The 72,089-nt window shown below is 40.1% G+C and overlaps 1 protein-coding gene and 1 non-coding gene across 3 annotated transcripts; both read left to right on the top strand.

Moving 5' to 3' along the window:
- Positions 1–37,087: 37,087 nt before the first annotated feature.
- On the top strand, positions 37,088–53,595 carry TMCO5A (transmembrane and coiled-coil domains 5A). 2 transcript variants are annotated; one of them, XM_088840303.1, is made up of 12 exons: positions 37,088–37,122; positions 38,415–38,564; positions 38,982–39,105; positions 41,546–41,596; positions 42,316–42,387; positions 43,771–43,827; positions 44,930–44,989; positions 45,637–45,701; positions 47,655–47,709; positions 49,075–49,077; positions 49,944–49,984; positions 53,397–53,595. In XM_088840303.1, the coding sequence occupies exons 1-12, from the start codon at positions 37,088–37,090 to the stop codon at positions 53,593–53,595; spliced, it is 912 nt and encodes a 303-aa protein (XP_088696429.1). The 2 variants fall into 2 exon arrangements, with proteins under 2 accessions (XP_088696429.1, XP_055292323.1); XM_055436348.2 differs by lacking the exon at positions 49,075–49,077.
- On the top strand, positions 50,322–50,426 carry LOC129563648 (small nucleolar RNA U13). Its single transcript, XR_008687390.1, has one exon. It is a non-coding gene; the product is annotated as a small nucleolar RNA U13 (small nucleolar RNA).
- Positions 53,596–72,089: the final 18,494 nt, after the last annotated feature.

Raw genomic sequence — 72,089 nt, 5'->3', positions numbered from 1 at the left:
TACCTATTTCTCCTATATTCATAGAGACAGAAATTTAAGTGAAATGGAAAAAAAAAAAAAAGAGGAACTACTCCCAATTAAAGGAAAAAGAGAAATCCCCTGAAAGAACAAGAAAATGAAACAGACCCTTTCAGTCTACTAGACTCGAATTCAAAAAGGGGGATAATAAAAATGCTAAAGTGATATAAAAGATTATCAATAGAAATGCAGATCAGTGTAACAAGGAACTAGAAACTACAAAGAGGAACCAATCAAAATTAGACAACCCAACTGCTGAGATAAAAGCAATGAAGAGCAGACAAAATAATGCAGAAGAATGAATAAGTGATCTAAGAGATAGAATAATGGAAATCACCCAATCAGAATAGCAGACAGAAAGACAAGCGAACAAAATGAAAGCAACATAAGAGATCTATGGGATAATCTAAAGAATGCCAACTTGTGCATAATAAGGTCTCCAGAAGGAGAAGACAGAGGGAAGGATCAAAAATTTATTTAAAGAAATTATGGCTGAAAACTTCCCAAACCCAAAGTAGGAATCAGATATTCAGATACAGGAAATACAGAGGGTCCCAAACAAGAGAACCCAAACAGATTCACATCATATCATAATTAAACCATAATAATTATGACAAAAGTTAAAAAGAGGGTTCTAAAGGCAGAAAGAGAAAAACAAATAGTCAATTACAAGAAAACTCCCATAAGGCTATCAGCTGATTTCCCTACAGAAACTTTTCAGGGCTGGAGGGAGTAGCATGATATATTCAAAGCTTGAAAAACCTGCAATCTAGGGTACTCTACCCAATAAGATTGTTATTTAAAATAAAAGGAGAGACAAAGAATTTCTCAGATAAGCAAAAACCAAAAGAATACAGCAACAGTAAACCTAACCTAAAAGAAATACTGATTCACTAAATAGAAAAGAAGCAAGAATACATAGACAAGGAAAGAACACAACAGAAAGGGCAAATATGTAAAAAGATTGAAGATGACTTAAACAAACCAGCATGTAGATTAAAAAACAGTAAAAAAAAATTTTTAAGTGATTATAACTACAATTAACAGCAAAAGGATAGACATGAAGATGTAAAATAGGACATCAAAATCACAAAATGTGAAGAAAGGTAGTAAAAAATGTAGATTTTTTTAGAATGTTTCAACTTATATGACCAGTCTAAAGCAAGTAGATGGGTTAACATACATGAAAACCAGAGTTACCACAAATCAAAAACATATATTCACCAAAAAAAAAAAAAAAAGAAAGAAAGGAACTCAAGCATAATATAAAAGAAAACCATCAAACTGCAAAAGGAAAGACAAAAATAAGAAAGGAATAAAAAAAGAACTACGAAATCAACTGGAAACACTATTTACAATGGCAATAATTACATACTTATCAATAATTACTTTAAACATCAATGGACTAAATACTCTGATCAAAAGACATAGAGTGAAAGATTAGATTAAAAACAAGAACCTATAATACACTGCCTATAAAAGGTTTACATTAGAGCAAAAAACACATAGAATGAAAGTTAAGGGATAGAAAAAGATATTTTATGCAAATAAAACAGTAAGAAAATGGAGATAGCAATATTCATGTCAGACTAAATATACTTTAAAACAAAGTCCACAAAGAAAGATGAATAAGAACACTATATAATGATAAAAAGATCAATAACAAGAAGAGGATATTACACTCATTAACATGTATGCACCCAATATAGGAGCACCTAAATATATAATACAAATACTAACAGACATAAAGAGAGCAACTGACAGAAATATAACAACAGCAGGAGACATTAACACTCCACTGACATTAATGGACATGTCTAACAGAAAACAATAAGACAACAGAGCTCCCACATGATACAATAGAACATTTAGACTTATTGACAGCAATAGGAAACTACATCCAAAATTAAGGGGGGGGAAAAAACAGAACATACATTCTTTCCAAGCACACATGGAACACTTTCTAGGATAGACCACATACTTGGACACAAAACAATCCTCAACAAATTTAGGAAGACAAAATATTTCAAGAATCTTTTCTGAATACAGCAGTATGAAACTAGAAGTTAACCACAGGAAGAAAAAGAGGGGAAAAAATTACATATATGCTAAAAAAGCGATGCTATAAAAAGAAAATCAAAGAAATCAGAAAATACCTTGAGACAAACTACAATGAAAACATGGCCTGACAAAATGTGGTATGCAGCAAAAGTAATCCTAAGAGGAAAGTTCACAGTGATACAAGCCTTCCTCAAGAAATGAGAAAAAACTCAAATAACCTAACCTGCCACCTAAAAGAATTAAAAATAAGAACAACAACAACAAAATGTCAAAGTAACAGAAAGAAGGCAATAATAAAGATCACAGGGGAAATAAATAAAACAGAGACCAAAAAATGGAAAAAATTCATAAAGCCAAGAATTGGTTTCCTGAAAAGACTTTTAAAAATCATCAAACCTCTAGCCAGGATCACCAAGAAGAAAAGAGAGAGGACACAAATAAACAAAATAAGAAATAAAAGAAGAGAAAACAATAACAATATTGCAGAAATACAAAAAGAAAATCATACGGAAATACTATGAACAGTTATATCCCAATAAATTGGACAACTTAGAAGAAATGAACAGGTTTCTATAATCACACACCCTTCAAAAATTGAGTAAGAAACAGATTATTTGAACACACCGATCACTAGAAGTGAAACAGAATCTGTTTTTTAAAAAAAAACAAAACTCCCTGCAAACAAAAGTCTAGGATCATATGACTTCACTTGGGAATTCTGCCCAACATATAAAGAACTTATACCAACCCTTCCCAAACTATTCGAAAAGACTGAAGAGTAGGGAACACTTCCAAAGTCATTCTATGGAAGACTGATACCCTGATGCCAAAATCAGACAAAGGTACAACCAAAAAAGAAAATTACAGGGAAATATCATTGATAAATACGGATGAAAATATCCTCAACAAAACATTAGCAAACTGAACCCAGTAATACAAAGAAAGGAACATACACATGATCAAGTTGGATTTATTCCAGTGTTACAAGGATGGGTCAAATATGCAAATCAATCAATGTGATGAACCACATTAACAAAACAAAAGACAAAAATCACATGATCATCTCAATAGATGCAGAAAAAGCATCTGATAAAATTCACCATCATTCATGATAAAAATTCTCACCAGGGACTTTCCTGGTGGTCCAGTGGTTATGAAGATAGGGGACAAAGGTTAATTCCTGTTTGGGGAACGAAGATTCCCATATGCAGAGGAGCAACTAAGCCCACACACCACAACTAGAGAGTCTGTGCACTGCAACAGAAGATCCTGCACGATGCAACCAAGATCCCGAGTGCTACAACTAAGACCCAACATGGTCAAATAATAAATAAACATTTTTAAAAGCTCTCACCAAAGTGGGCGTAGAGGAAACATATCTCAACATAACAGTGGCTGTTTATGACAAACCCAAAGCCAACATAATACTCAGTAATGAAAAACATGAAAGCCTTCCAGCTAAATTCTGGAACAAGACAAGGACACTCATTCTCATCACTCCTATTCAACATAGTATATTGGAAGTCCTAGCCACAACAATCTAACAATTTAAAAAAAAGGGAAAGGTATCCAAATTGGAAGGGAAGAAGTAAAATTGTCATTATTTGCAGATGACATGATACTTTTATATAGAAAACCATAAAGATTCCACACAAAAGCTGTTAGAAATAATAAATAAATTCAGCTAATACAAGATTAACATACATTTCTTTACACTGATGATAAATATAAAATTATTTTAATCCTGTTTAAAAATCACATTAAAAATAAAATAAAATACCTAGAAATAAACCTAACTAAGGAAGTGAAAGACCTATATGCCGAAAACTGTAAACCATTGATAAAGAAAATTGAAGATAATTCAAAGATAAGGAAACACATTCCATACTCTTGTATTAGAAGAATATTATTTTTAATAAATGGCTATATTACTAAAACCAATCTGCAGATTTAATAGGATCCCTATCAAAATACCCATGACATTTTTCATAGAACTAGAACAAAATCTTAAAATTTATGTTGAACTATAAAAGACACAGAATTGGCAAAGCAATGCTGAAGAAAAAGAACAAAGCTAGAGGCATAACCCTCTCAGACATCAGAAACACTGCAAAACTTCCAGGAATCAAAACAGCATGGTATTGGCATAAAAACAGATATGTGAATCAATGGAATATTATAGCGATCCAAGAAATAAATCCACACAACTATGGTCAATCTATGACAAAGGAGGTAAGAATATACAATGGAGAAAAGATAGTCTCTTCAGCGGTATGGGAAAGCTGGACAGCCTCATGTAATTCAAGGAATCTAGAACACAACACTCCTTCTCATCATACAGAAAATCATAAGCTCAAAATGGTTTAAAGACTTAAATACAAGGTACGGTACCATAAAAATCCTAGAAGAGAATATAAGCAAAACATTCTCAGACAAAAATCATAGCAATATTTTCTTAGAACAGTCTGCCAAGGCAAAAGAAATAAAAGCAAAAATAAACAGATGAGACCTAATCAAACTTAAAAGCTTTTGTAGCAAAGGAAAGCATAAACATAAACAAAACCAAAAGACAATCTACAGAATGAAAGAAAATATTTGCAAAGGATGTGACCAACAGGGGGTTAATTTCCAAAATATACAAATAGCTCATTCAACTCAATATGAAAGAAAAATTCAATCTAAAACTGGGCAGAAGATTAAATAGACATTTCTCCAAAGAAGACATATAGATAGCCAACAGGCTCGTGGAAAGATGCTCATCAGTAAACATCAGGGAAACACAAATCCAAACCATAATGAGGGATCACCCTACATCAGTCAGAATGGTTTTCATCAAAACGTACACAAATAATAAACACTGAGGATGAGATGCAGAGGATGAGATGGGTGGATGGCATCACTGACTCGACAGTCATGAGTTTGAGCAAGCTCCAGGAGCTGGTGATGGACAGGGAAGCCTGGCATGCTGCAGTCCATGGGGTCACAGCAAGTCGGATACGACTGAGCGACTGAACTGAACTAAACAAATGCCGAGAGGGTGTGGAGAAAAGGGAACCCTCTTACACTGTTAGCAGGAATGTAAATTGGTGCAGCCACTATGGAAAACAGAATGGAGGTTCCTTACAAAACTAAAGTTACTAAATGATCCAGTAATCCCACTCCTGGAAAAGATGAAAACTCTAATCCAAAAAGATACATGCAATCGAATGTTCACAGCGGCACTATTTACAATAGCCAAGAGACGGAAACAACCCCAAACAACCATCAACAGAAAACTGGTTTAAGAAAATGAGATATATGTGATTGAGGTATATATACAATGGAATATTACTTAGCTATAAAAATGAAATACTGCCATTTGCAGCAACATGGATAGACCTAGAGAATATCATACTAAGTAAGTCAGATAAAGACAAGTACTATATGATATCACTTATATGAGCAATATAAAAAATAATACAAATGAATCTATCTATGAAACAGAAACAGATTCGCAGACAGAGAAGACAGACATAGGATTACCAAAGAGGAAAGGGGGTACATAAATTAATAGTATGGGATTAACCAATACAAACGACTATACGTAAAATCAACAAGCAACAAGGATTTATTGTGCAACACAAGAAACTATAATCAGTATCTTATAACAATGTATAATGGAAAATAATCTGAAAATATGTTTTATATATATATATATATATATAAATGACTTTGCAGTACACCTGAAACTAACACAATATTGTAAATCAACTAGGTCAATTAAAAAAAATAGGCTTTACTTGTCCACAGATTTTATATTAATGCCTCTGTAAAATTTAACTGTTGGAAGAATCCAAATAAATAAAGGAAAATCTATTTTTTCCAATTAATTGGGGAGACAACTAATTTCAAAAAGGCAAACTTTTCAGATCACTCTGCAACTCAGTCCATTTTGCACAGAAGCTAAAATTCAAGAATCCTAGTTCACATCCATGCTCTAGTCAGCTCATTACTTTGTTTTTAAAGGATTAATGGAAATTCCTATAGTGTCCTTGATCTTACCTCAAGAGCTCTCCTAGTTCATCTTAGCCTCTAGGCAGGATTGCCCTTAAAGGCAAAACAAAAATAAGTCTAATCCTCGCAATTGTGAACAAACTTGGTCAGTCATGTTTATACCGACTCCACAAACCAATCTTCAGGATGCTATTTTCAAGCTTTATGGCCTCATCTTCAGAACTTTAGGAGCTGCTATAGTCCTATAGATCTAAAAATAGTCTAACATTCTTGATTAAGAAATGGAGGACTTTGAAGGGAAATAAAAGGAAGAAGGGAAGTCTTCCATAATTAGAAGTCCAAGCAAATCACAACTGAGCATGTTTGGCAAAGGATCTATGAAGGTAAGTTTTGGGGCCGAATATAAATATTAGACTTTTTCCTGCTATATGCTGCAGCTATCAAAACAGAAGCTCCTTTGGATACTACTATATTACTATACTATGAATACAAAGTATATGTTACTATACTATGCCTAAACCAGGGCTTCCCTGGTGGCTCAGTTGGTAAAGAATCCACCTGCAGTGCAGGAGACAATGGTTCAATCTCTGGGTGGGGAAGATCCCCTGGAGAAGGATATGGCAACCCACTCCAGTATTCTTACCTGGAAAACCCCATGGACAGAGGAGCCTGATAGGCCATGGGGTTGCAAAAAGTCAGACATGACTTAGCAACTAAACCACCATGAATATAAGGGGAATAAGATTTTGAATCACTAATATTCAGTTCAGTTCAGTCACTCAGTCATGTCCGACTCTTTGCGACCCCATGAATCACAGCATGCCAGGCCTCCCTATCCATCACCAACTCCTGGAGTTCACTCAAACTCATGTCCACAGAGTTGGTGATGCCATCCAGCCATCTCACTCTCTGTCATCCCCTTCTCCCGCCCCCAATCTTTCTCAGCATCAGAGTCTTTTTCAGTGAGTCAACTCTTCTCATGAGGTGGCCAAAGCATTGGAGTTTCAGTTTTAGCATCAGTCCCTCCAATGAACACCCAGGATTGATCTCCTTTAGAATGAACTGGTTGGATCTCCTTGCAGTCCAAGGGACTCTCAAGAGTCTTATACACACCTAAATAAATGTGTATCTTCAGCTTAAAAAGACCAGGTCAGATCTTAACCAACTCTGTTTTTCACATCACTTCCAGGTTCCCAAACCATATTTTAATTAGATTTATTCTATGAGAGTCAGAAAACATCCAGACAAATTTAAGTCAAATGCCTGTCCTGATGCAACTATAATGCATTCAGAGTGCTCCAAGTGCCCTCTTATGGCCTGAAGAGAGAATTGCAGTCCCCTTCTATTGTCAAAAGAACACTTTGGAAAAAGAATGTGTTTACAACAAAACCCTTTACTTATGAGCAAACCACAATGATGACTAGACAAGTGGAAGTTGCCTCTAGTCAAAGCATTTCTGCTTTCTGAAAACCTCATTAAATGAGTTTCATTATACACTCCTCTCAACCCTGGTTGGCAAACACTGCTCATTCCTAACCCTCAGTTGAATACTAGATTTTAACAGCAATTTGTCAGGGAACACATGGTTCTCTGCTTTATAAGCTGCCTCTGAGGACAGTTTGTGGCCATCAGTTATCTGTCCTCTTTTTCTCTCCATTCAGCACGTCTTTCATCCTGTCCTACACTACAGTGAGCTATTTACAAAATAGCTTGTCAATTCCACGAGGAAAAGTAAATTTGTGAGTAGCTTTCCTTCCAGGACTTTTGGAACTTGAACACAGCAATAAGGACCCAATGCTATTAGATGGCCTAAGTGTTTCAAAGGCAAGAAGAGATATTCAAAGTTTTATGGTCCCTTCCTAGGTCTCTGCCTCTAAAAAATCTGCAGAAAATGTAATGTGATGTCAGTTGCAACACTGAGTATTCTGCCTTGCCAAAGAGATATACAGTTGGTTGTTCACAGGTAACAAATTCAAAACCTACCAGGTCAACATTAAATCTTACTACATATTGTCATAGAAAGCATCCTTTGTTTGAAAGATATCCTTGAGCAAATCTTAAGATATCTTGAGCAATATCCTAAACTAAATATTTTCCAACTTCTCCATTATGAATAGTGCTATAGCTGAGTAAAGTGGATGCTTGGAGATGCCTACTTAATAGGTTACAGTGAAAGTTTTTAATGTGACATATATATCAGATGTTATGTCACATATTTACTAAATATGGGCTTTCTGAAATTCCAAAAGTCAAAGTTGTCTGTATTCCAACCTAAATCACAGCACAAGTCCATAATAATCACCTATATGAGCAAATTAAGTTTTATTATCAGTTACCTCAAAAAAATGTTTTTGAACTATGATGTTGGAGAAGACTCTTAAGAGTCCCTTGGACTGCAAGGAGATCCAATCAGTCCATCCTAAAGGAGATCAGTCCTAGGTGTTCATTGGAAGGACTGACACTGAAGCTGAAGCTCCAGTACTTTGGCCACCTGATGCGACGAGCTGACTCACTGGAAAAGACCTTGAGGCTGGGAAAGATTGAAGGCGGGAGGAGAAGGGGACGACAGAGGAGGAGATGGCTGGATGGCATCACCTACTCAATGGACATGAGTTTGAGCAAGCTCCAGGAGTTGCTGATGGACTGGGAGGCCTGGTGTGCTGCAGTCCATGGGGTCACAAAGAGTTGAACATGACTAAGCGGCTTGCTGAACTGAACTGACTGACCTCAAAAGAGACTTGAAGATGTACTAGGTGCACTTTGGTCAGAGAGTGTCATTTTTATTATGAATTAGAATTGACTGAGTACCTACCAGATCCAGGACACCTTGGCAGCTACTTGGCTAGAAAGGCCACATAATCCACCAAGGACCATGGTCCCCAACAAAGAGGACTCAGTCCACTTAACTGGCTGAGGGGCTGACATTTACAGAAAGTAGTTGAAACACAAATCCAGTTAGAGACACCCAATATAATAAATGAATAGAATAAAACCCATTAGAGCAAGATGGTAATAGATGGCACACTCAAAGTCTACTTGATATCTGCAAGAAAAAACATATGACAAAACAGTGAATCTTTTGAATGATTATTTGTTAGAAGGGGTATAAAGAAGGTATAAATCACCCTGCTTTTCCTTAGTCCAAGAAGGCTTTATAAAGTAAATAAAATAGAAGCACTGCGTTCAGTTAAAAGCTGTGACAAAGGATCAAGACTAAAGTGTCAATGGATCTTAAAAAAAAAATAGTGTAGGATACAAAGAGAACCAATATCTTTGCCAGAAATAAACAATCTGACAAGTAAATTTAAAATCTAAAATTGTACCTCTTTTTTAAACTAATATTTAAGGAACATGACATTTTTGAGGAAATGTGACAATCTAATGGGACAAAGTAATTAGTGAGGATTTTTATAAATTTCATAAATTTGTTTCTAAAACCTCAACAGATAAGAAGTAGAGAAATTTGTAAATAGAAACTACTAGTCTTTAAGGCAATAAACCATTTCCAAGTCTTAGCTCTAAAATATATCACTAATAGAAACAATTCTGCACAGTTGATAAAACTTTGATATCTACCTATACCCATGTATGTGCACATAAATACAGACCTGTATGTATAAATGTGTATATACACACACACACATAATCACAAAACACGGTGGCTTGAAGGAAATATTCAAATCAAGGTACAAACTCATAAATTTCTTTTGCAGAAACTATTTGCTAGCATTTCCCCTAAACATATACTCAACAAGGAAAATATGATATATGATGTATTTATTAACATTTCCAATTTTGTTCCAGGTTTATAAATTTTCTGGGCTGAAGCATTCTGTATATGATTATCATGTATAACCATTTAGTTAAGCAGAAAAAGAGGTTTTGTGAAAAATATGTTCAGTCCTAGAGCTCTTTGGCAACAAGTTAAGAGCATCATTGCTGCTGGATTAGCCACTGCTTCATAAAGACCTTGTGGTGGTGGTACCTACTATCTATATAGCTATCATTCTAGATCTAATTCAGAACATTACCTAGTCCAGGGGTTCATAACTTTTTTGGGTTCCTTTGATGATCTGGTGAGATCTGTGGATACCTTCTGAAATAACATTTTTAAATGTATATAACAAAATACACTTTATAACAAAGAAACCAATTATATTTAAGTATATTAAAATGTTTTAAAGTTTAAAATTATGATTAAGTAATATATGTGTTTCTTTAACTTACTAAACATCAATATCTAGTAGTAGATTTAATAACTACTATGGGCTTGCAAAGAGTCAGATATAACTGAGCATGAGCACAAACACACATAATATCATATAGTAATATATATAAATGACATTTTGAGATATCCACAACAACTCTAGTATGCTATAATAATATCTGTGCTATCTCTTGGTGACAAGTTCACAAGTGTTGATAAAAACTAATATGCTTTATTGCTTACATTGATAATTGAGAGAAATGCTGTCTCTGTGAGACATCAGTGAAAAGAAAGATGTAATTTTTTTTCCTATCTATGCTTAAAGACTCCAGTGTCTTAAAAATCACCTGATGTAGGCTTACAGTACTTACACACAGATTTATGTCTGATTTGGGTAAAGCAACAGTAATACATAGTTTCATTTAGGAGTGAAATGTGTGTCTATGTTCCATCCTATGTTATTGATACAACTTACAGAAATCTCAATAACGCTGAACTTAGAAAAAGTTACACTTAATGTTATACACTTTAAGATTATTAATGGAATTTTCAAGATATGCGATGACACCACCCTTATGGCAGAAAGCAAAGAGGAACTAAGAGCCCCTTGATGAAGGTGAAAGAGGAGAGTGAAAAAGCTGGTTTAAAACTCAACATTCAAAAAACGAAGATCATGGCATCCGGGCCCATCACTTTATGGCAAATAGATGGAGAAACAATGGAAACAGTGACAGACTTTATTTTGGGGGACTCCAAAATCACTGCAGATGGTGTCTGCAGCCATGAAACTAAAAGACACTTGCTCCTTGGAAGAAAAGCTATGACAAACCTAGACAGCATGTTAAAAAGCAGAGACATGACTTTCCCAACAAAGGTCTGTCTAATCAAAGCTATTGTTTTTTCCATAGTCATGTATGGATGTGAGAGTTGGACTATAAAGAAGGCTGAGTGCCAAAGAATTGAAGGTTTTGAGCTGTGTGTTGGAGAAGACTCTTGAGAGTCCCTTGGACTACAAGAAGATCAAACCAGTCAACCCTAAAGGAAATCAACCCTGAATGTTCATTCACTGGAAGCACTGATGCTGAGGCTGAAGCTCCAATACTTTGGCCACCTGATGCAAAGAGCCAACTCATTAGAAAAGACCCTCATGCTGGGAAAGATTGAAAGCAGGAGGAGAAGGGGGCAACAGAGGACAAGATGGTTAGATGGCATCTCTGACTCAATGTACATGAGTTGAGCAAGCTCCAGAAGATGGTGAAGGACAGGAAAGCGTGGCGTGCTGCCGTCCATGAGGTCACAAAGAGTCAGACACAACTGAGTGACTGAACAACAACAAATCAGTAAATCACTGAACAGTTTTTAGATCTCATGATACACAGGGAGAATATTAGAGAATTAAATGACAAAGAGGTAAAAAAAAAATGGAGATCAAAGGTATCTGGGTATTTTAATAGATGAGTGAAAGCTTAAACTCACTGGGCATTAAGTGAGGGTCTGGAGATTTCATACACAAAGGTGTTCATTAACTACTGCTCCCAAAATTTCTTCTATGGCTGCAGTGTCGGGATTGAAGAGCATGCACTACAGAGCCAGATGTAGACAGGGCTTGAAAACACTAACTGAAATAAATATTAAATAGAATGGAGAGAAAGCAATGCAAGGAGCTTGGCTTGAGAAAAGAATTAGGGAGTGACATAGGGATAGGATGATGATAGTAAGGAGTGCAGTTAAATGCAAGAAGAAATAAGGTTTGAAAATCTGAAACAAAATTGAGGTTTCCCATTCTCACCAAACCTACCCTCCTCTGAGTGGCATCTGAGACTCTGCAGTACACCCCTGACCTCGAAGCTAAACCACTTACTGTTCTCTAAGCTTGCTGGTGCACTTTCTCATCAACATTCCACATCTTTGTTAGTGCTCTCTTCATCTCTAGTTATAAAAATCTCACCCATTCTTCAAGATTAAGCTCAAATGTCAATACTTTGAAATCTTTCCATTTGAACACTCTAGTTAAAATTAATGTCTACTTGGGTCTTTCATCATCCTATTTTACCACATCATGCACTTCACTGGGTTAGTTCTGCAAATGACTGGTTAGAAGGACCAGATTCTTTTGGCAAAAGATTGTAAATTCCTCATGTTTGATGTTCTTCACAGCATTTACTATCACACTTGGATTATAATAAGTATTTAGTCTATGGGGTCACACAGAGTCGGACACGACTGAAGTGACTTAGCAGCAGCAGCAGTAAAGGTTCATATATTATCAGAGATATCAACAAGAACCAAATTCAACAAGTCTGCACCATTCATGGAGTCATGCTGCTCCTGACCAGTAGAAATGCTCAGAATGAAGACATAATTGTTCACCCATTAGATACCAGCTTCAAAAATTACTTCACTGGCCAAACACTACTTTTGTTATTGTTTAGTCACTCAGTCATGTCTGACTCTGCAACCCCATGGATGGTAGCCCACCAGACACCTCTGTCCATGGTATTATTCAGGTAAGAATACTGGAGTGGGTCACCATTTCCTTCTCTAATATATTACTTTGCTGGGTTTTAATGATGACAAAATTAAAGTCCAGAAAATTTTTGCTTATTACTGAATATCACAGAGCATAAAAAAAATAATGTGAATTTCCACATCCAGTCCACCAATCTTTTGGCTTTACCCGATGATATATTAAGAAGAGAAGACAACAGGAGCTCTGATTTAAAAGGCCATAAATCACCATATTGAATTTAGCTCAGGAGGGGGCAGTTTGTGTTTTCCTGGTTTTGTTTGCTTTTTAGTAACTTTCAAAATAAAAATATGTGAAAAAGTAAACAATATGGCAAATACTATGTCACAGGAAAAACTGGGACAGTTCTGAACTTGAAGGTAAAAGATATCAGTGAACAAGCTATGAGGAGCTGAAGGCAGAAGAAACAATATGCTGGTAGGAGCCGAAAGCTCCAAACCAAGCTCAGACCAAAAGCCTTGTAGTCATCTCTTGCTCTCTTTTTTCTCACCTCCTCTTTTCCTCATCTCCTCATCAGCACATCCCTTTGGCTCTACCTTCAACATTGCGCATTAGAGGAGGGGGAAAGGGGACAAAAAAGACATGCATTTGGAGACAGACTAATGTCCTTCAGACAGCAACCTGGGTTCTAATCCAAGTCAAGCATCGTGAAAGCAGTGGCTTCCCAGGTGGCTCAGTGAGTAAAGAATCCACCTTCAATGCAGGATGTGGAGGAGACACAGGTTTGATCTCTGGGTCGGGAAGATCCCCTGGAGAAAGGCATAGAAACCCACTCCAGTATTCTTGCCTGTAGAATCCCATGGACAGAGGAGCTTGGAAGGCTATAGTCCACAGGGTCGCAGAGAGCTGGACACGACTAAATCCACTTAATATGCAATGTCCTTCAGATCCTAAGATTGGTAACACATGACTGGTGGGAGGTGCACCAAATTATTTGGTTACTGAGAAACCAGAATAAAGAGTTAAGAACACTTTTGCCAAAACTGGAATATGAATTTTTAAAATCTCCAGGAAGGACAGAAGCTACTATCTGGAACTCAGAAGTTGTCCTTCTGAGTCTTTGGAACTTGGGGTATAATTCTCATTCTAAAAATCAGTTCCACAATGTTTCATACTATTCATTTCAGAAATTCTCTGTAAATTTCAGGCATCTTTATGATCCAAACTTGGTGAAAGTGTGCTAAGAATAGGTGGCACCTAGAACCTAGAATATATTTTATAAATTTTATTAACTAATATTGAATAAAATTTTACTTTTCACAAGTCATATTAATGTATAATTTTGAGGTACATGGACTACATTTCTATATTTTACCCCCTCCCAACCTTTATTACCCACTGTATTTGTATTTTTCCTGATCATGAATTTCATCTATTTTTTTTGTTATCTTGAAATCATATATGGAACAAGGTAAAAAGAGCAAACAAGGTAAATATAGAGAATTTGTTAGTGAAAAGTTTCATCATCCATATTTTGCAGGTAAGGAAACTGAAACTCAGACAGTTTAAGTGAACATGTCCAGGGCCACATACCTCACTAATTACAGAGCTGATTGCATACAGACTTGATATGACCCATGCTTTGTCTACCAAACCATTCTTCTTTTCTGTGATACACCAGCCAAGCTAGCTCAATGCATTGTACAAAACACTAATCTAGTATAAAATATCACCTTGTATTGTGATCACTTACACAAAGCTGTACTGCCAGCTACAGTATGAACTCTTCAGGTTTTCATATGTAAGTATGGAATGCCTAGTCCGATTGGCCTCTCTGCACTTAGACCTGTACTAAGTCCAATGCCTGGCACACTGATATTCATCTCGGCACACTGGTATTCAGAGCATGGCCTTGTGAATGCACACACACTGAATCTCTCTACCTAGTGCTCCCCATTTTCTAGTCCTCACCCAAGGTCCACTCATAAGCATATCCAGCTACTAGCTGAAGGAATTTGTTGAACATAAATTAAGGACTTTGGGGCTCTCTTATCCCCAAGCAGTACTGGCATATAGTAGCTATTCAGTAAGAGAAGTTAAATTGCTTAAAATAACTGAAATGTTTAAAACAAGGGATATATGTGCCTTCCCTGGTGGTCCTGTGGTTAAGATTCTGTGCTTCCATTGCAGGGGACACAGGTTCAATCCCTGGTTGGGGAACTAAGATCCTGCATGTCAAGAGGCACACCCAAAAAATAAAAAACATAAAAATAAAGATAAAATGAGGGATATACAGATTAGAACATGGACATTTATATTATACCAATATTTGTGGAATTCTGGTCATAATAACACCCCTAGCAATATTTGATCAATAATGATATCATGAAACTTATTATAAAATCCCAATGCATCAGGATATTTCCCACCATAACCATTAGGTCAAATGAGGGAAGCTTTAGGAAAGTTTCTCAGAGGGCTTGACGTGCAACCCGGGGAGCCTGAAGGACACAGAGCCTGGTGGCTGACTCTAGTTTGGAAAGAGTCCAAATATATGAAGCTTGCAGGAACTGCTGCCTTTTTTGCCCAAGGAGAAGGGAGGGTTATGGTGGGAGCAGCCTGCACTTCAAGAAGTTTATGGGAAAAAAGAGCCAAATGTTTCCTTTGAACCACAATGGACGTTGAGGAAAGTAGCAGGACTCGAGCTGCCATCAAAGGGCCATGTCCAGGTGGTCACCCTCCAGAGTTAGGTGACTCCAACAGTAAGGATCAGAACCAGGGTCAGCCAGAGGGTGCATCTCCTTTGCCAGGGAACAGTGCTACAAAAAATACATCCCATGTGCCACGCAGAGGGCTACAAAGTCATATGACCACTTTAGTAATTAACTTTACTCCTTCTCTTCCTCTCCTTCACCTCACTGTGACCCTGAGAAGTGAGTAGGACAAGATGGAATATAGAAAGCAAAAATACAGCATATATACTCTTCCCAGTTCAGGTTTCTGAGCCTGTTTCAGGCTGGGAGTTATGGGGTAGAGATGAGGAGAGGGTCTTCCAACTTGAATTAGAGTCTAAATGTTTGACATTCCGAATCTGGGCTGCCCAGATGAGTTCTCTTTCTGTGCACTGTGCTGCTTACTAAGGGCACCTTCCTGTTTTCATATATTCATTGTTCCAAGTTCAAAAATCGGTAACATGTATTTAATGTTTCATATGGAAACACCAAGTTTAATATTTAAAGATACTAAATAAAGCAGCACTCAAAAAGAAAAATTTTAGTTATCAACATTTATAACTCAGAACACATGATTTTTACACTATCATGGAATGTTGGTTCAAGTGATCACCCAAAAATCATGCCTAGATGAACCAAACCTAGCCAAATACCTAAGCAGTGTGTCCCTTTTGGTAGCAATTTATTGCCACTTACATCTGAATCTGTGGTTTTCAGCCTCACTGCACCTAAGATTCACCTGGGAAACTTAAAATTTTTTGATGACTAAAAGTGAAAGTGTTCATTGCTCAGTTGTGTCTGATTCTTTGCAACTCATGGACTGTAGCCCACCAAGCTCCTCTGTCCATGGAGTTCTCCAGGCAAGAATACTGGAGTGGGATGCCATTTCCTTCTCCAGGGGATCTTCCCAACCCAGGGATCAAACCCTGGTCTGCACTGCAGGCAAATTGTTTACTGTCTGAGCCACAAGGGAAGCCCCTTTGATGACCAAATGCCACCCTAAATCATTTTAGTCAGAATGTTTGTGTGTCGGTCCTCCGGGTATCAGTATTAATTTCCTTATTTCATCATTTGTATGCCACAGTAGCTACGGAGAATCAAAACCAAACAGAAATGCTATACAGGTGATTTTAAGCCATGATTGAGAACCATTGGTCTATTCTAGATGAGTGTGAACTCTAGAAGGCATAGGTTAGTAAAATCAACCTCTCTCTCAATATTTTGAGAATCCCCAACTTGACCCTGTTCTACTCCATGAAATCATTTTGTTCCAACATGAATATGAACCAGAATATGTACATTATATTAATTCCACCTGTATATAGACAGTCAAGTGGTTTCAATGCTGGAAGGAAAAGTTCAGCTCTTGCTACCTTGGAAAATGCCCAACAATCTGTCCTACAAAAAGGGTGAAATGTCAAATGACGTTGCTTCCTACAAAACTGAATTAGAGCATGACCTCAAATGTTAATATATTCAGATCTTTCCTCTGCCCTTAGAAGGTCAAATATTCACAACAGTCATAAAATCTACACTGCCCTATCCTCCCACGATTTCTGGAGCTGTAGTAACACATTATAAAATAAAAAAAAAAAAGAAATCCCCTATTAAAGGAAAGTTATAGCCTAAGAAAAAGTACAACTTCATGAAGTTGCAGCTAAACAGAGAAACGTATCATCAATTCCATGTTAATAGTTATGCCATGTTATACAACTTACAAAACTCTTTTGTATCTGTCAGTTGATTTGATCCTCATAACAGTTGTATTTGATGACCATTACTCATGTTTCTATTTTATATAAAATAGAAATTACAAGCAGTTAAGTGACCTGTATAAAGTTAAACAGCACAGAATAAATTTAGGTCTTATTCAGGAAACCTTGAGTCCTTTCAACTGTCTTTCTCTATATATGGGAATGTGTCAACATTTCTTAAACCCATTTTTCTGTTACACGCTGCTGCTGCTGCTGCTGCTGCTGCTGCTAAGTCACTTCAGTTGTTTCCAACTCTGTGTGACCCCATAGATGGAAGCCCACCAGGCTCCCCCGTCCCTGGGATTCTCCAGGCAAGAACACTGGAGTGGGTTGCCATTTCCTTCTCCAATGTGTGAAAGTGAAAAGTGAAAGTGAAGTCGCTCAGTCGTGTCCGACGCTTAGCGACCCCATGGACTGCAGCCTACCAGGCTCCTCCATCCATGGGATTTTCTAGGCAAGAGTACTGGAGTGGCTTGCCATTGCCTTCTCCTCTGTTACACGCTACCCAAAATAAAAACTTCCTTCCCAGAACAAGTAAATGCAAAATCTGTTTTAAATTTTATTAATACATTATACCACCCAGCAGTCAGAAAGGATAAATTCATTCATTAAAATAGTATTTTTCATCAAAGATAACTGGAAATTTTTCAATTTTATATTCTCATTAACAATGATTTAAAACCAACAGTTTCATCATAGGGCCATTTTTGGGCAGAGCCCCTAAGTGCTAGATAGAATACTTTTTCAAAACTATTGTTTTTCAGTATTTAGCTCTCATGTAAGTTATATAAAGTGTAATAATTATGAAAAACCTAACCAAGCAGACATGAATGCAAGTATCCCTAGGAGACAATTCTGAGTCAAATGAAAAGGCACAAGAGTTAAAGAAAGAGCTGTCTACCATTTCACCTAAAAATCTGATCTGATGAACAATGCAATAATGGTAACCCACATAAAAGGCAGTACTGTGAGTCACAGTGATGAATTTGAAATCCAGCCAGAGCTCCATTCTAAATAACATCTGTGGCTCTTTGTAACCAATAATAGTAACATGATTCCCTTTAGTTTGTGTTCCTATGTAGAGGTTTAGGGGGAAAGAGTCATCAGGGTAACAAGACGGCAGGGACACTGTCTCCTTTCATGTCATTCCCCCGAATACCAGCCAATCATTACAGAATCAAACAGCCAAATGAAGACTGGACAGAATAAGAGACCAAGGGCAAGAGGAAAACAGATGCTTTGGCAAGAAGGCAGACTATAAATGTTGGTTTCCCAGGATTTTGATAGCAGGAGTGTTTATCTTATTGAAAGCAGAGTCTAATTGAATAAAAGAGTTTTAAAAATACTGAGCCATTAATTAGGCGGCATGGGGTAAAGCACGGATCCAGTAATGTATGAGGCTTCTGGGAGGCTTCAGGCTGCACGCATCGATTCTGTCAGGGCGCCAGAGAAACAAGAGAGCCGAATGTTTTGCCTCTTCTGGAAACCTACCTGATACATTTGGAAGTGGCTTCCCCATGCATTGCCTCTGCTCAAATCATCCCATAATTACTCTGGCACTGTACACTGCAAACTTGGCGAGCTCTGAGAGATATCAGATGTTTTTCTCATGCTTGCTGAACCTCTCTTAGACAAATTTTGCATTGTTTTTTGTGTCAGTTTTATCGTGAAACATCGTGTTGCCATCTGGGAAGAAAAACAACATGGTAGAGGAGCAGCTGGTGAATGGCAATGGCCAAATAAACATTGGCAGGCATCCGCCATTAGGTGAGATAAGAGTGATGGGCGGCTGCCAACACCAATGATCCCTCACCACTGGAGCATCTTTCACACTCCCCTTCTCTCTTATCTTCACTCAAATTCATGGCAGCTTTTCATTCAGAGACTCAAGCTTTCTAAGTGTCAGGTGTTGGGCTTTCCCTGCTCTGTCCTAGAGGATCTAGATAGATCTATAAGGTGCCCCACCAATAGAATTTCTCTCCTGGGCAGGACAACAGACTTCTTGAAGCAATGGGTAAGTTTCTGATACCTTAACAGGAAGCCTCCCCTAAAGAATGACAGAATACCAAGATCCTTACTAAGCTTTTCAACCAGTTTAATGGCCCTTATTTTGACCATCACCCAAACAACGTCAGAATTTGTGGCTCTCAAACCCTTAAATAATTTAAAGGCCATATGTATGATAGTTCAGTTCAGTGGCTCAGTCGTGTCCAGCACTTTGCGACCTCATGGACTGCACCAACTCTTGAAGCTTACTCAAATGCATGTCCATCGAGTCAGTGATGCCATCCAAGCATCTCATCCTCTGTCATCTCCTTCTCCTCCCACCTTCAATCTTTCCCAGCATCAGGGTCTTTTCCAATGAGTCAGTTCTTTGCATCAGGTGGCCAAAGTATTGGAGTTTCAGCTTTATGTATGACAAACCAACATAAATAATACCATCATGGCTTTGGAAGCAGGGAAGTGAGAGGAAGTAAGTTACACCTGATTTAAAAAGTTGTACCCTACACTTTCTTGTTTATAAGATAAAAAATTTTCTATTACAACACTTCTAAAACTGAGATTCATAGAATAGATTCTAAAAAAGTATCTGACAATCTCCAGGCAGCAGAATGAATTGTGAAGTGCCAATAGTCATCATTGCCTGCACATGTGCAAACTGGTGAATATTGAAAGTAAACATTTATCCAATAACCTCAGTTGTGTTATTTCTACTGTATGAGCCAACATGGCTGAATTTTTAACTTAAATTTGGATTCTGAGTTTTGGCTTAAAATATCCTCAAACTATTACATTGTAAAGTAGCACTTTTTTATTTGTTCAGTTTGCAAAATTTTGTTTCACAGAGACAGTGTGATCAGAGGCAATAGATACTGCTGAACCACTCAAAATAACTCAAAAATTTTTAAGCTAATAGAGGTTGGAATGATCAGCACATGTGTCATGGAGATTGACACTCAAGCTGGTACATCTACCTGGCAAAACCCTCCAACTAACTTTCAATATACAGTTCAATTATATATAGTCATTAAATATTATACTCACTAAGTTATATATCCAATATATTACATTCAATATACATTATAATCAATATATTATATGTTCAACACATGTTACAGTAAATATATATTCAATATATTTTATACTCAACATATAATTCAATAAGAGAAATGTATGTATTGAAATATAATTGACATACATATAAAATTTCCCTTAATTAAATTATATATTTAATATAATCTATATTGAATATACATTACATATAATCTTTTAATATGTATTAATTTAACCAGAAATGAAATGGAAATACAAACTAAACTGTGGAACTCTTGACAAGATTTTGCTCTAAGCTCTAAAATGGATGAGGTTACAAGAAAAAAGCAGTGCACCATGCCATGCTATTTACAAAGGCCAACGGCTAACTCCAAACTTTGAATGCTGGAGTATAAAAGGCTTAAATACAAATTTCACTTGTGAAAGTTATGAAAATGGCCTGAAATTTTATGTATCATTGATTATTAAAAAATCAAATACAAAACTTATGCACCATTAATATATTGATAAATTTAATTAAAAAACAAAAATTAACATGATATAGGAAATATGTTAACTTTCAGAATCACCTAATTCATCCCTTTGTTTGAAAAAATAAAATCCTAAGGTCCCACAGTTCACTTGCAAGAGAATTCAAAATAAAATTGTGAATTAAGCAGGCAGACGTGAAAGGGAGAACGGGAGAGCGTGAAACAACAGGCTTTGACCTAAAGGACAGGTCAAATTAGGACCTGCCAGAAATTCTCCTTAAACAGCATTAGAACAAGTTCTCTGGAAAAATTCCTGCTCTTAGATCAATGGTCACTTATACAACTATGACTGAACACAATCAACAAAATTGCAGGGAAAATCTAAGAGAAACTAAAACCTAAGGAAAATTTCCTAAAAGTCTATTTAGATTCAATTCAATATTATTCATGAAAAAAGTCAGTCACTCTGAATGTTTCAATAAATAATTTATGTGTAGCCACATTCTTTTGTCAATGTGCTATTCATTCTTTTGATATCTGTCAGGTAAGTATATGACAAATGCTATTACCCTCATTTGAGCTCCAATGAAATTAACTGAATGAGTCTCTCATTATAATGTTAATTCAGAAATTTTGAAGCTGTAATTCATTAGTCCATAACCCTTAATCCATAAACTCAATAAAATTTTGCCTACAGAGCACTCAATCGACATTTATAAGAAATTTGATCCTAAAATAGCAAGGAACTACTTTCTAAAATAAACCCATCATTGGAAAAAAAGAAACTGCAAATACTTTCTCCTCCTTTCTTAAGCATCTGCTGTGAAACACTAGATGGACTCTGTAGCGATGTCAAGTAAGGTCATTCTTGGCCCCATTTTACAGATGAAGAAACTGAAGGTTACAAATGGTAAATAACTTAAATAACTTGCCCAAGTTAAAACAGCTTGAAAATCCAGAAAATCTGTCTCCAAGACCTATAACCTTAACTACTATGTTATGATGCAAGGTGTTCAATAATTAAATACTAAACTAGTAGTGTATAACTGATATTGTGACTTTGAAGTAAGTTAAAGTAGTTCAGATGGCTGCAAAATAAATAGGGTCTTGAAGGATAAACAAGCTTGGTAAAGGTACGTTTTGTCAGAATCAGCAAATAAAAAAATACAACTAAAGAGCAACTACTGGACAACAAGAAAGGGAAACTCCAAAGGGAATAGTTGGAATCTTGTAGAAGGCCTGCAGGAGAAGAAACTGAAATTGGAATTACATGTTGGCCAAGGCAGTGCAAATCAATTTGTAAACGATGGATGTCCCTTTGGAAGGCTTCCAGGGAGACACAGCAGTACGGACAGGAAGTAGCCCCCTCTTGATGAGTAAGTCAGTGCCTTCCTGAGAAGGGTAATAGCCTCACCTTTCAGAAGGGCCCAGATGACAGAATGCAAGAAGACGACAGAGCTAATATGATCACTGCATTATAAATTAAAGCATTTAACCACATGGATATTTTTCACCCTAGAAGACAGGATCTTGTCACTTAACAGGATCAATGAAGAAAGAAGCATATTCCTGGCCACAGAGATGCACCCACAGATGCTGTATCTCCGCCTTGTTGAGAGTAAGATGGTTTGGCACAGCTACAAGCTCATCTTCTGACCTACCAAAAGATCTTGTTAACAAGAAAATTTCTTCTAGAAATAGAATAAAATGTAATCATTTAGTAAACCAAACTCTGAAAATGCAACAAAAGGGGTATGTAAGTTAAAGCTCAGGGTTTGAAGAGCTCAAATTTGTGATATCCAGGGTAGAAAAATCTTGTAACACCAACATTAGCAAAAGGGGCACACAGAGTTTTAAAAACTACATAAAGTATCCTGTCACAAACAGAAAGCAAAAAATAAAACCCTCTAATATTGCACACTTAGCAATATTAGACAATACAAAGCCAGGCGTGGGGTGAGGGTCATGAGCTAAGTTTTGGAAGGAGACGGGGAAGTCCTTGCCACAAAGTGGGCATAGGTGTAATCCTAAAACCTATAGAATCTGTTAAAATATGGAAGGGAATTTATTCTGACCTCTAAACAGACCACTTGGAGCAATGTCAAGTACTTCAGGTTCTCAGAGTGGGAGCCTGAACTTTGAGGAACTGAATGCCAAGAACTCAGAACTATTGAACCTGACAATGAACTCCTTAAAGAAGGGGACGTTATTTTATTTACATTAGAATTTCCAGTACGAAGCACAATGCCTAGAAAATACTAAGAGTTTAACAAACATTTGATGGCTAAACAGAGGTATGATGTCCCTTCTAAGATTCTGTGAACTGTAGATGATACAGAATAAGCCTCATCCTGGGATAAAATGGACATCACTTAGGTATGTTATCTGAGAAGAGCAGAAGGCCCCTTCTTTCACTGCACATCTCCAACAGCCTTCATGGCAGGCTCAAATGTGACCATTAGAGGGGCAATTCTCAGTGTTAGGCATTGCCCTCTCCCCTAGAAGAATGACCCTGGGAGCAGCAAGCTCATGAAGAACAGTACTAACATCTAACTGATCGTGCTCTCTGATGCACAGGCAGTATCAACAGCCTGACTGGGAGATACAAAAGCATGTCAAAAGAAAGCTTTAGAATGTGTGGGAAAGAGAATTTTCCTTCACTGGGGTGACTGAAAGGGCTGAAGCTCTGCATAGTCACTTCATCACCAAGAGAAAACCAATCTGAATTAAGTCAACCCAGAGGAAATCTGAGCTGAGAGATGCAGAGGTTCTGAGTCTGGATGATGCTATTAAGTCCCTGGACTGAGCTCTACCCAAAGGAAGTTCTCTGGAGTCTTCAGTGAGCCAGTACATTCCCATTTTTGCTAGGCTAATTTGACGTGGCTTTCTGTCTCTGGATCAAAGCAGGATGTCAAGTGCAAATTTTCAATTTCCCCAGTATTACATGAAGATCAAAGCTGAAAACTAAGGTATGCTAAGATCCTCATACTCTAACATATGGGAATTTACTAATGGACTTCCTTGGTGGCTCAGATGGTAAAGAATCTGCCTGCAATTCAGGAGATGGTTCAGTTCAATCCCTGGGTCAGGAAGATCCCCTGGAGGAGGGCATGGCTCTTCTTTCTCCTTCAGGAGAAAGAAAATGGGTTATCTTGTTACCAAAAATTAAGGAAAGAGGATTCAAAGGGATTTCATGTTGAGAACACGGAGTGATTACATGAAAGGAATATGGGCAGTTCGTTTTCCAATTTTGGCAATCTGGCCAACACACCTCAGTTACCTAAGCCGAGGAAAAGAGAATTAAAGAACAAGGTGAGTCTGGGCAAAGAGGTAGCCAAGAAGCTATCTACCCCATTATTTGACATGTTATGGGTGGATGAATTTCCTGAGGGTTAAAAAATGAAGAGACAATTTTCTGAATTCTGTCTTCCCAGTTTTCATCAAGAGGACTGATCACTAGGAAAAGGGATCTCAATTTAGGGGTGGGAACCTTTTGGAGGGACTAAGGGAGTAGAAGATCTTCACGACCAAGATAGTCACGATAACGTGATCACTGACCTAGAGGCAGACATCTTGGAATGTGAAGTCAAGTGGGCCTTAGAAAGCATCACTACAAACAAAGCTAGTGGAGGTGATGGAATTCCAGTCGAGCTATTTCAAATCCTGAAAGATGATGCTGTGAAAGTGCTGCACTCAATATGCCAGCAAATTTGGAAAACTCAGCAGTGGCCACAGGACTGGAAAAGGTCAGTCTTCATTCCAATCCCAAAGAAAGGCAATGCCAAAGAATGCTCAAACTACCGCACAATTGCACTCATCTCACACGCTAGTAAAGTCATGCTCAAAATTCTCCAAGCCAGGCTTCAGCAATATGTGAACCGTGAAATTCCAGATGTTCAAGCAGGTTTTAGAAAAGGCAGAGGAACGAGAGATCAAATTGCCAACATCCGCTGGATCATGGAGAAAGCAAGAGAGTTCCAGAAAAACATCTATTTCTGCTTCATTGACTATGTCAAAGCCTTTGACTGTGTGGATCACAATAAACTGTGGAACATTCTGAAAGAGATGGGAACACCAGACCACCTGACCTGCTTCTTGAGAAACCTGTATGCAGGTCAGGAAGCCACAGTTAGAACTGGACATGGAACAACAGACTGGTTCCAAATAGGAAAAGGAGTACGTCAAGGCTGTATATTGTCACCTTGCTTATTTAACTTACATGCAGAGTACATCATGAGGAACGCTGGGCTGGAAGAAGCACAAGCTGGAATCAAGATTGCTGGGAGAAATATCAATAACCTCAGATATGAAGATGACACCACCCTTATGGCAGAAAGTGAAGAGGAACTCAAAAGCCTCTTGATGAAAGTGAAAGAGGAGAGTGAAAAGGTTGGCTTGAAGCTCAACATTCAGAAAACAAAGATCATGGCATCTGGTCCCATAACTTCATGGGAAATAGGTGGAAAAACAGTGGAAACAGTGTCAGACTTTATTTTGGGGGGCTCCAAAATCACTGCCAATGCTGATTGCAGCCATGAAATTAAAAGACGCTTACTCCTTGGAAGGAAAGTGATGACCGAGACATTACTTTGCCAACCAAGGTCCGTCTAGTCAAGGCTATGGTTTTTCCCGTGGTCATGTATGGATGTGAGAGTTGGACTGTGAAGAAAGCTTATCGCCGAAGAATCGATGCTTTTGAACTGTGGTGTTGGAGAAGACTCTTGAGAGTCCCTTGTACTGCAATGAGATCCAATCAGTCCATTCTAAGGGAGATCGATCCTGGGTGTTCATTGGAAGGACTGATGCTAAAGCTGAAACTGCAATACTTTGGCCACCTCATGCAACGAGTTGACTCACTGGAAAAGACTCTGATGCTGGGAAAGGTTGGGTGCGGGAGGAGAAGGGGACGACGGAGAATGAGATGGCTGGATGGCATCCCCGACTCTCCGCGACCCCATGAATCACAGCACGCCAGGCCTCCCTGTCCATCACCAACTCCCGGAGTACACTCAAACTCATGTCCACAGAGTCGGGGATGCCATCCAGCCATCTCATTCTCCGTCGTCCCCTTCTCCTCCCGCACCCAACCTTTCCCAGCATCAGAGTCTTTTCCAGTGAGTCAACTCGTCTCATGAGGTGGCCAAAGTATTGGAGTTTCAGCTTTAGCATCAGTCCCTCCAATGAACATCCAGGATCGATCTCCTTTAGAATGGACTGGTTGGATCTCCTTGCAGTACAAGGGACTCTCAAGAGTCTTCTCCAACACCACAGTTCAAAAGCATCGATTCTTCGGCGATCAGCTTTCTTCACAGTCCAACTCTCACATCCATACATGACCACGGGAAAAACCATTGCCTTGACTAGACGGACCTTGGTCGGCAAAGTAATGTCTCTGCTTTTTAATATACTATCAAGGTTGGTCATAACTTTCCTTCCAAGGAGCAAGCGTCTTTTAATTTCATGGCTGCAATCAGCATCTGCAGTGATTTTGGAGCCCAAAAAAACAAAGTCTGACACTGTTTCCACTGTTTTTCCATCTATTTCCCATGAAGTGATGGGACCAGATGCCATGATCTTTGTTTTCTGAATGTTGAGCTTCAAGCCAACCTTTTCACTCTCCTCTTTCACTTTCCTCAAGAGGCTTTTGAGTTCCTCTTCACTTTCTGCCATAAGGGTAGTGTCATCTGCATATCTGAGGTTATTGATATTTCTCCCAGCAATCTTGATTCCAGCTTGTGCTTCTTCCAGCCCAGCATTCCTCATGATGTACTCTGCATATAAGTTAAATAAGCAAGGTGACAATATACAACCTTGACGCACTCCTTTTCCTATTTGGAACCAGTCTGTTGTTCCATGACCGGTTCTAACTGTTGCTTCCTGACCTGCATACAGGTTTCTCAAGAGGCAGGTCAGGTGGTCTGGGATTCTCATCTCTTTCAGAATGTTCCACAGTTTATTGTGATCCACACAGTCAAAGGCTTTGGCATAGTCAATGAAGCAGAAATAGATGTTTTTCTGAAACTCTCTTGCTTTCTCCATGATCCAGCGGATGTTGGCAATTTGATCTCTGGTGCCTCTGCCTTTTCTAAAACCTGCTTGAACATCTGGGAGTTCACGGTTTACATACTGCTGAAGCCTGGCTTGGAGAATTTTGAGCATGACTTTACTAGCGTGTGAGATGAGTGCAATTGTGCGGTAGTTTGAGCATTCTTTGGCATTGCCTTTCTTTGGGATTGGAATGAAGACTGACCTCTTCCAGTCCTGTGGCCACTGCTGAGTTTTCCAAATTTGCTGGCATATTGAGTGCAGCACTTTCACAGCATCATCTTTCAAGACTTGAAATAGCTCAACTGGAATTCCATCACCTCCACTAGCTTTGTTCATAGTGATGCTTTCTAAGGCCCACTTGACTTCACATTCCAAGATGTCTGGCTCTAGGTCAGTGATCACATTATCGTGACTATCTTGGTCGTGAAGATCTTTTTTGTACAGTTCTTCTGTGTATTCCTGCCACCTCTTCTTAATATCTTCTGCTTCTGTTAGGTCCATACCATTTCTGTCCTTTATCGAGCCCATCTTTGCATGAAAAGTTCCCTTGGAATCTCTAATTTTCTTGAAGAGGTCTCTTGTTTTTCCTATTCTGTTGTTTTCCTCTATTTCTTTGCATTGATCACTGAGGAAGGCTTTCTTATCTCTCCTTGCTATTCTTTGGAACTCTGCATTCAGATGCTTATATCTTTCCTTTTCTCCTTTGCTTTTCGCCTCTCTTCTTTTTACAGCTATTTGTAAGGCCTCCTCAGACAGCCATTTCGCTCTTTTGCATTTCTTTTCCATGGGGATGGTCTTGGTCCCTGTCTCCTGTACAATGTCACGAACCTCCGTCCAGAGTTCATCAGGCACTCTATCAATCAGATCTAGTCCCTTAAATCTATTTCTCACTTCCACTGCATAATCATAAGGGATTTGATTGAGGTCATATCTGAATGGTCTAGTGGTTTTCCCTACTTTCTTCAATTTAGAAAATGTAAAGTCAGGAAATATGCATTAGGAAGGGAAGGACTTTGGGGATACTCAACAGAACACACAGGTGAGAGGACCAGCAACTACATCCCTGCCACACACAAGATATTAATGATTCAGTTCAGTTCAGTTCACTTCAGTCGTTCAGTCGTGTCCAACTCTCCGTGACCCCATGAATCACAGCACGCCAGGCCTCCCTGTCCATCACCAACTCCCGGAGTTCACTCAAACTCATGTCCACAGAGTCGGTGATGCCATCCAGCCATCTCATTCTCTTTCGTCCCCTTCTCCTCCCGCACCCAACCTTTCCCAGCATCAGAGTCTTTTCCAGTGAGTCAACTCGTCACATGAGGTGGCCAAAGTATTGCGGTTTCAGCTTTAGCATCAGTCCTTCCAATGAACACCCAGGATTGATCTCCTTTAGAATGGACTGGTTGGATCTCCTTGCATGATTACCTTGAGCCAAACCAATGAAAACAGCTAGCCAAACAGAGAACTCAACCTCACCACGGGCAGTTAAATAAGGTGCTTGCTTCATCCCTCTCCTTCTATGTTGCATGAACATGATAAAAGATAGAGGAGGGAGGAGGGAGTCAGTTTTTTGTAGAATGAAGAGAGGAAAAGAATTTGAGTTTAATTTAAAACTTAAAAAAACAACACAAGACTATTCTAATAATTAAAAGTGACTGGAACATTCTGAAATCTAGCCAACACATTATTAAGATACCTGTTATTAACTGACTGCCTACAATGAGGTAGTATGGTACTTAACTGTACCATAGTCCAAAAAAAAAAAAAAAGAGCAGTAATTGGGAGCTTAAACTCAAGGGAACTGAAACTCTTCAACAAATGTATTTAGTTATATCGTCCCATGCTCTCATCCTCCTTTAGAAAGAGGACAGCAGATGGCCATTTGCTGTTCTCTCCGTCTTGCTCTCTTGTCGGGATTACATTCTGGTTGGACATTTAGGATACTTATGCCTTTTGGTATCTCTTGTGTGTGTGCTCAGTTGTGCCCATCTCTCTGCAACCTCATGGACTGTAGCCCACCAGGCTCCTCTGTCTACGGTTTTCCCAGGCAAGAATACTTGAGTGGGTTGCCATTTCCGTCTCCATTCAGTATCTCTTACAAAGCGCAACAACAATGACTCAAAAAAAAAAGTCTAAAATGATAGTTCTCAAAGGGTCTCTATTCTACCAGTTCAATGCAAGAGTTCAAATATGCCAGTTGGCTTATTTGTGGACTATCCCGGATGATTACAGAGGCTTTGTCGATGATAAATGACCATAAGGAGTGAAGACGGTCACATAAACCTTCTGCAAAAGGACCTTGGCATTCCATGGCTGCATGAAATGTGGAAGGAACTCATCTCAGTAGGAGATTCAAGATGCCTATTTCTGTTGAAGACCAGTGGTTAGTTTTACAGGTCACCACAAGCAACATTATTTGTACTATCTCCCAACCCCATTCCCATAATAACTCACACCAAATTCCACTAGAAGAGGTGATGAAGTCAAATGGGTGGAGAGGGGAATTAGTAAAGTAAAATGAATTATAATCAACGAGCACACAAAGGAAATTAAACTCAAAATCAGGTTATTGTACAAAAATGTCATAGTTGGCATAATCAGAGTAACACTGACAGCCCAACAGGGTAACATTAATTTCAAGAGCTGTGCCACCATAAGGCCATGACAAATCATGTGGCCTGCATGAAAGTTCACTCGCCTCACCAGGAATGCCAGCCTAAACAAGAGAGCTAGAAGGAAACAGAGCACAGATTGGCATCAAAAAACATTTTAAATAAATAGTTACTAAAATGAGAATAAATTATGAAATACAAGGACTTTTAGGAAGCCTAGAGAATATGAACTACTTTGAAGATTCTGCCAATAAAAGGGATCTTGCAGATTATATTGATAAAGATTTGAAAAAAAAGAAAAAGAGTACTTTCATAATACTTCCCTTAATCCCTATTAATCTTAATATTTTGCTTATATTGAATCCCCAGGCTAATTGTGATCTAGAAAATTTAATAACCTAAAATGAAGATAAGTATCAATGGTTAAAAACTTAGTATTTGTATTTTAAGTGGGCCTTTCAATATCTTAGACCAAACTCATATGTAACACGGAAATGTCAGGTAGCACTACAGGGAGAAGAGGAACCTTTTGAGGATAGACTTAGAATTTATAAAATTCCTAACAATATTGGCAGCCTGTAACTATACCTTGATGTGCTATTCTACAAAGCTGATGTTTCTGACCAATGTTATCGGGGAAATGTTTTGGCATTTTTCCTGTTTTTTATAGTAACTGGTGATGAACTTGAGCTGATCTAATACATGGATCAAACTACCTTGTGACCACTGAGTCAAGGAAACTGTATCCTCATGATGCTCATATTGTTCTGCTTTTTTTTTTTTTGTATTACATGAAATTTCCTAATAGCCCAATGAATAAAACAAATTGGCAAGTGCTGTTTCTGACTAGACCAGCTGAATATTCCATATCTAACTATTTGTTAGGAAGCCCTGAAGTGATAATGGAAACCTGAAGTGATTAGTTCTCCACTTTGAATGTTTTGCTTGGGGAAAAAAAAGGAAAGTGAATCTGCTGCTATAGGAGTAACATGAAGTTGAAACTCACAGCATTCAAAACTCAGCATTACTTATTAGTTGAGAATTCAAAATATCTCTGAGTCATGGTATTTTTGGAAATTGAAGAAGCAATTGGACAGGGATGCCATATCTAGCTTGACTAGAAACAGCACAACTGCAAAGCAAATAATGTGCACTTTCACCCCCAGTGACCTGGAAATAAGCACAAACAAAATATCCAAGAGCTTAAATTTTAGCTGTGGGAAATTTACTGCAGCTAAATAGAGAAGAAAATAGCTGATCCCAGGGGAAGCAAGTAGATGGCAATGTAGGATGCAATTAAGAGCAGTGGCAAAGTCATTCACCATGTGCTTAATCCAGTCACTCTGAGCAAAGGTAGCTGCAATGAGGAGTTGTACACTCTACTCAGTATCTGGGGAATCTAGATGTTTCCAGCACAAAGACCCATCAGTTGAAGGGCGATGTGACAGAGGATTCAGGGAGATTGGTTGGCTAATGGACAGGGGAATAAGTTCTCCCAGAACACTCCCTCTTCAAACCATTGGAAATGGAGTCACCCTTCAGATCATCTGTATGCCTGTTTCTTTTTTCCATTTTCAATTTATAATAACAATAACGACCCAGACATAGGACATTTCCTGGGCTTTAATGACTGTCTGAGGTTAATGGCCTTCAACTACACCTCAGGCCATCAACCCCTCCCAGCTGGTCATTAATCTCCAGGAAATATCCTGTTCCAGGGTCATTATTGTTTCAATATCAACTATACCTTAAAAGCTTTATGGATTCTGCAAATATACATCACTTGCCAATAGAGGTTATAAAACCTGTTTAGAATTCTGAAATTATCTGGAGTTTGACCTCTCAGAGATGTTTTGTTCAAAACTAAAATTGGCCTAAGAAAACATTCAACTTCAGACTGTGTTTCTAGTCTAAGATAGAAAGAACACAAAGTTAGAAGAATTAAGAAGGGATTATAAAACTACTCTTGCCTGAAAAATTCCGTGGACAGAGGAGCCTGACGGGCTGTCCATGAGGTCTCAAAGAGTCAGACACAACTGAGCAACTGAACATACGCACACTCGTAAAACTACATCAGGGAATTCTCTGGTGGACCAATGGTTCCCTGGACTCTGTGCTCCCACTGCAAAGAGCATGCGTTTGATCCCTGGCTGGGGAACTAAATCTGACAAGATGTGTGGCGTGGCCAAAAAAACAAAACCAAAAAACTACACCAAATTTCAGTGTAAATTTTTTATGGAAGTTTGAATGCTAGTTACCCTTTTTAGGAATCCTCCACTTAATGATCACTTTCTAATTGTAAACTTTTAATTAAAGCTAGAGAAGCAAATTTAAAATAAAACGCAGGGTGATCAGAGACCAAGCATTGGTTACCTTAAAAGAAATGACTTCAGTGAAAACAAAAATGATGCCACTAAGATGTGGGTTACACTGAATCAATACTCCATAATACCAGTTCCATATTACAGCTGAGGAAACACTCTCTTCCTACTGGCCTTTCCCAGGCTCACTGCAGGATGGACCAGAAAATGTTGAGGGATGTGGGCACAGATAGGGCAGGTTTTTTTAATCTTTTAATCCCAGCAAGATGTTTAATCCCTCTTGTCCTTGCCTTCTTATCTGTAGAATATAAAGCAGTTGACTCATATGCTAACAAATAGGAATTCAAAAATGGTAAAAAATAGAAGTATATATTTTTAATCTTTTGCTTAGACCTGAAAAATATAATAATTACACAAGTGTTCTTTGAATCGCTTTTTTATTGAAGGTGAGAAACAATCTGAATGTTTCATATATTTGGTCACAAGTAAATATTTACTGAGTACCTCATACAAATTGTGTTCTCCCAAAACTCACATGTGGAAACCCTAATTCCTAGTATCTGAGAATGCGGCTTTGTTTATAGACAGGATCTTTAAAGAACTAATTCATTTAAAATGAGGTCATTAGGGTAGGCCACAGTCCTCTATGAATTGTGTCCTTATAAGAGGCAGTTAGGATACTGGCACACAGAAGAATGACCATGTGAGGACACAGACAACACAGCCTTCTGTAAGCCAAGGAGAGAGGCCTCAGGAGGAATCAGCTCCGCCAATACCTTGATCAGGACACAGCCTCCAGAATTGTGAGAAAATAAACTTCTCTTTTTTAAGCCACCAAGTCTGTACTATTTTGTTATATGGAAACCCTAGAAAATACAGAGGAAATACAGGCATTCTCCTGGCCCTCAAGAGGAGACAAATAAATAAACAGTTTGGTGAAAAGGGTATGGTGAAGTAAATTTTGCGTATTATCAGTTCAGCAGAATTTTACTCAGTGACTAAAATGACAATTATAGAGAGTATGTAACAACCTGGGAAAATGTCTATAAAAAATATTAAATGAAAAGGCAAAACACTGCAATACAGCTACTCTATGATTACTATAAAAGACGGTTTGAAAGTGAAAAGTGAAGTCACTCAGTTGTGTCTGACTCTTTGCGACCCCATGGACTGTAGCCTACTAGGTTCCTCCATCCATGGGATTTTCCAGGCAAGAGTACTAGAGTGGGATTTCCTTTTCCAGGGGATCTTCCTGACCCAGGGATCGAACCTAGGTCTCCTGCATTCTAGGCAGACGCTTTTATGGTTTACTAATAGACAAAAAATAGAAGAAAACTTGGAAAACCAGAGTTTTTTAAGGATGTGAATCCTTAATGAACTTTTCATTTTTTATTTCTTTATTGCTGTTATAATAGCAATGATGCAATAGATTTTTAAATATTTAATTTTAATGGTGCATTCTCTCTTTTTTTTTTTTTTGCTTTCACATTTGAGTTCAAGTTTCCGCTTTCGAGAAAGTTATTCTGAAAGAAAATTCAAAAACACTTTAGGAACCTAAAGATTATACAGAACACAGAGATATGTATATCTTTTTGAATTTGTATTTTTGTTTCCTTCAGATAAATATCCAGAAGTGGGATTGCTAGATCATATGATAGTTCTATTAAGTTTCTGAGGAATCTCCATGCCATTTTCCATAGTGGCTGCACCAATTTACCTTCTCACCAACAGTACACTAGGGTTCCCTTTTCTCTGCATCCTCACGGACACTTGTTACTTCTTGTCTTTTTATTAATAGCCATCCTGACAGGTATGAGATGGTATCTCATTATGGCTTTGATTTGCATTTCCCTGATGATTAATGATGTTTAGCATCTTTTCATGTGACTGTTGGGCATCTATTGCCTCCTTCTTTGGAAAAAATGTTTATTCAGATTATTCAGATCTTCTGCCCATTTTTTAATTGGATTGTTTGGGAAGGGGGTTGATACCGAGTTATATAAGTTCTTTCTATAATTTGGATATTAGCCCTGTTAGTGGAAATAGCCATTAAAAGTAAGTAAGGACTTAAGGAAAATAGCATACTTGATTCTGTATTCAAAAAATAATGAATGATCTAAAATGGGATTCTAGAGCCTTGCCTGGATATGAGCTTCAAAACCAAGCTCATTTATAAAAAATATCCAAAGATTTTGCCATAGTTAAAGTGAGGACAAGTGAGTGAACAGAAGGAAAAGCTCTCCATCCCTGTGAGGCAGCAGGAAGGGCCAGGGAGAGCCCAGGCATCTCCACTCAGGACTGTCAGGCAGCTGGTCAGACTCCCTGTGGCAGAAGGGTGAAACCCAGGACACAGAGCCTGAGTGCCCAGAATGGAAAAGAGCACATGTTTTCACAACAGACTTCCACACAAAGACCACTGCATTTCTGACAGCAATGAAGCAGACCTCACATGTCTCTCAGCAGCTCTTCTGCGTGGGGCAGGGCACAGCACAGAAACGTCAGCAAGGTGATAACTGCTATCCTAAAGCTGCACGAGGCATTAATCCAGCCACCTCCTAAAGAGCAAGAAGGGTTATATTAATTTGCCCCCAAGGCTCTGTTTTTACCTTGATTTAGCAGTTCTCCCTATAGCAATCTGTTGTCCTCATCCCACACAGGCCCCAAGCTTGGGGTTCTGTTGCTCCTACAGGCTTGCCTTTGGTAACCCCTCAAGGAGAAAAGCTCCCCAGGAAGGAGATAGAGCTTTATTTTTATCTCAAAGTCCCTATCCAATCCATTAATAGTTACAATAACCTTGGTCCAGGGCATTTCCTGGAGAAGCCATAACTAGCTGGGGTTAATGAACTCTCTCTACCATTAATTCCTGGGAGAGGCCATTGGCCTGAATTGTTACTTAATTACTCTTCTGTGTACAGCTTCATAAAGCAACTGAAATGCCTTCTTTCAGGAAGAAGGGAGATGGTAATGGGGGTCATCAGAGGCCATTAATTTTACAAATAGTTTATTAGAAACTACAGTATGTTAAGAAGTCACTCTGGCCCACAAATCAACTCAATGCGGTCCTTATTAAGTTGAGATCCAAAACTTCCTAGGTTTCCATGATTCACACACACAAAGTTACAAATGGTGCAGAATCTGGTCAAAATGTACATACCCAGGTGTGCAGAAGTATATTCTTTATATTCTGCAAATGATCTTATCTTCCCCTTTAGCTCTGACTCCTTAAGTTGGCAGAAAAGACTCAGTGGAACCAATTCAAGATACCACAGATTTTCCTGGTTAAAAATCTCTTTCAGATAATTTCTCAGTCTTGGGAGATTCTCCTTTTCTAGAGCTCTCTTCTTTCCCTGGAGAGTGGTAAGTACAGGGGAAAGCTGTATATCCTTGAGGTGGATTGAAGGAGGACCTTTGGGTCTTCCTACCTCTGCTTGTTGCTCTTGGGTCTGCTGGCCTTTCAGGATGCATGCTGGCCCATGCTCCTGATGACCATGACCTTGGCTGTTGCCCATGTGGGGTCTCTGGGTTCTGTGTCCACTCCAGCACAACCTAAGGTCTCCCATTCACTAGCCCTCTTAATGCAGCTACATCTACACTTCCAGGTCTGGGGGTGCTCAGCTGCACCACCCTGTTTACAACTGTAACAGCTTCCCTCCCACACACATAAACACACTACATCTCTTTCATCCCCTTCACCCATTTATGTTTCTTTCCAGCACTCTTCTCTTTTGTCATACCAAATAAAATTAATTTACTCATTTATTTTATTGTTACTACTACCCCACACACACCCCTCCTAGAACAGCAGTCCCCAAAATTTCTGACACCAGGAACCAGTTTCATGGAAGACAATTTTTCTACGGACAAGGGTGGGGCAAATGGTTTCAGGATGATTCAAGGCATTATATTTATTGTGCACTTTATTCCTATTATTATTACATCAGCTCTACCTCAAGTCATCAGGCATTACATCCCAGAGGTTGGGGACCCCTGACCTAGAATGTAAACTCCATGAGGGCAAGTGTCTTGACTGTTTAGTGTACTCTGTCTCTCTAATGCTTAGAACAGTGCCTAGAATACAAAGTGGCTCCTTCAACAACTTCAGTTCAGTTCAGTTCAGTCGCTCAGTCGTGTCCGACTCTTTGCGACCCCATGAATTACAGCACCCCAGACCTCCCTGTCCATTACCAACTCCCGGAGTTCACTCAAACTCATGTCCATCGAGTTGGTGATGCCATCCAGCCATCTCATTCTCTGTCGTCCCCATCTCCTCCCGCCCCCAGTCCCTCCCAGCATCAGAGTCTTTTCCAGTGAGTCAACTCATCTCATGAGGTGGCCAAAGTATTGGAGTTTTGTCAAATGAATGAGTAGATAGTTGGCTACATGATGGGATTAGACTGCTGGCCTTAGGACTGAGACTTTCTATATTAGCTACACTTGGGCAGTGAGAGAGCACAATCTGCCAGAGAAGTAAAATACAGGGGCTACCCCACTGATTCAGCCCAGAAATCAGATCCATTCAACTATTGCTGCCAAAGGGAAGACATGGCCATGAAACACACACACACCCAGCTAGGCTCTTAAGTCTCCATAGATGGTGAGAAACCGTTGCCACCCAAACCACTGTGACATGCTGCTCCGCCCTCCCCATGTCAACAGCAGAGTCATGAAGGTTCTGAGAATCTATTGCACAGTTCCACTGGGGGAGGATTTGACGCTTCAGCAGCTAACTGCCTAGGGCAGAATCAGAAAGACCATACACATCAGAAGGGAGGTGGAGTTTACGGAAGAAATGGAGATAAAGGGGAAACCAAGGAGGCACAGCAAGCCAAATTATTTACTTCTGCTTGGTTTTTCTGAGACCTATTTAATACTAAGATCTTAATATCTGGAGATTCTTACAGACTCCAGGCTAGAGAGCACAGAGATTACTTTTTGGAGAAGTTACACACCTACACCCATGTCCATGAGCTCTTTAGGAAAGCAACTGGGCCTGGAGCAGAAAGGGACTTAAGAACAATCGATAACTACTGATGCTTATTGCAGCATATAAAATCCAAAGGATTTTCTGTAGGTGAACTATCTCCAAATATATCTGCTGGCAGGATATATGCTGAAATATCCAGTACATACTGTATCCTCACTGCACCCTTACTGAGGCATAATCAGATCATGAGCAGAAAACCAAAAGGCTGAATTTTGTCATGGCCAAAATATGAAGTTGGTGGAAAGAAACCAGTTAATTTTGTTTCTGTATTTGGGGGCTCTAAGCTAGTTACTCTATTTTACAAATGGACCCATGTCCCCAATTCATTAGATACATCTCTGTGATATTTTAGGGAACTCTACAATGGAAGAACAAAAGGAAGATCAACTAGATTATGAGTAAGTAATCATAACTATACGAAGCCACATCCAAGGACCAAGCTATGAAGAAGGCCCACCGTTGACCTTCCTTCACGTCCTAGTCCTCCTCTGTCTCTCCATCTACTATCTATCCATCCCCCACTGCATTCCACCCCAAGCACTGTGTGCTCTCCTGAGGGATCAGTTCAGTTCAGTTCAGTTCAGTCGCTCAGTCGTGTCCGACTCTCCGCGACCCCATGAATCACAGCACGCCAGGCCTCCCTGTCCATCACCAACTCCCGGAGTTCACTCAAACTCATGTCCACAGAGTCGGTGATGCCATCCAGCCATCTCATTCTCCGTCGTCCCCTTCTCCTCCCGCCCCCAACCTTTCCCAGCATCAGAGTCTTTTCCAGTGAGTCAACTCGTCGCATGAGGTGGCCAAAGTATTGGAGTTTCAGCTTTAGCATCAGTCCCTCCAATGAACATCCATAGCATTCATAAATTTTCCCTTCTAAGTGATAGCTAGTATAGAGTCCTTCCAAGGCAGGACTTCCTTTTCCAAAACCATCCCTCATTCTTACTCAAAAATCTCTCTGCCTCACTAACTTATTTATGGCTAATTGTTTTAAAAGCAAACTATTTAATTGATACAAGAAAAAGAAAAGTTTACTGAGAGCTTCCCATGTACCAGGTACCCTTTCTAGACCACTCTAGTGTTAACCTTTATTTTATTCAAATTTACTTCAAAAAGATGTTTGAATTCGTGAAAGCGTATGCATGGATCACATCCGTTAATGGAGTGATTGTCATGGTACATGTTCAAGCTTTGTCACAGGCACTAGAGCAGAAGTTTAGAGATAAGGAGGAAGGGAAAGACTAAAGCCCTCCCTGCCAGTGGAAATCACTTGTGTCTCTGCATGAGGCCAGGACCAATCATTAGGAAGGTGCCAGCTACCTAGATAAAAGTACTCAATAAAACTGGACTGCATGAGCAGATTCTGTGAACAGCTGGTCTGAGAAACCAGTGCAGAGGGCTGTTTAAGGAAGCAAGACTTCTTCTAGAACCAAAGTAGAGTTGCACTAATATATCAAGCACTTTGACTGAGAAAGCTGAGAAAAACCTCCCTTGCTAACCAAGTTGAGACTTACTGAAACAAATTGTAAAGCATGATTAAGAAATATAATTTCCTAAGAATGAAAATGGAAAGCTATGTTCTCAGAAACAGCCAGGTTAATGAATTTAATGCCTTTTAGATACACCCTTTAGTCCAAAGATTACTGACCTTAAAATAACTGGCCCTTGTTCATTTTGGGGACTGAGTCTATAGGTCAGAGAAAGTGGAAATCTTAAGATTGGCCCAGTCAAAGAAGAACATTAACATTTTGAATATGGACCTTGAAAGGGATATGCAGAGAATAGATGAAGCAAATCAGGACCTTCTTGTCAAAATCCACGAGAAAGAAAATGAGATTCAGAGGTGAGTGTTGGGAAACATGTTTCCACGTGGAAAGTACTCAGTCCAGAGGATGGGATGGGAAAGAAGAGACAAAAGTGAATTTTCCAGTTTGTTCTAGATATCTAAATCTTGTACAGCAAAGTTTCTCCTTCATTCTTCAGCATTTCTCTACAGTTCAAACCTGAACTACAGCAAGTTTCAAGGAGATTCCTAAAAAATTGGGTGATATTTACCTGAGTTGAAAGAACATTGAGGTATTTGACTTGGGAATTAGAGGAATCTTACTTTCCTACCTTGAAAGTGATTCTAAGAGTCCAGGAAAGAAGGGTTTCCAACTTGAGATTCATATTTATGGTCCCTGAGGTACCCTTGAAACTGATACATGTGTTTTATCAGTTCTGAAACTGAGTTCCTCACAGTGTGTGCTGTGTCATCCAGGTTGGAAAATGAGATCACTCAGACCAGAGACCTGGCAGAGGATGAGGAGTGGGAGAAGGAGAACAACACCACGATGGAAAAGGAAAAAGCCTTGCAGGAGCTGGAAGAAGAAACTGCCAGACTGGTAAGCAAGAAATTGGGAAGTGCTATTCGACAGGTTTGGCTTGAAGCTCAACATTCAGAAAACTTAAGATCATGGCATCTGGTCCCATCACTTCATGGGAAATAGATGGGGAAACAGTGGAAACAGTGACAGACTTTATTTTTCTGGGCTCCAAAATCACTGCAGATGCTGATTGCAGCCATGAAATTAAAAGACGCTTACTCCTTGGAAGGAAAGTTATGACCATCCTAGATAGCATATAAAAGCAGAGACATTAGTTTGCCAACCAAGGTCCGTCTAGTCAAGGCTATGGTTTTTCCCGTGGTCATGTATGGATGTGAGAGTTGGACTGTGAAGAAAGGTGATTGCCGAAGAATTGATGCTTTTGAACTGTGGTGCTGGAGAAGACTCTTGAGAGTCCCTTGGACTGCAAGGAGATCCAACCGGTCCATTCTAAAGGAGATCAATCCTGGGTGTTCATTGGAAGGACTGATGCTAAAGCTGAAACTCCAATACTTTGGCCACCTCATGCGAAGAGTCTGGAAAAGAGTCTGATGCTAGGAAGGATTGGGGGTGGGAGGAGTCAGGGACGACAGAGAATGAGATGGCTGGATGGCATCACCGACTCGATGGACATGAGTTTGAGTGAACTCCGGGAGTTGGTGATGGACAGGGAGGCCTGGCATGCTGTGATTCATGGGGTCGCAAAGAGTCGGACACAACTGAGTGACTGAACTGAACTGAACTGAACTGATTCTACAGGTTATATTCATCATCCTGTCTCTCATCCACCGTCAGATAAGTTGCTGTTGTTGTTGAGTTGCTCAGTCATGTCTGATTCTTTTTGACTACATGAACTGCAGCACACCAGGCTTCCCTGTCCTTCACTATCTCCAGGAGTTTGCTCAAACTCATGTCCATTGAGTTGGTGATGCCACACAACCATCCCATCCTCTGTCACCCCCTACTCCCCTTGCCCTTAATCTTTCCCACCACCAAGGTCTTTTCCAATGAGTCAGTTCTTAACATCAGGTGGCCACAGTATTGGAGCTTCAGTTTCACCGTCAGTCCTTCCAAAGAATGAGATAGTATCTCCTTTTTGCATACACTGTGTCAGATCAGATCAGTTGCTCAGTCGTGTCCGACTCTCCGCGACCCCATGAATCACAGCACGCCAGGCCTCCCTGTCCATCACCAACTCCCGGAGTACACTCAAACTCATGTCCACAGAGTCGGTGATGCCATCCAGCCATCTCATTCTCCGTCGTCCCCTTCTCCTCCCACCCCCAACCCTTCCCAGCATCAGAGTCTTTTCCAGTGAGTCAACTCGTCGCATGAGGTGGCCAAAGTATTGGAGTTTCAGCTTTAGCATCAGTCCCTCCAATAAACATCCAGGATTGATCTCCTTTAGAATGGACTGGTTGGATCTCCTTGCAGTATAAGGGACTCTCAAGAGTCTTCTCCAACACCACAGTTCAAAAGCATCAATTCTTCGATGATCAGCTTTCTTCACAGTCCAACTCTCACATCCATACATGACCACGGGAAAAACCATTGCCTTGACTAGACGGACCTTGGTTGGCAAAGTAATGTCTCTGCTTTTTAATATACTATCAAGGTTGGTCATAACTTTCCTTCGTCTTTTAATTTCATGGCTGCAATCAGCATCTGCAGTGATTTTGGAGCCCACAAAAATAAAGTCTGACACTGTTTCCACTGTTTTTCCATCTATTTCCCATGAAGTGATGGGACCAGATGCCATGATCTTTGTTTTCTGAATGTTGAGCTTCAAGCCAACCTTTTCACTCTCCTCTTTCACTTTCATCAAGAGGCTTTTGAGTTCCTCTTCACTTTCTGCCATAAGGGTAGTGTCATCTGCATATCTGAGGTTATTGATATTTCTCCTGGCAATCTTGATTCCAGCTTGTGCTTCTTCCAGCCCAGGGTTCCTCATGATGTACTCTGCATATAAGTTAAATAAGCAAGGTTACAATACACAACCTTGACGTACACCTTTTCCTATTTGGAACCAGTCTGTTGTTCCATGTCCAGTTCTAACTGTTGCTTCCTGACCTGCATACAGGTTTCTCAAGAGGCAGGTCAGGTGGTCTGGGATTCCCATCTCTTTCAGAATGTTCCACAGTTTATTGTGATTGACACAGTGTAGTCAACTCTAAAGTTGTGGCAGGATGTGACCATGCATGGAAAGGAATGTGTGGAGGTTAGGGTTTCTTTGGTAATATTTAGTACTGGAAAGCCCTATGTGTGGGTATATCTGTCCCTGGTAAGTTGGCATGTATGTATTGAGATCAAACCACAGATTCCTAACCTGACATTATGCCGTAAGATAGAGTTCCTGCAGGAAAAATCACTGGAGTGAAATGGAGAATAATCAACTGGAAAAAAAAAAAGATGATGATGTGCACATGCCCACTTACACTCTGCTTCTTTCTCTCAACAGGAAAGGAAGAATGAGACCCTGGTCCACAACATAGCAGAACTTGAAAGAAAGGTGGGATAGGGCTCTTGTGTTCCCCAGTGTTCCCGCTGCATCTGCAGTCATCAGAGGCAAAGGAGCAAAAGTGATCATAGGGGATTCCACGTGTCAGACCAGCCTGTGCTGGGGTGGGAACTACTCTCCTGAGACTTAGCCCGATAACATAAACAAATTCCACAGATCTTCCCTACAAGTATCAGATGAAAGGAATGGGTGGGGTATTCAGGATATTCAGTGATACAATGGGTTCTTCATTGTGTTATAAGGAAAAGGATACCAGTAGACATTTTGGAAGTGATTGGCTGGCAACTTTGTAGTGAGAATTAATTTTACTTTCAACCGAGACTTTTAAAAATACTTAATTCTTAAGGATTCCCTTTTCTTCATCTAGACATTCCCTTTATCTTAACTCCTGCTCAGAATACAATGGGCTTCCTATGTTTATCGTGCTTTCTGACCCAGGTCTGCAGCCCTGAGTAACCCAGCATGGATTAGGAGTTTGGAAAAGTACCCCTGTCTTGAGCAGATCTAGCTTTGATGACCAAGACTAGTGGGAAGAAATTGGAGGCAGAATAAAAATGTTTTCAAGGGTACCAAGTATCCACCAAAGGACCATCTCCTGACAGCATTTATCAAGGCCAAATTACCAGCCCACACACACCAGAGAATGTCTTTGTCTTTCTTTTTTGATGTATTTTTTATTTACAATCAAATTTTTTTATTTGAAACTGTAGCTTACAAGGAAATCTCAAAAGGCAACAAAGTGTGAACAAGACAATCTAAAGGGAACCCCAGAAGAGTCAAAGGTAAATGGAAAAGCAATCTTGAATGGGTTTGGACTATGTGAACAGGAAACAAGCCTTCAAGTTGAAACAACTGTCAAAGTTGAGATAAATTCTTTGTAGCTTTACCCATGTCAGGCATAAGCCTAGGCCATTGAGTGCTGAATTTTCCTCTGCTCTTAGTCAGGAACTTTGCTCTGAAGCCATATATTTTGTTCTTTCTTCCATGAGGAAGAGCAGAAACACAAATACATATGTAACACGGGAGGCAGCTGAAGTTACTAATTTAAATCCTGGCCCCAGTACTTAGTGTGGTATATGAAGGGCAATTTAATCAATCCCTCCCAACCTCAGTTTAAAAATTGAGTGAAACTGTATACATAAACTATTCTTTCCCCTTTTTGGACAGCTAAAACTTGGAATCACATAATTTTAAAGTGACTATTTAAGAGTCTGGCTAAGGTATGTGTATGAATTCATAGAGACAGAGCCAGGATCTGTATATCTACTGTATGCTGGGAAATTTACATATCCTGTCACGGGATCCAGTCTAGGAAGAGAAATCACTAAATTGGTCATACAAGTATCTAGTGAGTTTTACCTGCTAAGTAAGGTGATCATATGCGTGCTAAGTCACTTCAGTTGTGTCTGACTCTTTGCGACCCTATGGACACCCACATTATTTCCTCATCCACACCAAAGTTCACAGCCTTGGCCCTTGTTGTAACCTCTGCATGGAACATATTTCCTCCAGATCTCTATTTGGCTAATATTTATCATTTAGACTTCAACTCAAGTATCATCAGAGAGGCCTTCACAAACCACCTATAATAGCTCTTACTCCATCACTCATTCTCAGCACACTTCTGTGCTTTTATTTCTTTCACAGCACTTATCATTATCATGTTGACTTATTTGTTATGTCCCCCACCTACAATGTCAACTCTGTGAGGCAGAGAGCCTATCAATCCTGCTCATCACTGTATCCTCAGTACTCCCCTTGCCCTTTCCCTGTCATTCCAGTAGAGTGGCCGGTATAAAATGGCTTTCATCAAATATTCAAGGAAGGAAAAGAGGAATACAGGGAGGAAGAAAGAAGTGAGTAATGAATATATAAATGCAAACGGAATAGTGACGTTTTCAAGAGTGATTTTTTGCTAAGAGAAATAGCTAAGGAAGAAGGACGCTGAGAATTGAAGTTTAAGGGCGAAGGGAGCACTGATGAATGAATGCTCAGTGGATTCACCAGGCAGCTGCTCAGAATGGTTTGACTGCTCTCCAACAAAGAGATATCTGAAATGTGCCTGACGCACTTCAACCACCTGTGAGATAAACTTTGTGATAGCATTTCAGAATGAAATTCTGTTTTTGCCTTGCTGAGTTACCAGCCTCCTTTCCTGTCTATAGGTTAAGTTACAACAACTGGAAGCCTCCTGTGCGGTCCAAGAGAAGGAGCTGGCCAAGGTAACCACAAACTTCAATGTTACTTCTCCCAAAGGAAGGGAAATGTGATTCTTGGTCCAACAATCTAATACATTCTTCAAATTATTGAGTTATAATAACGTTCTGCTTCCAAAACTACATGGGATCAGGAGGGTAAGAAGGAAAGGAGGATGAATACAATATTCTAGGTTCAGTTCAGTTCAGTCGCTCAGTCGTGTCCGACTCTTTGCGACCCCATGAATCACAGCACGCCAGGCCTCCCTGTCTATCACCAACTCCCAGAGTTCACTCAAACTCATGTCCATCGAGTCGGTGATGCCATCCAGCCATCTCATTCTCTGTCGTTCCCTTCTCCTCCTGCCCCCAATCCCTCCCAGCATCAAAGTCTTTGCCAGTGAGTCAACTCTTCGCATGAGGTGGCCAAAGTATTGGAGTTTCAGCTTTAGCATCAGTCCTTCCAATGAACACTCAGGATTGAGCTCCTTTAGAATGGACTGGTTGGATCTCCTTGCAGTCCAAGGGACTCTCAAGAGTCTTCTCCAGCACCACAGTTCAAAAGCATCAATTCTTCGATGACCAGCTTTCTTCACAGTCCAACTCTCACATCCATATATGACCACTGGAAAAACCATAGCCTTGACTAGACGTACCTTGGTTGGCAAAGTAATGTCTCTGCTTTTTAATATGCTATCTAGGATGGTCATAACTTTCCTTCCAAGGAGTAAGCATCTTTAGGACTGGTAAAGGTCAGTCTTCATCCCAATCCCAAAGAAAGGCAATGCCAAAGAATGATCAAACTACCACACAATTGCACTCATCTCACACGCTAGTAAAGTCATGCTCAAAAAATTCTAGTTTACCTACTATTTAACATTTCTAAAGGATACATTCCATAATGTCTATTTTCCACAAATTAGTATCTATTCTTCTTCCAACTGTCCCCAAATAATCCCCATGGGACTATAAAGTATATCCTCAGAAAAGAGTTTATATGTACAAAAAACATATTTAGAAAAACTAGAAGCCTACATTTAGGGTCTTCTACACAGGAGGAAACAAGTATACTATTGTTCTTATAGAAATTCCCTGAGAAAATTTAAGACTAATAAATTTTGCTTCCCAGGTAATAAAAGACTATGCATTTGTGGCCCAGCTTTGTGAAGATCAAGCTGTCTGCATAAAGGTACAGCCTCTCAGTAAAGAGATAGCAAAGAGTTTGTTCAGATACACAGTGAAATGGAAATAGGTTTTTCAGAGAAGACCATCTAGAATAATTTTAACTCTTCAAGGTGTCACTCCAAAGGGACTTTAGAGTCTTTGACACTCCACCACCAATATCATTCTTTTATTTCCCTGGTCTCCCAGCCCCTAGTGCCTTTAACTTAATGATGAGCACTTTTCCTGTTTATAATCCCCATTATTCCTAGGGGGCCTGTCAAATGGTGAAATGTAGTGAGAGATCAGTAATGGTGGAGTGAAGGCTAGGAAGGATGAAAAGTGGCAGTGGGAATATCAAACATTTATGTTATAATGTAATCCGTTCCGTTCCGTTTTGTCGCTCAGTCGTGTCCGACTCTTTGCGACCCCGTGGACTGTAGCCTACCAGGCTTCCCCGTCCATGGGATTCTCCAGGCAAGAATACTGGAGTGGGTTACCGTTTCCTTCTCCAGGGGATCTTCCCAACCCAGGGATCGAACCCGGGTCTCCCGCATTGGAGGTAGAGCTTTAACCTCTGAGCCACCAGGGAAGCCCATAATGTGTGTTTATTATGATTAGGGAAAGCGCAGGGCTTTAATTAGTAACTGTGCTTTCCTTTATTTCACTTTGAAGAAGTACCAGGAAACTTTGAAGAAAATACAAGAAGAACTGGAAACTCGGTTCCTTGAGAGAGAAGTGTGAGCTTTGGCAAAAAAAAAAAGGAACATCCTGGTTTTAGTGGTAACTCCATCCCAACCTGGGTCAGGGCAGACATCTCTGACTAATTCCAGTTTGGAATTACACGAGCCCCGACACCACATGTCTTTCCCCTCCATAGTGATCAGGTCAACTCCCCCTACACTAAACCAACTTTTTTTTAAGGCAAGATAAATGAATTCATACACTGTGACTGTATAAATACACAATTTTTTTAAACAGCACCATTTTCAAGTGTATACACAGTATGATTATAATACACCAAATTTAAAATGTAGGTCCTTTTTCCAGCTTTCTTAAAAGACTCTAGAAATGCATTTCCCTTCCTAACTTTATCATATTACCAATTATTTGGGTTTATATTAAGGCCAGGAACATGTGCCTTAAAAAGGACTAGTGGTCAAGCACCTTGATAAGCAGAGCATGCCTTATATTTCATAGAAAAGACCTTATAATTAATACCATCCTCACTTACCCCAAATATACAGAAATTAAACCATATGGGATAGGCATGACACTAACCTCCAGACACCTGCTAAGGCTATCATATTATGAAACTCAAACTGCATACTATTATACTATCCGTTCCGTTCCGTTCAGTCGCTCAGTCATGTCCGACTCTTTGCGACCCCATGGACTGTAGCCTAACAGGCTTCTCCGTCCATGGGATTCTCCAGGCAAGAATACTGGAGTGGGTTACCATTTCCTTCTCCAGGGGATCTTCCCGACCCAGGGATCGAACCCGGGTCTCCCGCATTGGAGGCAGACGCTTTAACCTCTGAACCAGGGAAGCCCCTATTATACTATATTAAACATAAATAAAAGAAAAGCCTCCCTCCCCTCCCCCAAAAAAAGACTCCTTAAGTTTGTCAAAAGAGTCTAACTCTTTTGTGGTTGTTTAGTCGTTAAGTTGTGTCCAACTCTTTTGAGATTCTACAGACTGTAGCCCTCCAGGTTCCTCTGTTCATGGGATTTCCCAGGCAAGAATACTGAAGTGGATTTCCAATTCCTCCTCCAGGGGATCTTCCCATCCCAGGGACTGAACCTATGTCTCCTGCACTGGCAGGCAGATTCTAAACCACTGAGCTACCTGGGAGACACTTAAATTCTTTAGTTTAAATCAAAAACGTCACTTCAATTTCTTGACCCTCTTTAGAAGTTAAATCTTAATTCAGTCAAGAAGTATCTCTATTTATTAAATATTTTGGAATCTTAGGATGAAGAGAAAGAGACCCAAACTGCATAAAGCCTCTAAATAAGCAGGCACACATGGTGGCCTGGTGTCCAAGGCACTGGGACCTGGAGGCTCTCACCCTTAAAGGACACCTTCAAGTCTCCCAAAAGCCTTCCTGAGTACTAGGTATGGCTTGACTGCTAAGCTAAGTTTCTAAACCAAGACTACTTAACAAAAATTTATATGCTATCTATTAAGTATCCACTAAGCCATTTACTCGGAGAAGGCAATGGCAAGCCACTCCAGGACTCTTGCCTAGAAAATCCCATGGACGGAGGAGCCTGGTAGGCTGCAGTCCATGGGGTCGCTACAAGTCAGACATGACTGAGCGACTTCACTTTCACTTTCACACATTGGAGAAGGAAATGGCAACCCACTCCAGTGTTCTTGCCTGGAGAATCCCAGGGACCGGGAGCCTGGTGGGCTTCCGTCTATGAGGTCACACAGAGTCGGACACGACTGAAGTGACTTAGCAGCAGCAGCAGCAGCAGCAGCAAGCCATTTACTGAGTACTTGAAAAACAGGTAACATGACTAAGGAAATTATTTTTTAATTAATTTGAATAGCTGCATGTAGCAAATGGCTACAATAGTGGACAACATAGTGTTAGAATATAAAACTATTTTTAAAATAACCACCAGATAGTACGAATCTCTGTGTGCACTTTATCCAATCTATGTCTTGGTTCTTTTACCCCTAGGTCAAAAGTTATGTGCATGAACTCCACAAGCAAAGAGTATAACAGCCAAAATAAGGTAAGTACCCACTCCATCTTCAGCTTCTTCAGCATCATCTCCTTTCAAAGGAGTTTCCAAAATTACTATAAGCCACCAAACATCTATCATTCTTCCCATGGGCATTTTCCAAGAACAGTACTAGATGTAATTTCAAAGCATTTCAACCTTAAACCAAGAGGACACTAAGAAAAACTGTTTCCCTCCTGCTGCTGCTGCTGCTGCTAAGTCGCTTCAGTCATGTCCGACTCTGTGCGACCCCATAGACGGAAGCCCACCAGGCTCCCCCGTCCCTGGGATTCTCCAGGCAAGAACACTGGAGTGGGTTGCCGTTTCCTTCTCCGATGCATGAAAGTGAAAAGTGAAAGTGAAGTCGCTCAGTCATGTCCGACTCTTAGCGACCCAAGGACTGCAGCCTACCAGGCTCCTCTGTCCATGAGATTTTCCATGCAAGAGTACTGGAGTGGGGTGCCATCGCCTTCTCCGGTTTTCCCTCCTACAGCCATGCAAATGATGTGTTCTCAAAGAAACCAGTCCAAGAGCAGAGAGAGTTTAGAATGCAAGCAAGAAGGAACAGTAGCTGAGGGTGCACTCTATGGAGAAAAGGCCAATAAATACACCACTGCTCTGCACCAGTCACAGCACTCTTTCCTGATGATCCCAGCATGGTCCTGAATCTTTCACTGCACAGAATGCCAAGGGCATCTATCACCGTCTAACCAGAGTTGGCCTATGAGTTAAAACATAGGAAGCAATTGTTTCTTTATGATACAGCTTCCATGTTTGTACATCTTGAACATCATGATGTTACCAGCACATATGCAAAGGTCTGAAGGAAACCGATGTGGACATAGAGCCCCAGACCTCTGGGGCTGCTTGGGGTCTTATGGCAACAAGTACAGAGATAAATCTTACTGGATTTAAGTTGTAATTTATATTTCCTTCAGAACCAAGACTGACATTCATCAGGAATTTTATATTGTTGAGATATATAGTCTTTATAATCATAGAAAGGAGAAGTCATCTCTTCTTTAAAAGCACATATCAACAATTGAGTATTATCCTTGAAGTCCTCCAGATGTCTGAATATTTATTAGACTGTAGGACTGTAGTTCTCACTGTTCTGAACAGGTTATTCTGGTCCCAAACTTATGTATTCCAACAAGCAAAACTCCTGAAATAAATGAAGTCCACCTGTCTAGAACCAAGCTTGGCATGCTCCCAGTGTGTCCCATCATCTAATCCCAGTGGCTCATTAAGTTATTCCTTTTTCTGGCCACCTATTGGAGAAACAACAGGGTTGTCTTCATCAAGATTATGAGAGTACCGTGAGATGGTTCAATTACCTATGAGGTTTGAGCAATCCCTGTGGAGAGGCTACCTAAGCAGGTGACCAGCTAGCACGCCACTTAATCCCACTCAAGCTATATAATCAAATTTGTAACCCAGAAAGCTACTTTCTAATTCCAGTTCTGCAAGCCTCATTTCCACAGTTTTAAAATGTGATCATAATTCCTCTTCCTTTTTATCTCACAAGGAAGTTAAAAGGAAAATAACTGAGAAAACATTTGGAAGAGAAATGTCATAGAAATCCAGAGTATATCCTCATCTTTACATTTTTATAGCTTTCAAATTTTATCTCTTAGAATATGTTTGTGTGGTTTGTATAGCCTACAAACTTCTCTAAGGGTCACTGGCTAATCCAAAGGTAAGGGTATAGTTGAGAGAGCCCAGAAAGTAGACTCAGGACCTGGGATCCAGGCCTGGTCCTGCCACTTACTAGCTGTATGACCTTCCCTTTCTATGTCTTCTTTCTTTCCTATCAGAATATTAAAAGGTGATGCAGTTACATATATATGTGTATGTGTATATATTTATACGGGTTTCAGTGGTGAAGAATCCGCCTGCAATGCAGGAGACATGAATTCAATCCCTGGGTCGGGAAGATCCCCTGGAGGAGGAAATGGCAACCGACTCCTGTATCCTTGCCTCACTCCCACGGACAGAGAGACTGGCGGGCTGCAGTCCATGGGGTCACAAAGAGTAAGACATGACTGAAGGACTGAGCACACATACACACATCCATATATACACACATATATTTGGCTTTGAAAATTTCATCTCCTTATGTGTATGAAAAAAATCTCTAAAATTTTATCTAAAATAGCATTTAATTAACAGCTCAATGAATATTATTTGGCAGTGATAATAGCCTCCAGATATTGTTTATTTAACACTGTCCTTTCTTCTCCTAGGATAACTCTCTCCAAAAGAAGAAAGCAGGGTTCTGTAAAAGGTAAGTAAATATCGTTGAGTAAACTTCCCAGAAAACTAGGAGTTCTACTTCACTACTCTGGCAGAGAGCAAAGTTTAGACATACAACCACACACAGAGAGTCAAGTCAACAATGACTGCATTTCTCAGGCAATGTTATGACTTCCTTGTCTGAAGGTGATTACTAATCTTAACTTTCCAGTATTAGAAGCCAGTGGCCTGGCAGTAATTAGAAACAGGAATCTTATTACCTAGAAGAGATGTGGTAAGTCTCTTCTTACTCCTTTTTCCCTTTAACACTTTCAACTGGTTTGATGTGTCTGGTTCTCCAGTAACATCTGTAGATTAGAAATGGGGAGATCCTTCTGTGGTTCATAAGCATGATAATTGGGTTTTTACACTATTGTGTGAGATATGCCTCCCTAAAACTTTGCTACATCAGCATACTATCTCTTAATGTGAAAAATAAAAATAGGGAGAGAATTTCTAAATGCAAGGATACCACTGCCTAACAACAGATAAAAGGGAGAGAAAATGATTGTGAAAAAGAGATAGCACCTAACAGTATCCAGCACACAATAACTGCTCAAAAATCTTGTTAATACGAATAAGAACTTAAAATTCAAACAACTGAGTGGATATTCGCCCTTAGGGAATCACCGTGATTGCAAAGTAAAGTTAGTATTGAAGACCTTCATTTTTAAAAAAAGGTCAAATTATGTTCAATATGTTTAAGAAGGCATAGAGAAACATAAATTTAAAGTGGTATGACATGTGATTTAGAAAGAGTCCCATCAAAATAGTTAACATAAAATTATTGGTGCTTAAAGGCCAGCTCCAATAGTCTGGAAAATTTGCTTAAGAGGGATACTCCTTCATACCAGATAAGTGAAGTACTACATATTCCAATATCCCTAAATGCATGTTCCCAGAACAACTAGAAGAATTTTCCCTAGAACTCCTAAGCCACCTTCACTGATAATTCAAAAAACAGTGCCCAACATGGAATTGCCCATGTGAACTCCTAGGATAAAACTTGTCTGCCTTAAAGAGAGTCAGTAGCCTAAAGAAAAGTTAGTAGCCTAAAGTCCAGCAATCTACCTTATTACATCAAATTGCAAATGTCTTTCCTCTTGTCCTGATCCACATCCTTGGGACACTGGTATACGTGTGCTGATGAGAAAGCAAGGTTGTTCCTGAGATTGTCCCTAGGCATGTCCTTCCAGAGATGTCATCCCAGACGCTGCTCATGAATATGGTATCCAACATCAAGGAAAGTGGTGGGAAGAGGATTGTAAACAGCTTTTGATTCTCATTTTGACCAAGATCCTGTACTAGAATGGACCTTGTCACCAAGATTAACTCTACAGGAAAACTTCAGAAAACTGGAGAGGAAGGGTTGTTTTTGACTGGTGAGTGGAGTTGGACAGTGAATTTATCCTGGGGCAGAATGCAGCCTGCCACAGCTTGATGAGGGTAATATAGCAAAGGAAACAGGGGAGGTTTGCTCACGTCAATCATATTAAAACTACAAGTGCAAAACAATTAGTCAGTTAAAAAAGAAATCAAGACCACCATAAGGAAATTTATAGCAATGTATTAGGAAATATTAAAGGTAACACGAATGAAAGAAGAAAATACTAAGATCATGGATAGGAGGCCTTAATATCATAAGTATATCAATGGTCTCCAAATAATGAATAAAATCAATTCAATTCCAATCAAACTCCCCAAAAGATTTTTCATGAAATTGAATAAAATGATAATAAAATATAGCATATATGAGAAAGTAAAGGGTCAAAAAATGACCTGGGCAATTTTAAAGGAGAGTTAAGGAGTGAGAAACATGTCCTTTGAGATATCAAGACTTACTAGGAAGATACAGTAATTATGACGGTGTGGTGTTATCACAGGAATAGAAAAGTCAACCAATGGAATAGAACAAAGAGAGCTCACAAACAGTGTATGTACAGAAACTTGATATATGGCAGTGATTATATATCAGAGGGGAAAGAAAGGATTGATTGTTCAATAAACATGGTAGGGAAAAAAAATGGTTATCTAAATGAGAAAAAATAAGATTGAATCACTACTCTACAGTATAACAAAAATCAAGCCCAGATAAGTTAAAGATGTAAATGTCAATTTTTAAAAGCTTACAAAACTCAGTATTAGTCATCCATTGCTACATAACAAATTGCCCCAAAATTCAGTGACTGCAAACAGCAAACATTTTATCAACTCACATTTTCTGTGCGTCAGAAATCTGTGAGCCACTCAGCTGGGTGGTTCTAGTTCAGGGTCTGTTATGAGGATGCAGTTAAGATGTTGGCTGAAACTACAGTCATTAGAAGGCTTGGCTGAGGCCAGAGGATCTATTTCCAAAGGAGCTTACTCACACAGCTGGTTGTTGGCAGAAGGTCTCAGTCCCTCACAACAAGGACCTCTCCAGCAGGCTGCTTGTGTGTCCTCACAGACTCACAGCTGGCTTCCTCCTGAAAGTAAGGAGGATGCTGCAATGCTTTTAGTACATACCCTAGGAAATTACACACTGTCACTTCCATGATACACTGTTCTTTAGAAGCAAGTCATTCAAGTCTAGTCCATACTCCGATAGAAAGGAAGTTCTCAAAAGGAGGAGTACCAAAGAATTTGTGGACATATTTTTAAACTACCATAAAGATTTAATAGAAAATAGTATCTTTTAGGCCAAGGAGTGGAGAATAACTTTTCAAACAAGATACAAAAAGCATTCATTCTAATTAAAGGAAAGGTTGATAAATTAGACTTTATTAAAAATAAATTTTGAAAAAAAAAAAACAACTTCTGTTCTTCAACACCTTAGAGCAGGTGAAAGTTATAAACTAGAGGGAAAATATTCAAAATACATACAATGGAAAACCACTAATATCAAGAATACACAAAGTTTTCCTACAAATTAATAATAAAGGCCCAAACAGCATAATAGATAAATGGGCAAGAGGAATCACATAAGGCCAATAAACATATGGACAAATGTTCAGCACCATCATTCATCAGGAAAATGCAAGTTAAGACCGTCGTGATATATTACTTTATACACATTTGATTGCAAAAGCTTTAAAATCTGATAATACCAGCTGTTGAAGAGGCTGTGGAGCCGCAGAAACACACCTTGCTAATACAGCATAAATTGGAGCAAAAACAATTTTCCAAAATAAAAACAAATAAAACAAGATACCTTTAAATAGTGATAATGCTGAAAGATAATTAAACATGGTGATGGAAGAGAGAGTAGCTGGCAGACCAGCATATGGGAAGAGGTTACCTTTCAAAGGGGTTGTTAGGAGTAGAGCCATTTGAATATCAGAGAATCAGACATGCATTTAGGTATGACTGTTTTGTTCCAGGTTTTCTAACCTCTAGTTAACAGTTCCTCGGCTTTCTCTTTCCAGGATATTTAAATATTTCTTTTTCACCACCCTGTTTTTCATCAGACTGCTGGGCTACTTGTTGTTTCATATAAGTTTTATAAATCCAGATCTCTTTGTCAACATATTGCCCAAGATACTGAGCAGGAATGTCTTGTGGAAGCTAAGATGTGTCCTCTTTCCATCTCTCACACTTGAGACAGAGGACATGTTACCCCACTGATCCCCAAGAAATATTCTTGAGCAAAAGAAGACAAGTAGCATCTGAGTCCATTGACTAGGAGACGCAGAACTTGTGGAGGGAAGAGGTTTTCTTCAGTTTTTCCCTTGAGGTTTGCCTACTTCATTACCATCCCTCCTTGCACTGTCTTTCCAAGATTAACCTTGTCCAGTAAAGAGCTCTGTCAATGGATTTCTGTGGCTATGTGGATAAGCTAAATAGAACCAGAGAATAAACAGAGTAGACAATTTTTAGAATAATATCATAGATGCGGAACAAAATTAGAGTGGATCAGTTCTTCTGGTGAATCTTAAAAATTTAAGACACTGGATCCCTGCAAAACAGAAGATTGTTCATTACTCATATTAGAATTCTTTGGTTAAAAATTGCCTTAGTTTCCCTGGTGGCTCAGAGGTTAAAGCATCTGCCTCCAATGCGGGAGACCCAGGTTCGATCCCTGGGTCGGGAAGATCCCCTGGAGACGGAAACGGTAACACACTCCAATATTCTTGCCTGGAGAATCCCATGGACGGAGAAACCTGGTAGGCTACAGTCCACGGGGTCACAGAATCGGACACGCCTGAGCGACTTCATTATATCACTATAAATCGATAGCACACAAAAATGTATTGCCTCATAGAACTAAAAATCTGGGACTCCAGGCATGGCTGGATCCAGAAGTCTGAAAGCAATGTCATTGGAGCTTCACCTCTTTCTCCTCTCATTGAGTGGGCATTTTCCATTTAGCAAGAAGATGGTACCAACAGTCTAAGCCTCTTATTATGAGAGTTGCATTCTTAGCAGAATGAAACCATCTTTTCTAATAGCTCCAGCAGAAAAGTTCAGATAAACTGACTTAGTTGGGATCAACTGTCTACCCCTGTCACACAATCAGTATAGCCACATGGATGGGAATACTCTGATTAGTCAAGCACGAATCCATGAACCATAGGTCCAACCTCTTGAAAGGAACAAGACAGGCAAGGGGACAAGAAAGAGATAAGGAATCAGCCCCATGTAAGCTATATGGAATGTGTTTCCCAAAGGAAAAGGGGCACTGAATTTCAGAGACGGGGAAAAGGATACTGGAGGCAAAAGCAGACGTTGACTTAATCACTAGTTTCAGCCTTACACATAAACATACAACTTTGGCAATTAAATTCAAAGCTGTAGCTCACTTCATGTGTCTTCCTAACAGTAAAAACTATAGCTTTTCAAGATCATAATTTGAGATAAACTATTGCAAAGAGCTCAATATAAATATGTGAAAACCCAGGTCTCCAAAGCTGAAGTAAGCAAGGATGCTATAAAGTAAATGGCACATGGCATATTAACTGCTTCACAAACTTGGGATAACCTAAATATGGTCAAGGTGTGCTCAGTAGCTTCAGCCATGTCTGACTCTCTGCAACCATATGGACTGTAGACCACCAGACTCCTCTGTCCATGGGATTTTTCCAGGCAAGAATACTGGAGTGGGTTGCCATTTCCTCCTCCAGGGGATCTTCCCAACCCCGGGATCAAACTCCTGTCTCCTGCATTGCAGGCAGATTCTTTACCACAGAGCCACCATTTCCAATTAATTGTTAAACCATGTACATGCCTTATTAACAGGATATTCTCAAGCTTCCTCTTGAACTTCTCCACCTTTCTAAATGATCAGGAGCCTTGACAGCTCTGAAGTCCAAGAGCACAAAGGGGTCACTGACTTCCACACCAGCAGGGAGTGAACTTTAACTCTTTGATTCACTGTCATTGCTTCTTGAGGCCACACGATGTCACTGTTGGAAATGTGTCCTACACAGGTTGAATAAGTAATTAATCATCTCAGTGGAGACACTGGAGAAGGAAATGGCAACCTACTCCAGTACACTTGCCTGGAAAATCCCATGGATGGAGAAGCATAGTAGACTACAGTCCATGGGGTCACAAAGAGTTGGACACGACTGAGCGACTTCACTTTCTTTCTTTCAATGGAGACACATCTGATAATAGGAAAGGACACTCTTAAGAATTATGTCAAGATAAGAGGAATCAGGACTGTCTCAGCAAACCAGGGTGTATGGTTGTGTGCTTAGTCGCTCAGTCGTGTCCAACTCTTGTAACCTGCCAGATTCCTTTGTCCATGGGATTCTCCAGGCAAGAACACTGGAGAGGTTTGCCATTTCCTTCTCCAGGGGATCTTCCTGACCCAGGAATTGAACCCAGGTCTCCTGCATTGCAGGCAGATTCTTTACCAACGAAGCTACAAGAGAAGCCTAGGATGTATGGTTATATATATATAATCTAAAATCTTGTTGACATGGTATATTTTGCTAACACAGTTACATCTCATTTTTCAGTGTCAAGGGTGACCATGCTTAGGAACTGGTGCCAGAGCTCAAGCTGCACCTCTTGTACCTTTCATACTTTGTACCTTTCTTGTTCCTTTCAAGTACCCAGACATACTTCCAAGGTTAAGTTCCTAGAGGATTAAGATTGATTCCAGTTTCTGCTACCATCAGCCTTACTTCCACAGGGATCCCCACAGTCTGGGAAGTCAGCCTACTCTTAGGAAATCCACTTATCTGGAGGTCAGGAGGTTGTTCTGAAGACAACCCTCAAAACACAAGGGCTCAGTGACACACTCCAAAGGAGTCTTCAAGGTGCATACCTTCCCTTCCAAGCACTTCCCAGACTTTTCTGCAACTTCTGCCCCTTGAGAAGAGAAACATTCTACCACAAGCCTTAAGATGTCTCAGCAGACTCAGAAAGAGTTTGTCATGACATTTACTCAGCCCCTTTATAACAGACATGATATTCATGATCATGAATTCCATTTATTAAGCACTTATTATGTACAAAATCCTTTACTAAGTATTTTATGAATGTCACTGTATTAAATACAACCTACCTAGTTTACAAATAGCCAGTTTTGAGAGCAAACAGAACAACCAGAGTTTTGAGTTGAAAGAACCAGAATTTGGGCCTGTGTCTGGACCCAAAGTTTGGCCTCTAATACCTCGGTTGTTTCTAACAGCAGACATTGATCTGACAGCTGGCCAAGTGAAAGGCTGAGGCATAGTCCAGCATGGTGGGATGCTCACCCACCTGTGAAGTGGGAAATCCCAGCCATGGCTACATTTATGGAAGAATTTGGGAGACTCTCAGACAAATTACAGATTTATAAAATTGGCAAGGAATTTAGGAATTAGTCATTCCGACTCAGTGAGGCACTTTCCCAAAAATCACATAACTAGTTAGTGACAGAATCAGGATACAACTAGGTCTCTTGAGCATTTTTCAGTAGCCCTTCTGGGAAACTAGCATTTCCCAACTCTTTACAGTCAGGAAATAATATAATGAAGATGCTGCTGCAATTGTTGCTTAAAATCAAAATCAAATGTACCCTCCTGTCTTCTAAGGTAAAAGCATAATTCTTAGCTCTGGCAAAATTAACTGCCATATTTCTCTCCCTGCTCCTATCAGGGGAAGTGGAGAGAAGAAAGGGTGACACTTGGTACGCATGAACCTTTTTTTAGCAGGGCACATTAATAAACCCTGAGTTATGCAAAGTGTGAATTGTGAGGGAGTGATAAGTGCTGAAACTGAAATGCTTTTCATAATAATGAAATACATGAATTTTTTTGTCACATCTGAGAAAAGAAGCAGCAAGGAGAGAAAGCTGAACAAAATGATGAGACACTGAAATCCAAGCTGGTGGAAATGGACCAAGGGACTATCAGAAGAGAAGAAAAGCTGATATTCAATTTTAGATCATTTTCTAATAAGTGGTGTTGCAATATTTGCTCTTACATGCTTACTTCACTGGCCAGTAAACTCTACCAGATATGGTTATAGATATTTGCTTGTGCAAGTTGCCTTTTGTTAACCCTTACAAGTGAATTTTGGCAGAAAATAAGCTATTATCTCTTCAGTTTGAGTCAATGCTGAATCAGAAATAAAGAAACAGCTGTAACTTATAGACTTTGGGATGAGTCTTTAAATTTTTTACCCCTAAAAGAAAATCATTCACTGGGGTTTTGTTAGTGGTTTCAATGAAGTTATGACTAGCATTTTCTTATAATGCCTTTGTCTGGCTTTTTGATATCAGGGAAAAGCTGGCCTCATAAAATGAGTTAGGGCTTTTCCCTCCTCTTCAATTTTTGGAAAAGCTTGAGAAGGATTAGCATTCTTCTTCAAGTATTTGTTAAAATTCAACAGTGAAGCCATCAGGTCCAGGCCTCTTCCTTTTGGGGAGATTTTTGATTACTGATTCAGTCTCCTTACTTGTTAAAGATCTATTCAAAGAACAGGTTTTTTATTCATTATTCAGTCTTGATAGGTTTTATGTTTCTAGAATTTGCCCATTTCATCCAGGCTATCCAATTTGTTGACGTACAATTGTTAATAGTATCCTCTTATAATACTTTTATTTCTGTAGCATCAGTGGCCATGTCAGGAGTTATCTGATTCCTTTTTTTTCAGTCATCTAACTAAAAGTTTGTCAATTTTGTTGACCTTTCTGAAGAACTAACTTTTTATTTCATTGATTTTTCTCTATTTTTCTATTCTCTAATTGATTTATCTCTGTTTTAATCTTAATCTGAACCTAAATCTGCACTTCACGTATCAGCTGGCCCACCCAGCTTCCTGGTCATACTTGAGTTTGAAAAATGGCTTTCTACAGAGGAAAGTTCCATAACATGTCCCTTGAAAGCCCCCACCAGATTGGCATTAGTCTATACTTAGCCACAAGAAGCTGTTTCAATCTGACATCCCAGATATATTAATGTTTACAGCTGTAGGAGCCAGGTCAGTTATGGAAAAGAGTAAAAGAGAGATATGGGCTTCCCAGGTGGCTCAGTGGTAAAGAATCCACCTGCCAATGCAGAAGATGCAAGAAACTCAGGTTCAATCCCTGGGATGCAAAGATCCTCTGGAGTAGGAAATGGCAACCCACTCCAGTATTCCTGTCTAAGAAATCCTATGGACAGAGGAGCCTGGTGGACTACAATCCATGGGGTGGCAAAGAGTTGGACACAACTGTGCAACTGAGCATACATACAAAGGGGATCTATAAAGGCAGAAGTGAGTGGTGGGTGGCAAGGACTGTTCTATACATTTCCTATCACTTGTGGTTCATCGAAGAGAGGAATGTTAGCATATCCTGATTTTTTTTCTTGACTCCCTGAAAGTTCTACAATCACAGCTCCCCATTTTAAGTGCTAGTAAAACTTTTTCTCTTTGGAGTTGGGAGACTACACAAAGAAAAAGACTGGAAAGGTGATCTATTAGGAGTTAGATGGGGCTAGTTCTTTATAAGCAACTGCTTTCCCTACCTTCGTCTGTTAGACCCCAATCCCAACACACACATACAAATCAATTTGGAAATGAAGAAACAACCCCTCAGGGAGAAGCAGGCTTGCCCTTCTCCAGGGATCTTGTGCCAGCACACAGGAAAGGCCACTATGGAGGTACAAATCTTTCTCCTCTCCTTACCAGCCACTCCCACCTCGGTCGCAGGACTTAAAGCCACAGTCAGTACAATTGCTCTGTATCCTTCTCTCCTCTTCATTCTACCATAAGAGCCAGGAGAGGAGCTGCACCTCATGTTCTCAATCAGGAGGCAAACCATTGTGGCTTGGTAAAATTCTTTTGTACCCCACCACCAAATTTTCTGTCTCCTCCTTTCCTCTGATTCAGTCTGCCCCTCTTGGGTAATAAAGCTCAGAACAGACCCTGGTGTTTCTTACAGAGTCCAAATTGGCACCATCCACTTTAGAGTTCAGTGGCTAATCCCAAACTAGGGGTCTAATTTACACTCTGCCTGATACAAATCTGCTCTGTGAATCTTTCCTGTCATCTTTCTGCAAGTTCAGTCACTTTGTGGAAGCACAGAATCCTGAGAGCCCAGCACTGTATAACACTGATGCAAAAAATATCCCTATCACTATGCTGTTCTGCGATGACTCAGAAGAAATGAAATAGGAGAGAAGATACCAAAATCATGTTGCCAGAGGCACAGTGCTGGCCTGTTACGCAAGCCAAAGATGTCCGTATCCACTTTATCCACACGGTGGTGCTAGCCTCAAAAGAATTACCCCAAAAGGAACTGAAACAGTTCCCCATTTCCCTCTCATTAATGACAGAGCTGTACACGGTGCTCAAAACATTACTCGTGGAAGGAGACTATATATTAATGCTGCAAATAAGCATGTGAAATAAACGAGTTTGTCCTCATCCTTATCCTCAACCTACTTTCCAGGGGGAATAAAAGAAATCAAATCACTGTTCTGTTTTTTTTTTCCTCAACTCACTGATTCAATCTTAACCGACCCTGGGGCAAAAGAATGACTCATGCTGGGCTGTTGGAGGTGTACAATCCTGGCATACAACCTTTTTATTCCTGAGAGGGAGCTGGGGTAGAGAGCTGGTCAACTAGCCATCTAAGGTGCTCGCTCATTGGATTCTTGTTAAGTGCTGCTGGCAGTCTAAGAAGATGGGAACAGACTGGTTTCACTGAATAAAACTTGGTGGGTTTAATGTGGGTGCCTTCTAGGCCAATGGGCAGAGAAGAACAAAGTCTGGTTTGGGCTTCTAAACCTCAAAATATCCCCTCCACCTGTCATAAGACCGAGTCTCACCAACTGCCTCTTCTATTTGTGCAATCTAAATCTTCCACTTAAATGTTTTAAAAGCTCAGGGGGATCTTATTAAGCATGCAAAATAGCACTTAGGCAATGTAGATGATGCCAAATGGGACCAATTACTAGGTGCATACACAAACAACCTTCTAAAACACAGTGCCTATCAATAGCAGAAGCACCCTTAACTTTAAGAGAGAACTGACAAAAGTTGTTAATGGTCCCCTGTAAGTCAGCCCATACCTGATGCTGATACAGATAACAGTGGCAACCAGAGGCACAATGGTGCAAGTCCAGATTATTTTCAGACCTGCCCCTGGACACTGGCAGCTTGCTAGTACCTGTGATTAGGGAGGTAACACAAAGTACCACTTACCACTGTGCCTATATATCCCCCTCTGGCCGACTATGGATTTCTGACCCTTTTACATGTTTAAAGTCCTCAAATATAGAAAAGAGCTACAAGAATATTATCCCTATAATTTCATTCATAAAATATACATCTTAATGGAGAAGGAAGGAAAGATCCTAGCAAAAGTGCTCGTTAGAATGAATGAGGTCATTAGATTGCCTGATTTACCCTTGAAATAGCAAGGAGCTGGATCCTAGGATCTCATGGCATATGAGACAAGTGTTGACAAAAGCCAAGAGTTCAGCAGTCATAGATTCCAGGTCCAGTGACTTAGTCTAAGCAAGAATGAGTCTGGAATGAGTCTGGAAGGATTTTCCCATTTATCACAGATCAAACATAGCAAAGCGATGGCTCACAGGCCCATTCAAACTGAGTTGCATTTCATTTGACTCAAACTTTTTTTTTTTCTCATTTTCATGTATTGTAAATTCTAGAGATGCCATCTAAAAGTCTAGATTTGGGACTTCTCTTTAAAAAGTGAAAAGTTTTGTCACCACTGGACAGAATTCTCATGTTGACAGTAATTGCTCAAAGCTGAGAAATAAGAGCTGAGTCGACCGCACATGGCCCTTTGTTCACCGTAGTCCCCATCACCCCGACTGTGTCATACCTGGTCTAGTTTACTCATCTGTGCCACCACACACACCTGTAAATCCTAACTGACCTTGATTTCTGAGGGCGACACAGAAGAGAGAATCCCTGAAAGAAAGATGACGATACCAACGGTGATAGGAGCTACCAAAAGACAAACAACTTTCCGGAAAAAACAATCAACCATACCTGACATAACTAAACACTTAGAAGAAAATATGTAGCACAGCTCATATTGGGATAAGTAGGAAAGCACAATGTTTCCAGGACTCAGAGCAGTGTAAGGAGGAAAGACAAATGAAAAAGCATTTGATGTGATGAGAAAGTGTTTCTTAATCAAGGCTTTGGATTTATGAGGCGGCAAACCACAGACTTACCAAAAAGTCATATGAACTTTAGAAATAGCCAAAGGCTCCCTGTGTGGCAAGGATGCAGCCTGTGTGCTCACTTTCCTGCAGCTCATGGATGAGGAGCAATGGAACCGAGCTGCAGTAAAGGAAGACTGGCTCAGGCTGAGTATCAGGAACAAATCATCTTCTAGAATTATATATCCATTAAACTCTCAGATAACCACACAGAATTATGTTATTTGTGCTTAAGTAATTTGTGCACAAGTCTTAATTTATAAAGGTGACTGAGTAATGATACAGAAAGGTCCCTGTCACTGAAAAAGAGTTTCTTGTGACAATTCCCCAGAAATGAGAGGCACACGGGGAAATACCAGCGAGTACAAGCAGGAAGGAGAGGAAAACATGGCCTAGAGCCTTGATTGTGTTTTCTACAGGAAAGGCAAGGCAGGGAAGGGGGAAATGGTCTAAAATGCCCTCTGCTCTATAGGGGTGGTCTCTAGTTGCCTGGTACCTGGCCTTAGGCAAAATGACAGGAGAATTATTGGATTTGTGTGAGATTTAGATAAAGGATATAGCTGGGGAATGGACTTGAGATTGACTGGAAAGTTTATAATATGATTTTTGCACACCTATGAAAGCTGTGTCACAGGGGAGATGTCAACAACTGTGACCATGAATCTAGCACAGTGATTAATGGAGCCAGAATAGACAAACTAAGAGAAAATAGATTATTAGGGAATTTGAGAACTCTTCGGGCTAGTCCCTTCATTTCATAAATGAGGAAATTGATGTTTAAATATGTGTTGTCATCTGTCCAAAATCCAACAAGGCACTGCACAGAACAGGATTCTCACCCACAGCTCACAACTCTGACCTCTCCACTACGTTCTATTAATTTACGCCTATGTGCACGCTGACATCTGCAATTCTCTTCATCATGTCCTGAGAAGCTAAAACAGGAACTGGCAAATTTTTTCTGCAGAGAATCAGATAGTAAATATCTCAGGCTTGTGGGTTAGACCATCTGGGTCACAACTACTCACCTCTGCCATTGTAGCAGTAAAACAGCTGTTGGTTTAGTGACATAAACCAATGGGTGTGCCTATATTCCAATAAAACTTCATAGGTATTGAAGTTAGAATTTTATATTAATTTTCATTATCATGAAATAGTATTTTCAAAATTTTTTCAACCACTTAAAAACGTAATAACTGTTCTTAGCTTGTAGGCTATACAAAAACAGGCTGCAGGCTGAGTTTTGCCCATAAGCCAGTTTACTAAACTTTGGGCTAGATAATTTGCCCATGTCCTATGAAATTGCAGATGACTGAGCCAAATGACAGCCCATCACTCTAGGCCTTAGTTTCTCTATTGATAAAACGAGGTAAATAGACTCTAAGGTCCCCGGCAGACCTGTGACCTTGAGGCTTCTGCCAAGGGGACTCAACACAAAAATGAGCTGTAAAAAGGAATCTGTGGGCTCCTTCATGGGCCACTATTAAGCAATACCTTTCTCAGATATCTCCAGCAACCAAATTCAGGAATGATATTGCAAAAAAATTAGATGCACAGAATTTTAGAGTTTAAAAAAATTGTGGAATAGTAAGTTTAGGGAACAGGACTAAATAAACTTCTCTACTCAAAAACCTCTCAAACTGGATATGCATAGGACTATCCAGAGGTGCAGTCTTCCCAAAGCAGACTCTCCCATAAGGACTTGAGTGCAGGTAGTTTGTGTCAGAGATAGAAACAGGAAACACAAATGAGACAGGGAAAAATGAAATAAGGAAATGGGAAACACCATGCAGTTTATGTTAATAGGTCACTGCTCTGAGCATTTGCTCTGTTTAGAGCTCAGTTCTGCTGGATACTCTCTGAGAAACTATGATGTGGCTTCAGAATTATTCTGCAGAGGGTGGGGTGGTTTTGGGCATTTATCAAGTCCAACTTCCCAAAGACGGAGGGTTGAGGACGTGAACACTCCCATGGCTTCTGAGTACCACCTGCAGGGAACCCAGACAAGCTCCCAGAGTGCTGAAAAATTACTTTGGGCCAAGAGGAGAGCTGATGTAAGGGGAGAAGCTATCAGCATGCCAGAAACATCCACCATGGCTATATTCAGAGAAGTACAGAAGAGAAGTTGTAGGTATCAACACGTTGGCTACAGAGGTGATGAGGGGAGGAAAGGAATCAACATTTTCTAACTAATTTGCCCTTTCTTCCATAATTTGACTCTAGAACTCCTTTTTTTCATGAAGCATCTGGCCTTGGAGAGAAAACCAGATGAAGGTAAATAGAATAGTGCCGGTGACTAGGTAATCTCGGTAAAACTGGAAGATCTCTTCAGGTTCTATTCTAAAAATCAATATGACAGAGGACACACTAAATACCAATAGGCCTCTATCATCTCTGGGGCAGAATCTAGGCCAATACATTTCACACAGTGCCAGGTATGAGGTCAACTCCAACACACACACACACACAAACAGTGAAGAACAATTCACCTCCAAATGAGGTTGCCACCTGAAGCGATGCGTGTCGGAGGAGAGACAGAATGTTCAAAGTGTAGTTGGAACCATGACAAGGCATCACCATCTGCCACCTGAGTCCCATCCCCCTAGCCCTTTAACCATCTGCACACCTGCTCACACATGTCACATAGGGGCAGGGATGGCCCTGCCATCATTAGTGCAGTAGCAATAAAAACAAAAGCTCAAGAAACAGCTTCAAAGCCTCTGACAGCATTACTTCCTTAAATGTGGAATCTCCTTCCAAGAAGAGCTCTGTAGAAAAGAGTCACAGCCTAAACTTTAAATCTACACAGAGCTAAAGTGCCTGTGTGATTTGAATTTTTAGAATAACAGGAAATACACAAAAAAAAATCAGTAAATTGTTAAAGGCATAGCATAGTAAATGCTAAGCAGAACCTAATTTGGTATACATTACACATTTTCATTCTGAACTTTGATCAACACAAGAATCACTTCTCTCTGCATTCATTTAGATTTCATCTCTAGATGCACTTTTCCCAAGAAAGCTAAAATAAATCCATCCAAAACTGGTTATGAAGAAGTGCCTCTAAGCACTCAAAGCAATCAGTTCTCCTAGAGCCTGGCACACAGGGTTGTTGTTGTTTGGTTGATAAGTCATGTCTGACTTGAGACCCCATGGATTATAGCCTGACAGGCGTCTCTGTCCATGGGACTCTCCAGGCAAGAATACTGTAGTGAGTTGCCATTTCCTTCTCCAGGGGATCTTCCTGACCCAGAACAGAACTCGTGTCTCCTGCGTAGGCAGGCAGAGTCTTTACCACTGAGCCACCAGGGAATTCCCTGGCACATAGGGTACAGTTTGGCTATTCCAGTTCTTCAGAGCCCCCACATCAGAGACTGTGTTTATGTAAATATGGTATACCAAAGAGGAATAGACCCCATCTGGGATCCATTCTCTAAGGAAGCCTATTTATTTGGTCTATACTCTATAGGCAAAAGATCTTGATTCTAAATGTCAGATAAGCTCCTCCCAGTTCAAGTGGCTTTCCTTAAAAATAACCAAAAATTCCAAAATAACTAAAATTCTCTTAACTTGAGAATTAAAATATCACAAAACACATCATTAATAAGAACTCACTGAACATAATATATGCCATGAAATGAATATACCCTTTTCTAATTATTCAGGTTAAAGAAATGGTTTAAACGCACTCCAGTATCCTTGCCTGGGAAATCCCATGGCCACAGTCTGTCTGGTGGGCTACAGTCCACAGAGTCGCAAAGAGTCAGACATGATAGCAACTGAGCACACACAAATACAGATGAAACTGTGGAGAGGTAATACAACACAGCAGTTAGATAGATGAGCTCCTAGGTCAGACTGCATAGGTTCATTCTGCTTTCATCACTTGGTGGCTGTGTGACCTGAGACAAGTCATCTAAACTCTCTGAGACTCAGTTTCTTTGTATATAAAAAGAGTAGTGATAATTCATATAGATGAAAATACATGTAGAGTGTTTACCATAGTTATCTAGAGCAAAATAAATGTTTTAAAATGTTAGCTATTTGTGGCAGGCTGAAAAATGTTCCCCCAAGCAGGAAAGGGTGAGCCAAATTGAGAAAGTAGCATTGAAATATGCACATTATCATATGTAAAATATTAATAGATTGCTAATAGGAAGTTGCTGTATGATGCAGGGAGTTCAACCTGGTGTTCTATGACAACCTAGAGGGGTGGGATAGCGTGGGAGGTGAGGAGTTTCAAGAGGGAGGGGACATATGTATACCTGTGGCTGATCCATGTTGATGTATGGCAGAAACCAACACAACATTGTAAAGCAATCATCCTTCAATTTAAAATAAATAAATTTTTAAATAATATTCCCTCGAAAGATATCCACATCTGAAAACCTGGAACCTATAAATATTATCCTTCTGTGGTAAATCTTGAGATGGGGAGATTATCTAGACTATCTAAATGCAATCAAAGGTATCCTTATAAGAAGGAGGCAGAGAGAAATTTCACACACACACATGCACACTTACAGAGTGGGGACAAGGAGAAGCCAATATGAAGATGGAGCAGAGAGACTTACTGGTGCTGGCCTTGGAGTGATGTGGTCACAAGGCAAAGAATGTCAGTAGCTATGAGAAGCCGGAAGAGGCAGGAAAGGATTCTCCTCCAGAGCCTCCAGAGAGAGTGCAGCCCTACGAACACCTTGACTTCAGCCCAGGGATAAAGACTTTGACTCTGGACCTCCAGAATTTTGAGAGAACAAATTTCAGTTGATTTAAGCCACCAAGTTGGTGGTAACTTGTTAGCGCAGCCATAGGAATGTAACATTTGTTATCTATTTATATTGATTCCCCACTGCTATGTAACAAAACTAGGGGGCTTATTTATTTATTAAACAATATTTACTAAATAATATATTAATAACAAATTAATAATGAATTAAATGCCATTTAATAAATGTTATTACTTCACCGTTTCTGTGAGTGTGGAATATGGGAACAGCTTAACTAGGTATCTGCCACAGTCTATGTTTCGAGGCTATGATCAAGGTGTGGGCTATGGTCTCATCTTAAGACTTGAAGGAAACATCCAAGTGGGATTCAGTCCTTGGTGAGGTACTAGACTGAGGGCCTTAGATTCTCAATGAATAATGAGAGGCTGCCCTCAGTTATTTTCACATGTGCCTCTGCATAACGCAGCTCCCAACATGCAGCTGACTTCATCAGAGTAAGCAAGAGAGAGTTGGAGAGGCAGGGAACTGAAGCTGACATCCTTGTTAACCCAATCTCAGAAGTGATATCCCATCACTGTTGCTGCATCATTTTTCTTAAAACTGATTCAGCTAGGTCTAAGACCTTTCACTACCCAGAATGATTGCTGCACATGGTAAATGCATGCATGTGCCAGGAAGGTGACACATGTCAGCTGCATGGGAACAGAAGCTCCAGTGTTGAGGATCCTTCCAGACCTTGCTCTCGGTACCTCTTTATCTGGCTGTTCATTTGTATGTGTTCAACTGTCCCCTGTAATAAATAATAGTGGTAGTAAAGGGCTTTCTTGAGTTCTGAGAGCCATTCCATTAAATTATTGAACCTAGCAAGGGGGTCACGGGAATCCACAATTTATAGTCAGCTTGTCTGAAGTACTGGTAGCTCAGACTTGAGACTGGTGTCTGGAGTTAGGGTAGTACTGTGGATGTGAACCCTTACCCTGTGGGGTCTGTTCTAATTCCGGGTAGTGTCAGAAGTGAACTAAACTGTGGGACACCCAGTTGGTGTCCACAGAAAATTGGAGAATTGCTTGGCTTAGAAAACCCACACATTTGGTGACAGAAATGTTGTGGGTAAAAACCGCCCATTACTGGCTGTAACAAATTACCACAAACTTAGTGGTTTAAAATAATATAAATTTATTCACTTACAGTTCTGGTGGCCAAAAGTCTAAAAGGAATCTTGGGGGCTGCATTCATTCTCTGTGCTCTGTGGGAGAATCCATTCTTTTTTTTAACTTCTAGAGGTGAGCTGTATTCCTTGGCTGCTGATCCCTTCCTCTTCAAAGCCAGCAGTGTTGTTTTCTCTCTGACTTTGCTCTTGTCCTCACATCTTCTGTCTGATATGTCCTACCTGCCTCCTTTTTACAAGGACCCTGTAATTAAACTGGACCCACAGGGATAGTCTAGGCTATCTCCCTACCCAGATATCCTTGATTTAATCACATCCACAAAATCTCTTGCCACGAAAAGTAATATATTCACAAGTTCTAGAGATTAAAGTAGGTATCTATGGAAGGCCATTATTTTTTCTATCATACAATCCTTCCTAAAATTAAAGTCTCTTGACTATTACCTGGTTTTTGCTTCATATGTATTTTCTTATACAAAAGGATCTCAAAACCTACCTAACCAGTTTCCAAGATGTCCAAATGAGCCACCAGATTACCCTTGAGTTTTTCTTAAGTTTCATAATTTTAATTCATTTTCACCCTTAAATAATAAAATAGACAATAATTCTGCTTCTTAGTGCATGGCAGTAGAGAAAGTGGAATACATAATTAATTCTAGGGCATTTAAATATTCTCAAGGCAAAGATAGCTTTCAACTAGAATGCAGAATATCAAAATGGAATTAGGGAACAACAGTGAGATATCACTACACAGCTATTAAGAATGGTCAAAATCTAAAATACTGACACACCGAATGCGGATGAGGATGTGAAACAACAGGTGCTCTAGTTCACTGTTGGTGGAAATGCAGAAGACAGTTTGGGAGTTTCTTACAAAATTAAACAAACTACTATCAAATTATAGGATTATCAACCCAGAAAACCCAAAGCACTAATTAGGCTATGTTAAGCTGCTGGAGAAGGAAATGGCAACCCACTCCAGTACTCTTGCCTGGAAAATCCCATGGACGAAGGAGCCTGGTAGGCTAGAGTCCATGGGGTTGCAAAGAGTCAGACATGACTGAGCGACTTCACTAAGCTGCTATAATGAACACCAAAATGTTAGTTACTTAAAGGATAAGTTTATTTTTAGTTCAGAAGAAGTGCTACAGGTTCGCAGACAGCTCTTCATGATGTAATAAAGGAACTTAAGATACTTTCACCCTAGAGTTCCACCATCCGCTGGGGACTTAATAGTATATGCATGGCAATGCTTGCAACATATATAAAAAGTGTTGGTTTCCAAAATATACAGAGTGGCACCAAATCAATAAAGCCTTTCTGATAGGTAAATGAACCCTCCTTGGAAAACAATTCAGAAATCACCTATTTTATCTGAAGTAGGTTCATTTGGAGGTAACTTCTCCACCTTAAGAATCTTACCAAGTATTTTTCCATCAAAATAGTTGTTTTCTAGGGTTTTGGCAAGGGTTTGGGCAAGAATCATGTTAAGACACAGTAGACAAAGGTATAAATTAATTACATTAGTCACATTTAAAATGCTCCTGGCCTTAGACACAGGTATAAAATATTTAGTCATCTATTCTATAGAAATATCAGCTCAAGAACATTTTTAAAAAACCACTGCTGGACTAACTGAAACCCTCTGCTTGAAACACATTCTTTTCAGGTATCTGCTTCCTCTATCCCCTCACTCCTTCTGTCTTTGCTCTAACCTCATCTTTTCAGGAAGATTCTCCTAGACCAGCAGTCCCCAACCTTTTTGGCTCCAGGGACCGGTTTCATGGAAGACAATTTTTCCATAGAAGGGGGTGGGAGGGATAGTTTGGGGATGACTCAAGCACATTACATTTACTGTACACTTTATTATTACATCAGCTCCACCTCAGATCATCAGGCATTAGATCCCAAAGGTTGGGGACCCTTGCCCTAGACCATCTTATTTAAAATTGCAACATCCCCATTCCCCTTTCCTACTTTATTTTCTTTGTAGCACTTACCCTAACCTGACATTCTGTATCATTTGAGGTTACTAATATATTAACCCCCATTTTTGCCGTTGTTCATTACTATATCTCCAGTGACAAAATAATTCTTGTTGTTCAATAAGAATATGTCAAATGAATGGGTGAATTTCAACATTGTTTGTCATAGGGAAAAGAAAAAATTACAATCTTGCTGCTGTGCTATGTACAGCCTCAGTCATGTCCTACTCTTTGCGACCCCATGGACTGCACCCCACCAGACTTCTCTGTCCATGGAGTTCTCCAAGCAAGAATCCTGGAGTGGGTAGCCATTTCCTTCTCCAGGGGATCTTCCCAACGCAGGGATTGAACCCAGGTCTCCCACATTGCAGGCAGATTCTTCACCATGTGAGCCAGAGAAGTCCCCATATTTACGTATACCAACTAATAAACATATCTATGACATGTTTAGAAGGAAATGGCAACCCACTCCAGTATTCTTGCTTAGAGAATCCTGTGGACAGAGGAGCCTGGTGGGCTGCTGTCCAAAGGGTCGCACAGAGTCGGACATGACTGAAGCGACTTAACATGCATGCATGCATTGGAGAAGGAAATGGCACCCCACTCCGGTATTCTTGCCTGGGGAATCCCAGGGACAGAGGAACCTACTGGGTTGTCGTCTATGGGGTTGCACAGAGTCGGACACGACTGAAGCGACTTAGCAGCAGCAGCAGCATGACATGTTTGGATAAAAGAAAGCAATTACTGAACAATATGTGAAAACTTCTGGAAGAATATACCATCTCTTTACAATGGTTACCTCTGAAGAATGAGACTGGAGAGTAGGATGAAGGGGAAAGAAGAGGGAATTGAGATGTCCCTATCTTTTACCAGGACTTCCCTTGTGGCTCAGACGGTAAAGTGTCTGCCTACGACGCAGGAGACCCGGGTTTGACTCCTGGGTGGGGAATATCCCCTGGAGAAGGAAATGGCAACCCACTCTAGTACTCACCTGGAAAATCCCATGGACAGGGGAGCCTGGTGGGCTACAGTCCATGGGGTCGCAAAGAGTCGGACACAACTGAGCGACTTCCCTTCCCCTGTCTTTTACCTGGTGCTGAGTTTCACTCACCCTGAAAGACCTGAGGAACAACATTCTACCTTGAATTGAACCCAGCGCCACCCTTAGACCCATGCAAAATGGGTTCCCACCAGCACTGTACCTGTCATTTAGATGGCCCTTCTCTGACCATTTTTGGGGCTGTGCCTCTTTTAAAGGGCAAGGAGTTCACAGGGACATGGCAGCCTGGTGCCCATGCCCTCTCATTAGACTAGAGTCTAGGTACCCAGAACCTTTGAATTCCCTGAGAATAGCCATGGGCTCATTCCAGGGCCTGCCTGGATGGCTCAGGACAGATCTCCTGAGCAAGAACTGGGCCAATCGTTTCCTCCCCGCTGGGCCAGAATATCAGCCAAAGGCAGCTGTCAGGATTTAACAGACAAAGATGAGATGTGTGGACTGGGGGTTCCCCAGGACACGACCTGGTGCAGAGCAAAGCCAGGACTGACAGGACAAGGGGGAAATGCAGGCTGGGGCTCAATTCATCTTTTTGCTTCTGGTTTCACAAAGGGCAAGAGTGGCCAGCCTGAACTTAACCATGTCAACTTCCTCCACCAAAGTCCTAGTGTTTCAGACACTGGAAATTTTTTCCAGTCGTGTGTTGGCCTAACCGCACTTCCCATCCTTTGGACTGGACTTTCCTGAAGCAGAAAGCAATTGCTTTCTGAAGGCTAGAGTCCACTGACCAGGACACAAACAACAAATGTCACCCTGCCTCAGACGCCACCAGGGCCTGATGGTTCTGCCAGTCTAATAGACGGCTGACGACAGAAAGCCAGGCAGCATCTTGAGGCCAGCTAATTCACCCATGCCTGTCACTGACGGTCATCCTTCACCACTACACAACATGCAAACCCCTCTGGTCACATGTCCTTTCTTCTATGCTCACCTCCGTTCAGTCGTTCAGTTCCTCAGTGCTCGCCCCCAATATCCACCTACTGTCCTTCCATTACTGACATGTCCATCAGCCCTTCTCACGCCACTATCTGGGATTCCCACTCTTTATACCTATCATCCTCCCATTATTGACATATCAATCAGCCCTTCTCAAGTTGCTCTCTGGGATTCCCACTCTTTATAAACTATCCTTGATTATATCTCCCTTTCTCCCAAACACTCCGTCTACTTGTTTGTCCCCACCTCTCAGTCCGAGGTTGCTCACTGTCTCACTGCTCACATAAAGAGAGAAGGGGCACACATCATACTTTTCTCGCTTTACACTGCCACCTTCAGATAACTACCCCTCCTCCTTTATATAAATATACTTCCACTGAGGGTTATAGCATCTGCTACAACCCCCACTCCTTCCCTTGTTGTTGTTATTGACTTTCTAGGTGATACTCACATTTATTACAGAACAGAGCCCCTGGATCATACTTATCACCTTCCACTCTTCTCTAGTGCTGTCACCATTCTAGGTCCTAGGTGAATCTAATGCTCATGTGCACAATGTATCTGACATCACAGTTCCTCAATGTTCCACTCTATTGCTGCAATTTACCCTTCTTCCAAATCCAGTTCTTT

This window comes from Moschus berezovskii, chromosome 9 (assembly GCF_049115385.1).
Source record: "Moschus berezovskii isolate FMDL1 chromosome 9, NW_MosBer_1.0, whole genome shotgun sequence".
NCBI classification, from domain to species: Eukaryota; Metazoa; Chordata; class Mammalia; order Artiodactyla; family Moschidae; genus Moschus; species Moschus berezovskii.
The sequence above is the reverse complement of the archived record's forward strand: the minus strand, read 5'-3'. Positions and strand labels throughout refer to the sequence as shown.

What these genes read in the sequence shown, in the direction of transcription:
- TMCO5A (XM_088840303.1), top strand. Translation starts at nt 37,088, where the DNA reads ATGGAAGAACAAAAGGAAGATCAACTAGATTATGA. An exon ending in AAGAAGAAACTGCCAGACTG is followed by an intron (nt 39,106 to 41,545) that starts GTAAGCAAGAAA and finishes TTCTCTCAACAG; the next exon opens with GAAAGGAAGAATGAGACCCT. An exon ending in GAACCCCAGAAGAGTCAAAG is followed by an intron (nt 42,388 to 43,770) that starts GTAAATGGAAAA and finishes TCCTGTCTATAG; the next exon opens with GTTAAGTTACAACAACTGGA.